The sequence below is a fragment of the Delphinapterus leucas genome, chromosome 8 (assembly GCF_059928025.1).
Source record: "Delphinapterus leucas isolate spDelLeu-1000000601 "Yukka" chromosome 8, BTC_Dleu_Yukka2, whole genome shotgun sequence".
NCBI classification, from domain to species: Eukaryota; Metazoa; Chordata; class Mammalia; order Artiodactyla; family Monodontidae; genus Delphinapterus; species Delphinapterus leucas.
Genome location: NC_143136.1, coordinates 114,234,834 through 114,306,922, shown reverse-complemented (window position 1 = coordinate 114,306,922; position 72,089 = coordinate 114,234,834). Strand labels below are relative to the sequence as shown.

Sequence of the window (72,089 nt, the reverse complement as noted above, 5' to 3'; positions counted from 1 at the left end):
CCAGCTCTGTCCTCTAGTGGGTTCCAGGGAGCAGACTGGCCCAGAGCTCAGGTGCAGATGCTGGACCTCACGGTCACCCCATGTTTCTCCTTGGACACTACACACACCCTCCATTCTTCTGGGTGTAGTTTACACCCCTAATATGAGGGTAACAATGACAGCTACATCACGGGATGTGTGTGCATATGTAAAATGACATATGGGTCCTACGTGTTTACTGTGGAACAATCAAACAATGAAAGTTATATTTCCCAGATGCTATCAACACCACAAAATCCAAGACTCTCACACCTGTTCTGAGACCCTGCCCTTTCGGAGGACGTTCAACGACATAGCCTCTTATAGACTATAAGGTCATGCAAATAGGGTCCTTCCTCTGTTGATATAAAGCAGCCCCAGCCCTGACCCTGCAGCTCTGGGAGAGGAGCTCCAGCCTGGGATTCCAACGTGCCCCCATTCAGGGCTCAGGACAGAGCACTCACCATGGACTTTGGGCTGAGCTGGGTTATCCTTGTGGCTATTTTACAAGGTAATTTATGGAGAGCAAGAGACACTGAGGATGTGAGTGGATATGGGTGAGGGAATCACTGGATGTGTGACAGTCTCCTGACCAGGATGTCTCTGTGTTTGCAGGTGTCCAGTGTGAGGTGCACCTGCTGGAGTCTGGCGGAGGCTTGGTACAGCCTGGGGGGTCTCTGCGACTCTCCTGTGCAGCGTCTGGATTCACCTTCAGTAGCTATGCCATGAGCTGGGTCCGCCAGGCTCCAGGGAAGGGGCTGGAGTGGACCTCAGTTATTAGTAGTAGTGGTGGTAACACATACTATGCAGACTCTGTGAAGGGCCGATTCACCATCTCCAGAGACAACTCCAAGAACACGCTGTATCTGCAAATGAACAGCCTGAGATCTGAGGACACGGCCGTGTATTACTGTGTGAAAGATACACAGTGAGGGGAAGTCAGTGTGAGCCCAGACACAAACCTCCTTGCAGGGAGACAGGAAGGGGGATGCAGGGGGCACTCAGGACATACAAGTGTGTGTTTCAGCCCCAGGAGCAGGTGCAGATGGTAGTTAAGGGCTGCTTTCCACTAAGGGTCTGGGGTTTCCTCTCCATGTAGCAGTTTTCCCTGGGGAACCTCTCTGGACTCATCCATGGTTCTTGACTTGCACTTTCAGTCTCTCAATTAGAAAGACTTTGAACTAGGGGAATAAATGTCATATAAGAAAGGCAGAGACTCAAAGATATATATTCAGCTTTTCCCTTGTCTAAATCTTGTCTAAATTGACCCTTTTAAATACTATTCCAGCGGATGTATAAAGAGTTAAACATATTCTTCCTTCCTCATTGTGATATCTCAGCCCTGCCCTACTGTAGACCAGCTGTCCCTGCCAGGATGCTGGCTGTTGACTTGCCTGCTAACCTCTTGCATGAGAAGCATAAATGCGCTGAGCAGCCCCGGATCCTCAGTGGGTCGCTGGGAAAGATGCCAGTTAGAGGGGACATGGGTGGGGGTGTTTCTACATGTGCTCCTTGCTTCCAGGCCCAATAGAATCCCTATATGCTTATATGAGACCTGCATCCTCTTCTACTGTGCAGTTTATTTTATGTCAAATATTCATCATCACAGCTATTACCAATAGACACATATGTAGTTGGCAGGGAAAGTTTAGAGTCAGGTGGATAATAACATGAATTTTCAGAAGCTGCTGAAAACAAATCTATTCTCCTTTCTTCACCACAGCATCTTACGTGAGCACTAAAATGCAGGAAAGTCCCACAGCTTCTCCTTCCAGGAAGAGTCCTGCAGCCTCACTATGCAGGCCCACCTCCGTCCAGGAACCCCTGCACGAGCAAAAATAACCAGGGTGGAGACGCCCAGGCCTGGACGGGAGGCCTCACTGTGTCCTGATGTGTGCTCTCCAGCACATCACTGCCAAGTCCAGGCTGCAGTTTAGCTTCACATCTGTAAGATGCAGGTAAACCGATACCTACATCACATGCTTGGTGTGCATATGTAGAAACAAAATAATAAAGGAGGCCTTGAGTGTTCGGATCCAGGGTAGGCCACCCCTAAATATGCCTCCAAGTGACTTAAGACAGCCCACTACAGGGACACTCTGAATTTCCTCCAAATCACCCTGAAATGAGAAATAAACCTCCCATGTGAAAGGTGCTCTCCCCCATTTAGGTGTGGAAGTGAAACGGTCCTTCACCTCATGCTCTCCACCTGCCTTTTTTCTGTAGAAACAATTTAGCCAAAGAATAAGTTTCATCTGAGAAGTGAACAAATGCAGAAAGAAGGGAAAACTGTCCAACAAGACTAAAAACTAATAGTTTAGTTATTAAGCAAATCAAGGACCTTTGGTTCCTCCTCAAGGGCTGCAGATAATATTCTTGTCCATGTCCCATGAGCCGTCTTATAGATACTGAAACTCCCACCAGGAGGAAGAAGTTAACTGCATGATGACCAGACTGTAGCCATGACATAAGCTGCCACAATTCCAAGAACTGGCCTCAAGAAATGAGAACAAACCGACCCTGGACCTGAAGATTAACTCTACTTAAATCAATCAAGATGAGGCTGATCACAACACCTCATGACCAACTGCAAGACGACTGTCACAGCTGACTCTGCCGTTTCTGCCCGTAGCCCCGCCTTCCGCCTATAAAAGCCCTTTCCCACAGATGCTCAGTGCTGGATGACCTTTGGAGAGAAGTCTGCCCCCCACCCCCGGGTGCAGGCAGCCAAAATAAAGCAAACTTTCCTTTCACCAACTTTGCCTCTTTATTGGCCTTTCAGCACCAAGCAGCCAGACCCTGCTTTCCTTTACAGAGGGACACTCTTATCACCAGGGATGGGGAATTCAGGCCTGGAAGTCTCTATGAACAAACCTTGCTCCTTCTTTAATGACTACGCAAGCCCAAACCCTGCTTAGGTTGTTCGCTATTTGAGCACCAAAAGCACACATTTCCTCCTTCTACCAATTCCTCACAAATATTGCATTTTGTCTAAAAATATAAAAGCTGCCTGCTTTGGTCACTTCTGGGTCCATTTCTATGGCACGTCCATGCACATGGTTAAATTTTTTTTCTTTTCTCCTGTTAATCTGTCTTTGTCAATTTTGTTATCAGCCCAGCCTCAGGAACTCAAGAGGGGCAGAGGAGGAGATTTCCCTCCTGACATGTCCCAGGTGTCTTCTCTTCAGCCTCACGTTGTACAACCTCTTAGGAACCTCAGTCCTCACAGCCACTGTCACTCTGTTGACATCACCTTGCCAGGTGTGTTCTTCTGGAATCTCTACTTTGCGTTTCCATCTCACCATTCGATATTTCTTCAAATCGGTATGAGATTTCAGTGTCCATTGACTGGATATACACAGTTTATTAATCATTCCCTATGAAAGGACATGTTGCTTTTTCCAAATTTCGGCAGATATCAATAAAGCTAACTGAGCATCGTGGGCAGGGTTTTCTCTGGACTAAAGTCTTACTGTCTTTCACAAACATACAAAGGAGCACTATTGCTGAAACATAGATAACAGTATGTTTAGTTTTGCAGGAAGCCCCCAAAATGTCTCCCAAGGTGCACCCCGTTCTGCATCCCCACCAGCTGTGAATGGACCCCCTGCAGCTTCACATCCTGCAGGTGTTTGAGGTTCTCAGAGTCCTGATCTGATCCACTCTTGTAAGTTTTCAGGGATATGTCCTTGTTCGGAACGGCACTTCCCTGTGACATATGTTCTCCCACAGCCTTATTTGCGAACTCTTTGTCTTTTTGGTCAGGTGTCTGTTAAGGATTTTAGCCCATTTTTTAAGACTTTTGTTTCTTTCTTATTGTTGAGTTTAAGGCTTCTTGCTACATATTAGATAACAATCACATATACTAGATATGTCTTTTGCAAATATTTTCTGCCAATCTGTAGCTTGCATTTGGGTAAATTTTAAATGTATTTTTTTTTGCTTCTCAATTATTTGTTGTTATGTTTCTATTACAATGAAAAGTGAAGTTAAACTTTCACTTCCTAAGCCATGGGAACTTCATGTGGGAACATGTCACAGTACACTCAAAGGCCTCTTTCAGATACTACAAGGATGGAATGGGTAAACAGAGGGGGGACTTCGTCAGAGATGCTCTTCTGGAAAAGTAGAAATGTACCAACGTACCCTCCTTCCTGTGTTGCTGGTGAGAACTGTGCTGCGTGTCCACAGAGACACAGATCCTTGATGAGAGAGTGAGATTTCATCAGTTAAAATGATCGTTTCCTAACAATAAATTTTACCCATGATGCATCTGAGTTTATGAATGATTATAACTTGAATGATTCAATGGATTTAGCAATGGTTGAAAACAAAATCAATACCTTGAATTATTATTATTAATTTTAATTTATGTTGCCACAGAGAAGAATTTGACAATCACAATTTCAGTAACACATTTCCATTACTTAGACTTATACTTCTTAAATTTTAGATACCTTGTTGTTTCATAACAAATATTTCATTACATCCCTCACGTTTGAAACTGGATTCCAAGCGGACCTAGAAGATGAAATGTGAGGATAGCGAATGTCTGTACATTCAGTAACATCTAAGACAACTAATTTAATATCACACGAGGGCATTGCTCATTTCCAAGTATACTTCCCGCTTCTTCTTTTCTCAATGATTCCAACAAACATACTAAATGACCTAAACCATCTGTCCTCAACGTTCCTGAAATCCACAACTCATTCTGAGCTTATACTCTCAAGATTTTATAAGGGAAAACACAGAAACCATCAGAAGGACCTGCCCACGTGGTCCCCATGAAGCCACCACCATCAGCCCTTCTCCCTCTTATCACAAAGGTCAGGCGCTCTTGCTGTGACCATCACTAGTAACCTGCAAAGAAAGATGACTGAAATCTCCCCACTTCTTTTTCCCATCACCCACTGGGCGTCTCTAATAGATATTCCCTCCAGCATTATCATATGACCTGGTTTCCAGACTGAATGGACCCCAATTATCTCCACAAAGGAAAAATAACTTTTTTCAGTTCTGGTGAACTAACACATTTTTCCTAGGGTTAAATGGACCCTAACAACACATCCCCACCCACCGAAACATAAAGACACCTGTTATATATCCTTCTATGTTAACATGAATTTGGATGGATCTCCTCTAATCTACCAGCTCATGAAGGACAGGTCAGATGCTGGGGCATCTGTTCAAATGCAGGCCCTTCTTCCACCTGGTGAATAATGGGCCCACCTGGTTCTAGGTTTTAGATGCCATCCCTTCCATTATCCTATCCCATGGCGTATCAGCTCAATTTTCAGTTCCTGACAACAGGGTGCAGACTTGTCCTTTGATTCTTGCCCATATTACTTTGTTCGGCTCTCCTATTATCGACATTCAAGCAGGCAGATCCTTTAGTATTGAATTTACTCTGCAAATATTATTGGACAAGCTAGAAGAAGTATCGTACTCTCTTCATGAAAGAGTATGGAGTAAATATCTTCTCACAGACGGCAGGCTCGACATCAGTCAGTGTACAGGTGAAATCACTGGGCTGAGGGAGAGCTGACCTGCCCCAGACCCACAGTAGTGACCTCTCAGGGCAGGAGTGGAGCCAGCGCTACATGTACAGGGTGTCAGTCAGTGATGGGGACTCACGTTGGTCTTTCTGGTTCCCAGGAGAAGTAACATCACTGATGACACTCATGTCAACATCCAGCACCCCTGGCAACCCCACTATAAATTTCAGACATACCATTACCATCGTGATCCCCAGTTTACATCCTTGCAGACTGAAATGCAGGTGGTGAGGCCACATCCTCAGTGCCCACAGTGAGATGGGATGGAGCTGTGCTCTGCTCTCCAGCACCATTTACTTATATGACCTCAGGCACAGTCCCAGGACTCAGTGACTCAGGGACTCAGGAAAGCTCTCACGTGGACTTTTCAAGGGAACCTGCTTCCTGAGGTGAGGACTTTCCTCTGACCATGACACCCACATACTCTGCAAGCCATTCACTTTGAAGGTTTACTTCCAAGAATCATGCATGTTCTCTCACCCAGTGCAGTGGGAACTGTGTTCCCTGAGCTCCAATGTCACTGGCTGTGACAGGGAGAGTAAAAATGAACACTTCTAGAAGTAGTGAGTCTGTGCACTGTGACCAGGTCACCCGCCCAGCATGTTGGAGTCCTGAGGAGCTTCCAGGAGCTGTCTGTTCTTAGACCTTGCTAGCCCTGGGGATTCCTCAACGTCCACCTGCAAGGAAGGAGCCCTGAAGCTCGCACTGTTCCTGCAGACACTCAGTTGTGCACAGGAAACAGGCAGGTCAGGCTTCAGGCCATGTCAGCAGTGCTAGGATCCATGACCATCTCAGCAAGAATGATTACCTTGTCCACAAAATACACGGTGTGTTTAGTTGTTATGAATAAATCCACCTCCAGAGTAACTCTTGATAACATTTAAACTGTTTCAGGTGAAGAAATGTTCACCCAAGTTAAGGGACACACGAAGTCCCTTGTGAATTATGATAAACATTAAATTTTACCTCACTCTGTCTGAATTCAATGTGATTATTACATGTATGGTTTGTCTCAAATACTTGCACATCCAGGAAATAAACATGAGGTAATGCAGAAAGGAAAAAACAAGAGCCTGTGTCTGACATCTTGGAGGACCCTGAATGTGTGATGGGTATTTATGTGAAATATATACATCCATGGAATTAAAGTCTACTGCCCAAATCTGCCGTTAATCCTTGAGCACAGCTGATTTCCTCACTAGCCCTTCAGCATCATTTCATTCCTGGACACTGAGTCCCCCAGGCATAGGGAGGGGATGCCAGGTGGCGGCTGAGTTCTCTGAGGAAACAGTCAGCAGCGTCCTCAGGTGGAGTCCCAGAGACTGGGACCTCCCTTCACTACTTTCTGCTTTTTATAAAAAGGTCCCTCCCTTATGCAAATATCCCCTTAGACCACAAGGTAAAAACAAAGTACCTGTTCACTTAAATTCGGGTTTCTCCTCATGCTTGAAGAGAATTTCTGGGCTTCAGGAATCTCATCTGCAAGAAGATGAATCCACTGTGGTTCTTCCTCTTCCTGGTGTCAGCTCCCAGAGGTGAGTTTCTCAGGGATTCAGACGTGAACACCTGGGGAAGCTGCATCTGAGCCCATGAGTCACCGTGGTTCTCTCTGTCCACAGGTGCCCTGTCCCAGATGCAGCTGCAGGAGTCGGGACCCAGTCTGGTGAAGCCCTCACAGACGCCCTCCCTCACCTGCACTTTCTCTGGATTCTCATTAACCAGCTATGCTACAGTAGCCTGGGTCCGACAGCCTCCAGGAAAGGGGCTGGAGTGGGTTGGGGGGATAGATAGTGATGGAAGCGCATATTATAACCCAACTCTTAAGTCCCGGCTCCGCATCACCACGGACACCTCCAAGAGCCAAGTCTACTTATCGCTGAGCAGCCTGACAACTGAGGACACAGCCGTGTATTACTGTGCAAGAGACACAGTGAGGGGAAGTCAGTGTGAGCCCAGACACAAACCTCCCTGCACGGAGGCCCGTTACCACCAGGGGTCGCACAGGACCCAACAAGTACAGGGCTGCGACCTGCAGCAGGTGCATATATGGGCTGGGAGGGAATTCTTGTTAGATCCTGTGCTTTCCTCTTCCTGCCCAGGACCTCTACCAGAGACTCTGTACTGTATCCTAATGTTTCATTGCTGTGGATTATGGAGTGTCTAAAAATTTTTGTGTGCATATACATATTTGCTTTTTATTTTTATTATAGCTGTGTATATATATATTCATATGCACAGACCCATATAATACTCAAGAATTAAGATTGTTTATCATTTCTTTATCTTTTTCTCAAAGGAGCTCAAAAAAACCCTGCAGCTCACCATAATTTTCAATTTCAGCCTGAAGTTTGTGAAACGTGTAAATATCCTGACAATGCACATGAGATTTTTAAACAGTATTAATTGTTGTTTTGTTTTTGTAGATGTGGAAGGAAGAGACACACCATCCTGCTTTCAGGCAACCTGTACAGGCATTCTGAATTCTGCAGCGGGCAGTGTTATAGACTCTAACGCCAGAGCGCTCCAATACTGCACATGCAATTATCCTCGTTATTCACAGATTCCAAATCTGCAAATTCACCTACTTCTAGCTTTTATGAGCACCCTAAAATAAATACTGTCATTTTGTGGTCATTCACAGACATTAAAAATGTGGCCGGTTGTTTGAATCAGGCAACACACATGCGTGCACTAACACACACACACACACATACATACACACACACACATTTTCCCAGCTGAGGTCAGTCAAGGTGATGCTCTCTTTAATTGTTTCAACTCCCGTCCTGTAATTGAGCACTTTCTGGGGTCAAATTAGTACCATGCTTTTCACATTTCCGTGATTCTTGGCAATTGTTTAAAGTAGTCCCAGGCATAGGGCTGAGGAACAGTCTAGTGTCCCTACGCACAAGTGGCTGTGAGTGGACTTAGGGAAAATATACATGAGACATCAGCTTCATTCAGGCATGAGTTATATGGCCATGGGTGCTGAAAATGATACTCATGTTTCCAATATAAAGTTCATCGGAAACCTGAAGACAAAACTCGTTGCTGCACATGGGATGCAGCCTTGGAAACTTCACTTAATTCCAAATACAGCCTGGCAAGTGTGGGCTTATGGCCAAGAAGAGGGTGGGGTGGAGTGGACTGGAAATTATTAACAGAAGAAATACAGGCTAAGGGGATTCTGGTTACATAGACTCAAAAGGATTCTTGCTAAATGGAGACCAGGGTGATCAGATACCGTGTGGGTGATAGGAGGTTTGATGGCTTTGATCAACTACTGCGGGTGATCAGAGTTCAAGGGTAGGGGATTCTCATTATTCTCACTTAGCAGGGCTCTTCACAAAAACTGGTCATGCACATATAAACACAGAAGCCCACAGGTCAAGACTAGTTGAGAAGAGAATTACAAGGATCCTGTTGGCAAAGGGGTGGTCAGGGGTCTTTGTCACACTTAACAAGAGGAATAATGAACAGACAAGTAAACCAGGGATGCACACAGAAACACAGAGAAAAGACCATCTGAGGAGTCAGTGAGAAGACGTCCATCTGCAAACAAAGGAGAAAGGTCTGAGAAGGACCCAAACCTGCTAACACCGTGACCTTAGACTTCTCGCCTCCAGGCCTGAGAGGAATCCATTGCTCTTGTTTAATCCACCAGTCTGTTATTCTGTAATGGCCACACTAGCCAACGAGTACACCTATAATATAGACGCAGATAGACATATATGGAAATGTAAGTATCGTATTGGAAAAGGAACATCACCCATTCTTCAGAGGTGACATGAAGCTGTGTCCACTCTGGATCTCAGCCAGCAACCTCCGCCAGAGCCCTAGAGAAGGACCAGCCATGACCATCCTTATATGGAAACATGCTTCCCACCTGCACATCACGCCCAGGCTCTAGGGGAAATCACAGCACCTGTGCTAGTCAGAATCAGGGTTCTCATCTTCACTGACATAACTCTCTGATAGTCAAAGCACTGATCAAAATGAACATGAAAATCTTCTGGTCATTCCTCCTCTTGCGGGCATCCCTCAGCTGTGAGCATCTCCTGGGTTTGAGGAAGGTGGAGTTACAGGGTGACATCAGTGAACTGGGTGTTTCCTTGTTTCCCCTTTGCCAGGTGTCGTGTCCCAGGTGCTGGTGCAGGAATCGGGCCCAGGACTATTGAAGACCCTCTCCCTTACCCGCTCAGTCTCTGGATTATCCATCACAAACAGTGCTGGCTGCTGGGACTGGATCCCTCAGCCCCCAGGGAAAGGGCTGAGGTGACTGGGGTGCTTTGGTTCTGGGAGTAGCACAGCATACAAGATGTCTCTCCAGAAATGTCTCTCCACCTCCAGAGACACCTCACAAATTCAGTTTTCCCTGCAGCTCAGCTCCGTGATGACCTAGGACACAGCCCTGTGTTACTGTCCCAGTTGGTTCAGTGAGAAGTCAGGGTGAGTCCAGACACGACCCTCCCTGCAGGGGCCTCCCCAACCACCAGGGGGCGCTCAGGGTCATCAGGAAACAAGAGGACCCATTTCAGGGCAGGTGCAGAGGTTGGTATGGAGGGATTCTCTCTCAGAAGCTGTGGTTTCTCCACTGGATCATTGCCACCCCGGAAGCCTCATCCACAATGATTCCAGGGAACTTTCTTGTTTCTAAACTTGAGACGTTTTTCATGGATTCAGGCTTCTCTGTCTTTCCCCATCTATCTTTGGAAGAGCCGCACAGATATATTTCTTCTTGAGACCTTTATTTGAAGATTAGGTTAATACTTTCTGTTATTAGTTGTCAAGTTTTTAATCGTTTAATGACATTAGTAATTTTTACTGTTGAACTTTAAATCTGCTTTCCACCATCAGATGGATTTATCCTACCATCCCCATTAGATATATTTATTCAATCTCTTTATATAAGTATGAATCAAGATATTTGTTTCATACATTGTGTTAAGGTTATATACTAAGGCATTTTCTTTGCTTCTGTAATTGTGACCACTTGTCAGCCACGGGGAGCTCTTTCAGATTATCTCCTGTATCCTCTTTATGGGCCCCCATCCATTTCTGTGAACTTCCTTACTTTCTGGTGCTACAAGAGTCTGCAGGATAATCATGTGTATTCTCTTCTCTGGCCCTAGAATTAGCCATGCCTCAGCTGAGTTGCGGATCCTTTTCTGGAGAATAGTAACAGGAATCAGAAGACTGGGTATTAGGATACTAATGTTGGTGTCCTGTCTACTGGGAGCATTGGCTCTAGACCCTATAAGCTAAAAGACCTTGGAAATATATCTGTGTGCACTACCCCACATATACACACACACGTCTGCAACTAGCTCTGTATCTCACCTTCTGACCTGTGTTAAGGTAAATGTGAGACAATTCTTACATCTCCAATCCTAGTGCAACAACACATGGTTAAATCCAGAGTTTCCTCCTTGCTTCTCTGTTACTTTCCATCCAACAGTAAGAAACCTCTCTCCACAGATTCCATCCAGCTACTAATTGTTCAATTCCACATGCACAGTAGTAACTGAATGCTTGGCCTGACTCCTGATGGAAATACCGTTATCCACCAGGCTCTAGTGCTTACGTGCAGTGGCTTAGAACTTAGTCTTCAGACTCCACTCATTTCCAAAGTCAAAACCTACTTTCCCTCCTTCTCCAGCCATGTTAATTCATAGATTCACTATATTAAGTATCATCTATACAGTGTGCATCGTCCATCCTTCAGTCTCTGAACTTCTAAATGAAATTTATATTTATACTAAAAAGGTTCTCCTATTACTGTATATATTTTGACATATTCGTAGTGCAATGGTTCCACCACTGCAATTTCATAGAGAAGAATTTCACTATCCTTAAATATTGTCCATGTTTATCTTATGAAAATCCTTCTCCCAAATTCCTGATAAATGCTCATCTGACTGGTTCATATATAGACTTGCCTTTTCCCAAAGGTGAAATAGATGAAACTGAACGTTTTCAGACCGATTTTTTAATTAGCAATATGCATTTAGGATTCCCTCATGTCGTTTCATGGTATAATAGTTTAATATTTAGATTGCTGAATACAATTTCACAGCATGGATACATCGCTCACTGTTTATCTGCTAATTTATGGAAGAACGTATTTGTGGCTTCCATTTTTTCTCTATTGTAAATGAAGAGACCACAATAATTCATGGGCAGTCAATGATGGAGCTCTAAGTATCAAGTCACTTATGTAAATATTACGAGCATGACCTCTGGGGTCTTACATTAAGCTCTGTCTAGGTGTGTAAGTGACTGCTCGGCCCACAGGGCCTGCACCCACTCACCCTGCTTACTCATGGGCAGCACTCCCGCCTCCCACCATCAGTCAGTGTTGGTCACAGAGAATGTGGTCATGACCAGGACCTGCAAACTCCACCCAAATGAATGAGGTTCCCCAGGGAGCTCTGTGTGGACGTGAAAACCACCCCCAAGTCGTATGTATTGTTTATGACTACAGAACTTTGACTCCAATTTGCATGCTGTTCTTCTGATCCTGGTGAGTTCAGCTGGACCCGAGCTGTTGGGTGGACTCCCTTTTGTTCTCTGTGACTTAGAAGCCTAGCCTGAAGGCAGCCAGGCTGTTTTCTTGGCCGTTTTTCTCCTGGCTCACTGCCTAACCTTTAATGCCTTACCACTCTTATGGTAAGAAAACAAAACGAAAATGAAAACAAAACACAAAAGTCAAATCCAACCAGGAAAAGATAGCTTATGAGAGAGATAACCTTGAGATCTCAGAAAGATCCAGTGTAGCCAGGCCAACCTGCTACTCATTGCTACTCACCACTACCCCCCCCCCGCCCCCCCCCCGCCTTCTGATTACCTCTTGACCTTTGATTGGAGGCTGTTTTCATTGATTTCTTATGGTGAGGATGCTGGAGAAGAGATGCTTCTCTCACTCAGAAGGAGATCCTGGGCCCATATTTTCACTTCAGCTGCTCAAATGACAGGTTTAAATAAGGATAAAGAATCCAAAAGAGGAATTCAGGTGGGTACATTATACAGAGACAAGATTATTTTTATATCCTCTTCACTCTTCATGCTTCAGAAGTCGACCCATTAGCACTTTGGCTCCGTGTTCTCCTGCTCCTTGTCCCAAACCTGCCCCCATCTTAGGAGGGAGTGGGTGCGAGGGTGGGAAAACCCAGCTTCTTCGATAGGTACTGTAACACAAAGCCAGTGAATTGCAGGCAAAAACCACTTCATCATAATTTGCAGGAAGCTCTGTCCTGGTGTTTTTTTTTTTTTTTGGTACGCGGGCCTCTCACTGCTGTGGCCTCTCCCGCTGCGGAGCACAGGCTCCAGACGCGCAGGCTCAGCGGCCATGGCTTACGGGCCCAGCCGCTCCGCGGCATGTGGGATCTTCCCGGACTGGGGCACGAACCCGCGTCCCCTGCATCGGCAGGCGGACTCTCAACCACTGCGCCACCAGGGAAGCCCTACCTTTGACTTTTAAATGAACACTGAAATCAGCCTCTCTGGGGTATCTCGCTATTTTCTTCTTTCAGGTGCTATGGGACACCTTCAATCCTTTTTAGAGAAGGAGGACTGGAGCAGTGCCCTGTGCCCTTCCGGCAGGAGAGAAGCTCATACACTTTATCGTTTCTCTCTCCCATCTTTTGTCTGAGGGAATCCCAGAAATAGCTATGATGGTAAAATATGTGAACGGCTTACTATTTATATCTGGTCTTCAGGTGCCATAATAATCATAATACATATAATTAAATATGTCCAACTAAGTTGGTGGTAAGTCTTATCTCATTTCAATGTTACTGTTCGTATTTGAAAATCCAGGATAGTTTCATCTGGAACCGGCTGTTCTGTCATTCATCAGAACTGGCTTTCTGGAGAACTGTGTTGTGCCTCCGTGATCATGCTGTGCACCCCATGCTGGAAGCTTCACTCCCCTCCCAGTGGGAGCGCAGCTTCTCATTTCCTCAGCCTTCTGTTCATGATTTATGGATCAGATGGAGGATGATGTTGGCTCCATCTGGAAAGTGGGTCAGGCAGTCTTTGAGGAGACACATTGGAGGTCTTGAAATAGTGCTCTGGATACAGACTCCATAAGTAGAGAGACTGATATGGAAGAGAAGAAAGGGCTGGACTCTCCGGAAGTGAAATCAGATTTCTCCTAGAGTGGACTTCGTCAAAGACAGAGGCTCAGCACAGTTGAAGGCAGGCATTAAAAACCCTTTCTGATCTCAGATACCTCCCTCAGAGCCCTGTCTGAGCACCGAAACTGGCCACAAGTAGACTGTTGGCCATTGGGCTAAGTCAGTCAGAAAAGCTGACTGTGTTACCGAGGAGGAGTAATATCTTGGCACCTACTGGAACAGTTACACCATTTCTTTGCCAGACTTGTCAGTCCAATGAATTGTAAAGGGTGAGGGGTACCCTATCCCATGCTCATACCTCCCCCCAACCCAAGGAGGTCAGCCATCTCCCTGAATCCTGTGTTCATAATTTCCTTGTTTTTATTTTCATCTGTGTGAGGATAACACAGTTCATTCATCTGTTCTCCTGTGGACAGGCATTCAGGATTTCCAGGTTTGTGCTGTTTAAACAGTGATGTTATTAACATTCTTGTATATATTATAGGGTACACATGGGACAGAGTTTCTTATGTGTATATATCAAGAGTGAAAGTGCTAGACCATAGAGTAGGTGAATGTTTGGCATTACTAGATAATCCAAAATTATTTTCTAAAACGATCATACTAATTTACATTTCTACCAGCAGGGCATAAGAGATTTTGTGAATCCACATCTCCTCCATCCTTCCCACAACCAGTGCCAACAACTTGGCATTATTGGACTTTTTAATTTTTGCCAATCATATAGATACAACTCATATGTCCCGTGTTTTGATTTGCATTTCCACGCTCACTAATGAGGTTGAACATTTGCTTTATGTGTTTACTGGCCATATGTGTTTCTTCTGTTTTGAAATTTCTGTTCATGTCTTGTGCTCATTTTTCAGTTGGGATATAAGTACTTTAAACTGATACATAGGAACAGTGATTTTTCTAAGGAATAGAATTAAGTTTTATTCTAAAATTAGGATTCTACTCCCAAATGAAGTTGGCACACATTATTTTATATATTAATATTATTCTTACTCTAGGAAAACCTTAATTGCATCTGAAATTCAGAGGGTATGAATGGGCAGCCACATTCACGACCTTTGGAATATTACAATCCTGAATTCAACAATTTTCAACCATCTCAACCATTATCATCCTGCTTTCCCCATCCACTTCTAGTCTAAACCACCCTTGTCTCTCACTTTGACTAATGCAACAGCTTCCTAACTGGTCTCTCTGCTTCTATTCTTGCCCTCCTCAGTCAGTCTCTATAGCAGCCCCCATGATTTTGTTACTCCTGTCAAAACCCTCCCATGACTTTCAATTGCCCTTGTAATAAAACCAAAACTCACTGCCCCAGTGCAAAAAGCTCTATGTGATTTGATTGTTGCCTTCTCTCTCCATCCACCTTTCCTTGACCTCTATCCACACAGAAATTTTTGCTGTTCCTGGGACAGACCAGGCTTGATACTCTCTCAGGGGTTTTATGATCATTATCTTCTGCTGGGAAAGTTGTTCTCCTGAGTCTTCCCATGTATCGGTCTTTCACACCGTTCACTCTCCTACTCAATGCCACTTAACCAGAGGTGCTTTCCCTGACCTCCAATCTTGATATATCTTCTTATCCCACTTTATTTTTCCTCACAGGACATATTACATCTGAATGTAAGTGCCACAATGGCAGAAACTTGACTTGTTTCCTGCAGCATCACTTTTATATAGAATGGTGTCTGGCACATAGTGGACCCCCCAATAGGTATTTGTTAAATAAAATAAAATAATAAATAATGTAGATGAGAATGCTACCCAAAACTTCTTCGGTTGTTCACCTAGATGTTCACAGATAGCATTAAATCAGCATAGGTAAACCATTATCATACAGAATCGTTTCTAAGAACTAAGACGATTCTAGCTAGAATCAGGCTGATTCTAGAAAATCAAGTCAATCTTGGAGAATACCTAGAGTTGGTAGTTCTTTTTTTTTTTTTAACAAACTTTATTAGGTACATTTTACATATCGCCAGTTTCTAGTGTAAAACTCAAATGATTTTAAATAACTTTACTGAAAATAACTTTACTGAGTGGTACAGCTACCATCATCAGTTTTAGAACATTTTCATCCCCCTCAGTAAGATTCCCTTGTGCCCATTTATAGGTGATTCTTTTTTTTTTTTTTTTTTTCCTACAGTTGATTCTCATTCCCATTTCCAGCCGCAAGCAACCACTAGTCCACCTTTTGTCTCCATACATTTACCTTTTCTGGACATCGCATCTCAATACAACGTGTGGTCTCTGGGTCCAGCTTCTCTCACTTAGCATAACGTTTCTGAGCTTTATCCGTGACACGGCATGTGCGGGCAATTTGTTCATTGCTATGGCTGACTAGGATTCTGCCATATGGCTGTACCACACTGTGTCTATCCATTCCCCAGTTGATGGGCCTTGTCCGTGGTTTCTGGGCTCCGGCTACTGTGAGTAAAGCTGCCGTGAACATTCATGTGTGTGTCTTTGTGTGGACATGCTGCTTTCATTTCTCTTGGGCAAATGCCCAGGAGTAGAGTCGTTGGGTCACACGATAGTTTATGTTCAGCTCTTTTGAGAAACTGCTAATCTGTTTTCCAAAGTGACTGTGCCACTTTACACTCCCACCAGAAGTATATGAAGGCTCCTGTTTTTCCACATCCTCACCAGCATTTGTTATCATCTGTCTTGTTTATTATAGCCCTTCTAGTGGGTACGTAATGGTATCTTGTGGTTTTGATTTTCATTTCCCTAAAGGCTAATGACGTTGAGTATCTTTTCATGCGCTTATTAGCCAATCGTATATCTTCTTTGGAGAAATGTCTATTCAAAGTGTTGGCAGTTCTTAAAGGTCTTAAAGGAGAGGAAGCGTATTTGTGGAAGTTTTCTCAATACACAGAATTAACTTCTACAAAGGCAGATATAGGATGGGAGTGTGCAAATTACTTATAAAGGAAGAGTGTAAACAGCATAGCTTTGTTAGAATGGAGTATCTCCAAAATGTAGTGGAGGACTAGTGGGATGGGCAAAAAAAGTTAGTAAATGGCCTTGAATGCCAGGTTGAGTAATGCAGTGTGAGAGGAGTGGTAGCACAAAGAGATTGGATTTTGACGCCTAAAAGAAGTACTTGGGTTAAATATGCCTGCACTAGTTTTCTTGTTTGTAGGGACATAACAGGATATATTCCTCAGTCTATTATAGGACTGTAGGAGAAGAATAGATTCCAATGACCATTTGGTTCATTTGTCTATCCAGGCAGAATTAAATATAGCTCATTTCTGATACATGGATATAGTTTCTACTGGAGATCACAAATTATTCTTCAAGGAAAGATATTCTCTTCTGCTCTTGGCTAATCCATTTCAATTAAAAACAACCCTGACATTCAGAAAAGCCTTCTTATTGCTTTCTTCTTTCTTTCTTTTACTTTTCTTTATAAATTTATTTATTTATTTGGCTGTGTTGGGTCTTCGTTGCTGCACGCAGGCTTTCTCTAGTTGCGGTGAGCGGGGGCTACTCTTTGTTGCGGTGTGCAGGCTTCTCATTGTGGTGGCTTCTCTTGTTGCGGAGCATGGGCTCTAGGTGCGCGAGCTTCGGTAGTTATGGCTCGTGGGCTCAGTAGTTGTGGCTCACAGGCTCTAGAGTGCAGGCTCAGTAGTTGTGGCGCACGGGCTTAGTTGCTCTGCGGCATGTGGGATCTTCCCGGACCAGGGGTCAAACCTGTGTCCCCTGCATTGGCAGGTGGATTCTTAACCGTGGTGCCACCAGGGAAGTCCCTCTTACTTCTTTCTTCACTTTTAGTTACATTTTAATTTTTTACTCTAAAATATCTGATTTGGGATATAAAAACGAACAATTGAGATAGCTACTTTTCGTCACATTCGGTCTTCATGATACTGCAGATTCTTGAAAACTGTTTCTCTTTTTAGCCTTTGTTCCCTAGTCTGCTTTTTCTATGCTCATGAAGAACCCATCCCTCCGCACACACTGTGATAAGTGATGGCCATATAGACTGGAAGCCAGCCCCATCACCCAAGAACATTCACTGACACAGTGAACAAAAGGAACTGAAAGCTTCCTGTGCCAAAACTTCTCTAAAATTCTCCTGTGTTTGAATAGGGAGTTGTTGGTAAAGACCAGGCAAAATTTTCCCTGAAACTATTGATTCCCAAGGGTAAATCAAAAGGACAAGTGGAAATGATTTATATATGCCACAGGACTCAGGCTTCTGCCTCAGACCTACTTAAATGCTAGTACCGAAAGCAATCAAAAGAAGACACTTCTAAGTAAACGTCAATAACTGTCTCACAGGTATGGACGTTCTCTCTTCCCTTTCCCTGGGGACAACCCAGACTTACAGCTAATCTGTCATTGAGCACTTACTGTCTGTAAGAGGAGGAGAAAGAGGAGGAAGAGGAGGAGAGACCAACTGACCACAGATTAGATAGGAAATCTTAAAGTAAATTTCTTTGCCTCCTTTTTTTTTTTTTTTCTTTAGGGATAGCAGCAGAGGTCTGGAGGAAACTTTTTTTTTTTTTAAGTAGGCATACATAATATTACTGTTAAAATAAAACGATAGATTTGCAGAACTGTTTTGTACCTGGATTCATATTTAGGTTTGTCATTTTCTTAGCCTGCGGCTATTCCTGAAACATGTGCAGTGATTGTCTTCTTTCACATTTTGTTGGCATATATTTCCATGTTATGTTTCTTTGTTTTCCTTTTCCATACAATCCTGATGTTAAGATGATGTCTGCAATTTCAACAATATCAACGTTACTGGATTAATTTCCTTCAAGTTTTTTAAAATAACAGCAAAAAGTTTATAAGCAGCTTACTACTCTAAACTTGTTCTTTATAAGTTTGTTTGGATTTACAAGTTTCTGCTCTTCATCAATGAGGAACTGTCATTAGTTAGTGTATCCTATGTGTGCATGATCCTGGGCACTTGAAGATCTCAACTTGCAGAAGCTCCTGTGTTCGGATGGAGAGACGAGTCCTAAACTGATCATGAAGTAAACCCCCATTATGCCCAAGGTACTATGCTGATGAAAGCTATATCATGAATTATAACAACATATGGGTACACATGGTGTGAGGGGCTTCCCTCCAGCAAGGGAAGCAGGCAAAATCGAGCAGAGACAAAATAATCCATTTCCCATCTTTTGCTATCCACAAAGTCCATATTTCGGTAAACTTTGTTTCAAATTTTTTGGTTGTTCTTATTTCTTAATAAGAAAAAGAGACGATCCTTGCATTGAATGGAGTTGAGCTTTGAATAATTAATTTGGTGTAATTTTTTTGTGAAGGTCGTATTGGTCCTTTCCTGCACTGCTGAATGTCAGGTCAGTGTCATGGGACATTGTTTGGAGACATACTTCGCCTCAGCACATTCAGGATTCTCCTAACATAAGTGCCATTTCCTGGCGTTTTCTTCCCTTGTGATCAGGAAGTTCTTCAAGTGTCTTTAGTTTACAGAACCATTTTGTGTGCATGGGGGTAAGGGGATTAGGGAAACTAGCAATTTGGGTCAAAGCCCTAGTGACTCTATAGATGATACTGCGTTTGCACTTCACTGGGAATGCAAGAACAGCCCAAGTCATGACTTCACAGTGAAAAACAGAGGAGACGACTCTGGAAAGAGCAGGAGTGTTGTTAGAAGCGATGCTGACAGGGAGTAAGAGTTTTAAGGGTAAACTGGAGGCAGATGAGAATAAACTGCTAAGTAAAAAACATAAACATCTTGAGTAAGCTTTCTCAGTTAGAAATAGTTTTTTTTTCTTGCTAGATTTCAGGCATATTTTCATCCCTTAATTTGACTTTCTCCTCTTTCCACATTAAATGGATGGAAAAGTGTTACCAAAAAGTCAGGGGTTATAATGATGAAAAGCACATCTCAGAGCAGTGGTTCTCAAAGTGTGTTCCCTGGACCAGCAGTTTTAACATCACAGGGGAATTTGTTAGGAATGCAAATTCTCAGGCCTTATTCTAGACCTACCAAGTCAGCAGTTTTGGGGCTAAGGCCACTAATTTGTGCTTTGACAAAAGTTCTCCAGGTATATCTAGTGTGTATCAACATTTGAGAACCACTGGTGTAGTGATTAAGGGTATGACATCTGGAGCCAGATAGCTGTAGTACTTAGGGCAATTCATTTGTTTGTTTGTTTCCCATCTGTAAAATGGTAGCTGTACCAAACTCACAGTGTGGTAATGGAGACTAAATGAGCTAAAGTGTGTAAAATCCTTAGAGCAATGCCTGGCCACTGTAAGTGCTATATAAATGATTAGGTGATGATGATAATCTCTTTATAGGTGTTATTTTCATTTTTTCCCCCCACAGGGTACATTTCACAATTTACAGCACAGCTTTTTGTTTACCAGGAGAGCTTCTCCCCTATTATCTTAGAGTTATTTTCCATGGCTCAAAGCAGCATTTCTCAGCATGTGCTCCATGGCTTATTTGCATCAAAACCACCTGTGGTGCTTATTAAAATGCAGATTCTTAACTTCCCCCCAGACCTACAGCAGTGATCAGAATTCTCTAGTGACTCTTCTTCACCCAGAAATTTCAAAACCACCACCCTTGGATAACAAAGACTATGATCTTCATTTTGCAAATGGGAACGTGAGGCACAGGGGGTAGCATAAGCTCAGGGAAATCCAGAATCTCAGTAAGACCACGAATAAGAACTGGATTTCTGATTTTGTGTTATATTGACAGATTATGCTGCTTCTTTGTGGCTTTATTTGCTTTATCAAGAATTTGATTCGGGTTGTGCCACTTTGTTTACTGAGACCTAGCATTATTTAACCTAAAAATAACATTTACATTATAAATCTAGAACTATCAAAAATGATGAGTTCCGAAAAATATACCTGGACCATTATCCATCACTCAGCTAAAACTGTTTCAGTTGTGGCTGTATCTAATACATCACTATTTTTTTTTTAAGTTAAGTATTCTTAAAAATTAATTAAATTTTTTTGGCTGCGCTGGGTCTTCGTTGCTGTGCCTGGGCTTTCTCTAGTTGCGGACAGTGGGGGCTACTCTTCGTTGCGGTGTGTGGGCTTCTCATTGCGGTGGCTTCTCTTGTTGCGGAGCATGGGCTGTAGGCGCACAGGCTTCAGTAGTTGTGCCTCGTGGGCTCTAGAGCGCAGGCTCAGTAGTTGTAGCGCAGGGGCTTAGTTGCTCCGCAGCAGGTGGGATCTTCCTGGACCAGGGCTCGAACCCATGGGCCCTACGCTGGCAGGTGGATTCTTTTCTTTTTTTTGCGGTATGCGGGCCTCTCACTGTTGTGGCCTCTTCCGTTGCGGAGCACAGGCTCCGGACGCGCAGGCTCAGTGGCCATGGCTCACGGGCCTAGCCGCTCGGCAGCATGTGGGATCTTCCCAGACCGGGGCACGAACCTGTGTCCCCTGCATCGGCAGGTGGACTCTCAACCACTGTGCCACCAGGGAAGCCCTGGCAGGTGGATTCTTAACCACTGCACCACCAGGGAAGTCCCTAATACATCACTCTTATGTTAAAGATGAACTAAAAGGGCTCAGAGAGGTTGAGGAAACTGTCAAAAGTCACATGACTAGACATCAGCAGTGTGGAAATCAGAGCTTGGTCTCCCAACTGCCAATCCAGTGTCCTTTCGCCATATCCCACTGTCCTAATCCTTGCTGATTTAAATGATTTAAAGGAGCACTTAAATTTTAGAAACAACTTTACCTATACTGCTCACATAAAATCTGGTCTCAGCAGTTTTTTTTAACCTCCTTTAATTTCTTTTACTTAAAGATATGCTAATATCACATCTTCCTTTTTACAGTAATGATAAATCAATAATATACTGACAACTAATAACTCAAAGCTCCACTGCATAATGCTTTTTCATCAGTGCAAATTTGACTGTTCTAAAGCAGTTAGATTGACTTTTCAGGCTGTGATGAAAACCCTTTGGGCCTTGTCACACAGGGCCTACAGGTCTTGTATACACTGACCTATTACAGTCAAGCTCCCACACAGTATTAATATGCATTTAGATAACTTAGCTCTTAACTTGAGGCTACACAGGGATATTTATCTCCTCTACAAATCACGCTCGTGTAATTGGTGGGACAGAGGTGCTATTCATGCCAGGATCACTTGATTATCCTATAAAATGATTTTCTTTTTGTCTCAATTGTTTGTATTTTTATATTATATATGAACTTCATCTTAATGCAGTCATCTTTTCCCACTTCTCTTTCCTGCTAAGTTTCTTTTCATCTTACCCTTAGCTAGTTCACTACTACTTACTACCTAGTTAACTACTCCTCATTTTTACATCTTAGCTCAACTGTTACCTCCTCATAGAAGTCTTCCTTTTCTTTCTCTCTCTCTATAAGAATCTCCCTGCCCCCATACCATGCACTCTTTGTAACTTTACAGCGTTTATTTCTTCATGGCACTGATCACAATATGTAATTTTAAAATTTATTTGTTTGCTTTTTTATTGTTTCTCTCTCTATACACTTGACTGTGAGGTCCATGTGTCCATCATGCAGGTGTCTGCCCGAGTACTAAGCATGATGCCTGATACACAGCAGAGGCTAAGCCAACATTTGTTGAATGAATATGTCTGTGAGTTGCTGTGGAATTTTGTAGTCTGCTTAGAGGGGTATGAGTATGTGTTATATCTTGGTCCCCTATGATAACTTCTTTTGGATGATCTCCTTCAGTGACAGACACTAACATAGACGTAGGGTTGTCTATCTACTCAGTTAGTTTCCTTGACTCCAGATCTATTAAATGGACAGGCCTCCTAGACCATTTGGACCATGGTACCTTATCGTGAGTAAACCTAGGTTTTCTAGATCATTCTAGACCACGATGTACTATCTTCCAGAGCTTGTATTCTATGGTAGCCTCTGGTCACAGGTGGTTATTGAGCACTTGAAATGTAGCTAGTATGAAGTTCCATATGCTGTGAGTGTAAAATACACATTGGATTCTGAGGATTTAGTATAAAAATGTAGAATATCTCAGTAATACCTGTCATACTGTTTACTTATTGAATAACATTTTGGGTCTATTGGGCTAAATAAAATATATTATTACATTTAATTTCACTTTTTTTCTTTTTACTCTTAAAAAGTGCTACTGGAACATTTGAGATTATATATGTGGATCACATTTGTGACTCACATTATATTTCTATTGGGCAGTGTTGTTCTAGACCTAACTAGTTCACCTCTGTTGTTTGGCAGTGTGGACTGAAGGTGATCCCCTGAAGGGAATGCCCAAATTGCAAGAGCCTCTCATAGCCTGCTCCATTCTTGTTAGCTGTGCACTAGGGGAAGAACTGGCACTCCAGGAGAGTGGCTCAGGTGTCATTTCAGTACTCCCTCAGTGTCAAATCACGAGGCCCACATACAGTTTGCATCCCGAGACACAGAAACTTCAAATATATTGTTAGTGTCCATATATCTTGCTTAAAATAATGATAGGACCAGAACCCAGATCTTTCAATTATGCTAAGTCATTGAATTACTTATAGAAGGACTGACTAATAAAATTATATCTTCCTTTTAAAATGCAATACTAGAAAATTTTAAAGGATTGTTAATTAGTTATACAGGTTTTCTTTAAAAAAATCAATTAATGATGAAATTACACCAGTCTTTAGACAACTAAATAGAAAATCATATTGTATACTCTGATAAATTAAACAAACAGAAACTCCTATTATTGCCACGTGTGCTATAGTAGAGGATTAAACTGGGATGACCTTTATTTGGCAAAAGCATATACACTGCAAAGCAAAATTTAAACAAGTCAGATATGAACATGAACTCTACTTGTAAATAAACACAAATCTAATAACCATTCTTTGCAAAGCTATAAAAACTCCCTTGGAGACCATACACTGCAGTTTGGAAAACTGGTTGCTATGTCTTATTCCAAAAGCCCTCACCACTGACACATCAGGCAGACTTCTCTTCTTAGGTAAGGAGATGGATTCCTAAATAATTAGCTTCATCATCATTATCTTCTGGTTCATTCATTAGTTTAGCAAATATTTAGTGGGAACCAACTATGTGCCAGGCATCTGTGTGTTCTAGGTGCTCAAGATGCTACAGTGACCAATGCAGACAAACTTTTGCTCTTTGGAGCTTAAATTTTTGTGCTTAGGTATTTTCTCAACAGGAAGAATAAAATGAAAGGATAAAGCAAATCTAAGCAGTGCTACCTTAGAATGCCACAGGTAACTTTTTTTTTTTTTTTTAAGTTGGGAATCGAAATGAATTTGAGACTTTCTATCCTGTGTCTTTCTTGGGGAATTTGAAAGTGGAGGTGCATATGAAAGGTGGAGGTGCATAAAACCATACCTATCCAAAGTACTAATTAGTATTTTCAGAATGAAAATGTCAGAAGACCCTTTAAAGCTTCAAATAAAACCATTAGACTGTGTTAAGGGATTTTCCAATCATTCTGGGGGGTCTTGGCATACTTATTCAGGTCTTCTTTCTTCTGCTGGGACATCCCAACCTATAGTTAACCAGATGTCTTAGTTCTTACATCCATTAATTCTAGGAACTCCCAGTCAGAATGGCTTCCCTTCCCGCCCAACAGACTCATTCTCATTCTCTCACAGTCCGAGTCCTGCCCCGGCACATATTCTCTCCCTTCCACATATTCACTTGCTTACACTTCCACAGGTTCCCCTTCATCCCTTTCAAGCAGAGAGGCTCCTTTAATATGGCATTTTCCCCTTAAAGTTCAGCCGGTAGATGTCTCCATTACTCCCTTATAGCGAAGACCTCGGCAAGTAGGGTTTAATCATTTCTTTAACCGACAACAAGGAAGAAGATTTGATAATTTGCCCAAAATGAGCAGATGCTCGGGAGGACACGTCTCCATCCTACGTCCCTTCCCTCCGATTTAAGCCACAAATGAAAACTACTTTCTCCCTCTTTACCAGGCAAAAGGAAAGGCTGATTTAACTAAGCATGCAAGATGCCAACACCCTCCTCCTCGGTACATCCAAGTTTCCTTCGCTCTGAGCCACCACAAGTCTGCTTCTCCCTTCACTCCGCCCACCCCACCTCTCACCCCCTCAGGTTCCCGAGTCATCAGGGAACGCGAGCGGGTGAAAGGACTCAGCGAAGCTGCATTCCGCGCCACCGCCTCCTCCTGCGCCTCGGGTTCAGCACTGGACAGCTCCCGCACCAGCCCAACAAACGGCAGTCGGCTGATTGACAGAGGAGCCGGCCAAACAGGGCACAAGACGACTTGAAGCCGCCCTACCAGGGTTTGGTTGCGGCCAAGCCGCCTCTTTAAACCGGCTTTCCTCCCGAGAGCAGGGAGAGGCAGGAGTGTGGTTTGTGGCCAAACTTAAAGACTCCAATTAACCAGCTGCCTAGCCCTCGTGGTTCCGGAAAGACAAACGCCTTAAAAGAAACCCTAGCTGCTACGCTCGCGGTGCGGGTCTGGGCGCGCGCGCTCCGCGCCTCGGGGCGAAGCGGACGAGGAGGAGCCTGAGCCGGGAGGCGGGAACGACCTGCCACGGGCGAGACGATGGAGCAGTGTCTTTGGCGGCCGCGGCGGCGGCGGCAGCAGCAGCAGCAGCAGCAGCAGCAGCAGCTCCTGAACACACCTCAATGAGAGCGGCGGTGGAAGCTGCTAAGCAGAAAGACGTAAGCAGGCCAACTATAGCTGCCGGCGGCGAGAGGGGATGTAAGGTGCCGGGCTCCAGGCTGCGAGGTGCGCAATCCCGAGCAGACCCATGGTGGAGCAGGAGCAGCCGGCGTTGCCACAGGTGATCTGATCTCCTGCGACGGTAGCTCAGTCAGCCGCGCGTATGTCAGAACATCCCTACTTTAAAGTCCTTTTGGACTGGGTGCCAGCTGAAAAGGGGGAAGACTCCTAGAAAAAGTCTTAGTGCTGATAGATTGACGACCAAAATTTAAAAAGTGACTCCCTCCGTTACCTCCTCTCCTTGCTGCGAGGCAGATGGGAGCCATGGCTAACCCCTTACTCTGCTGCCTCCTGCTCGTTCACCTGGGATTGGGAGCTGCCGGCGCCAGCCGCGACCCTCCAAGTCGGACGGATTCCTCTCGATAGAAGGCCCTGAGGGCGAAGCAGCACGCCCAGCAGCCGGCTCGAGCCTCTGCCTCGGACCCCTCGGCTCCCTGGAGCCGCTCCACCGACGGCACCATCTTGGCGCAGAAAATCGCCGAGGAGGTGCCCATGGACGTGGCCTCTTACCTCTACACCGGGGACTCCCACCAGCTGAAGCGAGCCAACTGCTCCAGCCGCTACGAGTTGGCGGGCCTGCCGGGGAAGTCGCCTGCCCTAGCCAGCTCCCATTCCTCCTTGCACGGGGCGCTGGACACGCTGACACACGCCACCAACTTCCTCAACATGATGCTGCAGAGCAATAAGTCGCGGGAGCAGAACTCGCAGGACGACCTGGAGTGGTAACGGGCACTGGTGCGGAGCCTCCTGGAGGGTGAGCCCAGCATCTCCCGGGCGGCCATCACCTTCAGCACCGAGTCGCTGTCCGCCCCAGCCCCGCAGGTCTTCCTCCAGGCCACGCGCGAGGAGAGTCGCATCCTGCTCCAGGACCTGTCCTCCTCAGCACACCACCTGGCCAACGCCACGCTGGAGACCGAGTGGTTCCGCGGCCTCCGGCGCAAGTGGAGGACTCACTTGCACCGCCGCGGCTCCAATCAGGGGCCCCGGGGCCTGGGCCACAGCTGGCGGCGCAGGGACGGTCTTAGCGGGGACAAGAGCCACGTCAAGTGGTCTCCGCCTTATCTGGAGTGCGAGAACGGCAGTTACAAGCCCGGGTGGTTGGTCACTCTCTCCGCTGCTTTCTACGGGTTGCAGCCTAACCTGGTCCCGGAATTCAGGTAGGGAGGGAAAAAAGATCAAAGCAAAGCCTTCCTTCCGGGTTCATGGGTAGGTGCGCGTGTGGGGAAGGAACACTGTGGCTGTGACATTTAGGCCTCCCACCTTCAAAGCAGAGACCCAGGCTGAGGGACACCCCACGCAGGCGCAAGTGCTTAGGGACAAGAAGTGCCCCGCATTTGTCAGCTTCAGACACTCAGCAAAAGCTTTTCTCTCAAATCAGTTCCCCTGCAAGGGGCAAGGGACGGGAGCTCTTGGTAGAGCTGAGAGATGCCCTATGTTTCTCTCTAGCCCTCGGGAGAGCAGGGAGGGGAGTTCCCGGTCAGGGGTGATGCACTGCACCCTGGCAAGCTCAGGGCATGCCAGCCAGGCACAGAGTGGCGTGCCAACTCACAAGAGTAGGAAAGGGAGTGGGAAGAAAAGAGTTCGTTATTCCCGCTACTTCGGGATAGCCTCTACCTACTTCCTCCTACGTGTGTAGTTTGAGGCGCCAGTCTGTTGTTAGTCAGTTACCAGAGCGCCTAATGAAAACGCTGCAATCCCCTGGGCAGTTCTGTCCCTTCAGCAGTGAGTCAGTCCCAGCAGCACAGCTGTCTCTAGGATCCATACTTTGCAGTTTGACAGGTGCGCTCCTTCTACTTGTCTCCCTCCTTCCCTCAACCCATCTCCCATTCCTTGGTCCCCTCTTTCTCCTGTTTTCTGTGTTAGGCACACCTAGGGGTTCTCTGGCCCTTCACATACACACACTTTATAAATGAACCTGGTTGAGTCATCCTAGGGAGGGAGGGATCAGTTCTCACTGAATGCACTCAGGGAGCTCAGAGAAAATTTAGTAACAGTTCTGTATTTCCTGCCTCACGGTGTAGCATTTGTGGGAAGATGAGAATTTGCAGATTAGCAGGTGGTAACTTGTGCCCTGGGACGTGCCTGATTTTTGGGGTGAGGGACTTTTAGAAGTAGCCCTGTTGAGTGAACATGAGGAACAGAAAGGAAAGAGTGGAAACTCCACAGAAGGCCTGGGAGAAGGCCACAGATTGACTGGTATCCTCCCCAATTCCCAATGGGAAGAAGGTCTTGGGGGTTGAGGTTGCTTCTGTACTTTTTGGGAAACTGGGCAAAAGTGAGAAACCTGTGTGTGTTTTAATGCCCTTTTGGTACAACAAGGACAGGATGATGACCTGGTGAAAGTTACCAGGGGGAGTACTGGGTGGGCAAATGGGAGGAGTCAGAAAGCTTATATGTCTTGGCACTGTTATTTACTGCTGAATGACCTCGAGAAAGTTGCTTAATCTCTCTGGGCCTCAACAACTTACCTATCAAGTAAGGGAGTTGAACTAGATGGTCTCTAGGGAGCCATCCAGTTATAAAACTCTGTGGCTTTTAATGCTGGCAACACTTGAGAAGGTATAAATGAAAAGTAACCTCCTTTCTCTAATTCTGTATGACCATATTAAATGTTTTTTGTGTGTGTCTATCTCTTTAAAGGATCTTGTCTTAAACCAGCGTAACTCTTTCCTACTTTAAGGATAATCTTACTTCCTCCTGACTTCTGTAGGATCCTATTAGTAAAAGCTGAGCCCAGCTTTGAGTCTTTGCTATATTATTTGCTCAGAAAAGATCTGCAGATGCCATTCACTGCTAGAAAATTGCTTTTGGCCTTCGCATAAGCCTTTTCAGGGAGTCCCAGGGCCCAGGACTGAAAGATCAGTTGATCAATCGATCGATTGATCTATCCATTCATCCAGCTTACTAACGTGTATTGATACTTTATGTTAGGCTCTGTGCTAACTGCTTTGCATGTATTATCTTGATTAAGCCTCACGACAAACCTGAGTTAGGTTTTATTAGTTTCCCCGTTTTACAGAAAAGGAACCTGAAGCACAGAGAGATTAAGCTTCTTTCCTAAGATCACGCAGCAGTTAAGCAGCAGAGTCGGGATTTGAGCTCGACTCACACTTTTAACCACTATGCTAAACTCTGTCTCATGAAGGTGTCCTAAGAATGCTGCATGTATTGCAGCTGCTGCATAAAAATATATGTATTTTCAAGGGTCAGATGTGAGACTGGGGATGAGAACCATTCATTTTCAGAAGTATTTCTCATAAGGCTCAGAAACCACAGGTCACCTACATGAACTCAGGCCTTCCGCAGGCCAAGATAAAAGGCTGAGACACCAGGGGTCATGTTGCGTAGGCTCACACGACCCGATCTAATTTTTGGACTATGTTCAGAAAATAGATTGTTTCCTCTGGCTGAGTCTCTTTAAGTGCCTTCCTAGTCATCGATGGTGTTCTTTAGCCAAGGCACGAAGCCAGGCCATTTAGTGTGTGGCTCTCTACAGAATCTGGCTCCTCCTAGCAGCACGCATGAAGAGCAGAATAAGTGCTCTCCTGTGAGTACTTTTGCCCCATGTCCCAAGCTCCTCAAGTACTGTATTGAGGATTCGCACAGATGTTAATTATAGGAACTGGAAGAAATCTTAGATCAGATGGTTCTTCCTGTTTCATAAAGAAACAGATAAGAAAGGTGAAGTGACTTGTCCAAGAATCACATATCGAGCTTTTAACAACAGCAGAAATAGGATCCAGGCCTTCTGCCTCTGGTTCACACTATGCCATATATATATATAAATTTCAACGGGCCTTTTCTGTCTCTTCATACTCATAAAAGGCAAATGTTTTTGATGTTGTTGATGTTTTATCACCTAAGATGTGTATTCTAAACTTTTATAACGTAAGTGAATAATATTGTACAGGTATGGTAACAGGTAAACCTCAAATGAATTTCTGAGAAACCATGACTAGGCTCTAATCATGATTTTAAATCTATTTTGAATCTATAGAGTGTTATTTGCAAAAAGCCTTATCTGTAATAAAAAAAATTTGCTAATGATTTCCTCATGGAAGAGAAGAGGAGGATAAACTTTGTAGTTAAGACTTTCATTTAACTTCAGTTACTATTTCAGCTAATATTTCGCCAGGTCTTACTTACAAGGTTCAAGATTTAAATTATATTTTATTTTTAGAGAATTCAAATCTGAAATATGAAATTCAAAAGTAATGTGGAAAACATGGTCAACTACCTTCTTATATTAATGCTTATCACTGTAAAACACCTCTCAGAATAAATTTTATTCCCCTCTGCTTCAGAATGACACAGGTTTCTTACATTTTAAGGCCTAGTGTAAGACTCACATGTGAAGAGAAGTTTATTGCTCTTTTTTTCCCCCCCAAAATGGCATTAGTGTTTTACCTAAATGGCTCCTGAGTCTTGTTATAGACCTATAGTATAAACACTTAAGTTCTCATCTTCTATCCCAGCAAAAAAAAAAAGAGAGACTAACAATTTAAGGTATACTCTAAATTATTTTTATTTATCATCTTAGGTTTGTGATGTCCTTGCAGAGTTTTCTTCAAAGTTAAGTCCTTTGCTTTTGTATACTAATTTTTCTGTGTGGAACTTAAAGTACTATGGAGTTTGAGCCCATTCTAATGAACTCATAGACATATTCCTGGTGGTGGTTGGAACTGTTTAGTGCCTAGGATGAATATAAGGTACCTAAGTGTTTGTTGAATTTAAATTAAGGTAAAGGAACCTTTGGGAATTCTTACTTGATGAGCCGTAAGGGATTTTGGAATTCATTTGGTTTCTTTCCTCTTCTCATTGTACAGTGGAGGAAAGTAAGACCCAGAGGGCTAAAGGAATTTGCTAAGAGTGGCACAGCTCTTTTGTGGTGGGTTAGAATTAATGGGAACCAATATATATTGAGCATCTACTATGTGTCAGATGTTTTATAAATATCCCACTGCATGTAGTTCTTAGTATTCTCAGGTAGTTACAACTTCAGGAAAGTTGAGCAACTTGCCCAGGGCAACACAGCTAGTAAATTAGGGAGCGTGAATTAAATTTAGATCTATCTAGCTATGAGGCTTGTATTGTCTTTCTACTACCCTATGACGCTATCTCTTAATTACCAATTTTGTTTTCACCTTGTTATTAAAAATGTAACACGGTATTGGCTTGAAATAATTAATATATTTGGCCAAATACGTGACAGACACTTGTTTTTTGGGCCAATCATATAATCAAGCATGTTGTATAGAGAGAAGAGTATTAGACTTGAGTCAGAACTTTGCCCTAAGTCCCAGTTTTGTCTCTGACTGGCTGTATTACCTGTCTGAAAATCAGTTTCTGCACAATTAAAACGTGGAAAGAGACTTGGCGATATCCATATACCTTTATAACTCTTTGTTCTATGAGTTCTTAAGCGACCTATCCAACGGGCAACAAGGAGGCTTTGGAAACAGGACTGATACACATAAATGCAGTACCTTGTGGAAATGATATTGATGGGGGAGGAACGTGCAGAAGAAGAGGACACCAAATGAATGTCAGGTGTGCATTTTTCCACAATAGTGTGGAAACGCCTTTTTAGAAACTTACATAAGTAACATTGGTGTCACTGAGTCACTGACTCCTGAGGGGTTACTCCTCTCTCCTTCACAAACATGTGCCCACACACCTCCATCAGAGATTCTGGTATAGATCTCTGCAGATGGCAATTTACATAGTATTAGAGAAATGACCATCTTGCTCTAGGCCAAACATACCCTGTCTCTCTTGTGGGTACTGGTAGTGGTGAAGAGGTTACCTACAGGAACACGACAGAGCTGTCTACCTGGGTAATGGATCAGAGTTTTTAGATGGACTTCTGCTATTGAGGCTTTTGAGTCTCAATTATTTCATCTTTAAGCTGTGAATAGTAAAGTGTATCTTTGGGATTTTGTAAAGACTAAATGAAGAACTGTTATCACACAGGAAGTTCAGTAAATATTTTGTGTCACAGCGTCTGTCTTCCTAAATACTGAACACTTTTAGTTGTATTAAAGTCACATGATTTATAGTAATTTATAATTTATATAATGACTTAGTTTCATTCCTATTATTGCGAAGGCTTGTAATTACAGTGGATCACGGGGGAAATACTGGCCTTGGAGACAGGAGACATTGACCCCAGCCTGGACCACATCCTTGGCTATGGTGCTCCCATGGGCAGCAGTTGCCTTTCTAATCCTGTTTCCTCATCTGTAAGTTAAAGGGGGCTGGACTAGGTGACCTGTTGGGCTCCTTATAATCTAAAAGCCTATGATTATGTACATAACTAAATGTGTCACTTTAACTTGTGAAGTTTCGATGGTTGTGCTGAAACCAGTTAATGTATCCTCACCTGAATGCAGATCATGTTCATATATGTTCAGTGTTTAACTTTATCATGGTCATTTACTCACAGGCTATTTAGAGAAAGCCCTCTCGGTGTACACTGGATTAAGTATACATACTAAGGGAAATGAGAACTCCATTTCAAAATAAGAATAAGCATGATCTGAGTTTCTAGATCTTGAAAGATCACCTGAAATTTACTTAAAGTCAACAAGAAGCTGTTTCACAGATTTCTAAACCAAGGGCCTCAGTACACTTGTGTAATTTCCCCCAAGGTAATCAATGTTTAGGCATCCTGAAGCTCCTACTTACTGTTTAAAAACAACCTGTCTCTGACTTAACTCTGTAGTTGGTGTTAATACTTCAAAGGAGGCTATTTAGTGTGGTGTAGCAGTGGTACAGCATTATCTTGCCACCTTCTAGAACACGCATTCGGAAGCTGAAATGGGATTTCAAGACTGCTAAATAAATGACAGGAGTTTGGGCCTCCCCTCTGGGGAGAGAACTCATGCCTCACAAGACTGATTTTATGGCCTCAATTGCTGGCTAAGTCAAATTTTACTTTCAACTTCATAAAAGCATCAGTTTTTGTTCACTGTTCAGGGTTTTAAGGCTACCTTTTTCCAAGATGCACCGTGTTTTATGATTATATTGTAATATACTGGGATGCCAAGAAGTATGCTGTTGGTGTTATTTGTACTTGGTTGGTACAGAAGCATTAGGGCCTTGTTTGTCTTCTCTATTCAGCTCTGGATTGATGTTCACAGGGTTATTTAAACAGAATTACTGAAACAGTACATTGGAATTTTGATAACTTTAGCAGCTTGATGGCCACTATGTGCAAACAGGCAGTTCAGCGGTCTTGGGACTATGTTTCGGACACTTTGCAGACAACAGCATCATTAGGCTCTTGCCCAGCACAGCTATGGCACATACGTACATTGGCTTGTTTTGCTGGTCTTTTAGTATTATTCGTTTTTCAAGTTTTAGCAAGAAACCTTTTCTGGTGTAATTTCTACTTTGGCTGGGCATTTACTCATCTAACAAGTCTTTCTTCCTAAAACTTGACCTATGAAAAGATTTAGGTGGATAGGCTGTTCTATAAAATACTTCTTCAGTTTAGGAAAAAATTAATGCTCTTGGCTAAAAGTCTTTCTCAGGTACCCACCCCCCCAGCCCCATTTTCTACAATACCAAACTTAGTGTAGGAACCATGACTGACTTTCTCTTTTACACCAAAGGATATTATAGTGTCTCAAAGCAATCACAGGAGTCACCTAGTTTTATTACCTTCATTATAGGTAGAATTTATAGAAAACAGAGATTAGCTTAAATGTGATCTGACCCCAAGATCATTTTCTCCAAAAAACAGTTTCCTTCCTTTTTATTAAAGAAGGCAGTCTCTTTCTCTTTTATAGTTAACTGATACTTATAATTAATTGAAATCCAGTTAATTTTTATTCATTATAATATCTCTTGTAACTTTCCCCCATTTAGAATAAGACAAAACAGGGTTAAAAAAAAATCCTGTCCAGTTAGCAAAGTACCCAGTGCACTTATAACCTAAAAGGGAACTTAGAATTACATAAGATGTTGGTTTACTTTCTTAACCTGGTTTTCTCACCACTTATGTGTTTTCCAACGTGTATGCCTTATTACATTATCGTGGAAGGATTTTTATGGAATAACAAGACACATGGCTTTTATCTCAGAAAGAGGAAAAGGTATTGTAGTACAAAATAATGTATTTTATCAATTCTAAGATGTACCTTTTCCACATTTTGATGTCTCTCAAACTGAGATGTGTCTTAATGATTGGGGTCATGTCATTTCCAATTGGCATACACTTTTCTTTTAGTGGTACAGAATGTAATAGCATATCTTACAATTAATGGCATCTTATATTTGATGAACTGTGATATTAGAAAATGGGAAATTAAATTCCATGGTCTCTCCAACTATAAAGTTCTACTATCATCTATAAGCTATCAATATGCAGCAAAATATGCCTACATGGAAACAAAAAACGTAGACCTTACTGCTGTATATCAGATTGCTATTTGTCTTCATAATAATTTTTAAAACAAGACAAGCTATACTAAAACATGTAACCACACTGTCTTTTTAATATATGTGAAATACACAAAACATCGGGCCAGAAGCTGCAGAAACTTATTTTCAGAATAGGTGAGGTAAGGATTATCAAAATCTTTCCTACACCATCTGGCAAAGAGTTTCACTCACACTGTGGGGAGATGGATAGGACAGTGAGAATACAAGACCACTTATAAACTAAAAATAGAGGGACTAGATCTGTCTTTCCTTTCTAAAGTGCTTAGAGGTTTCAGGGTGGAAATAAAAGCTTTGTGGTGTAGCCGTGTAACTAGTTTTGGTTAAAGAGATTTAAATGGAATTGTGGAGGTATGTGTTTTTTCTCTTTCTTTTCTAGTCAGTTGCCGGGAATGGAATGAAGAGTTTGGCTGTCCCCTTATTTGATGCCTTAGACCACTGTGTAGAGCAGGGTGTCTCAACCTCAGAACTATCGACATTTGGGGCCAGATAACCCTTTTCTGTGGGGGCTTTTTTGCTGTAAGATGTTTAGCAGCACCCCTGACTCTACCCACAGGATGCCAGTAGCAACCTCCCTGCCCAGTGTGACAATCAAAAATGTCTACAAACATTGCCAAGTATCACCTAAGGGGTAAAAATGTCTCTGGTTGAAAGCAGCTGGTGTAGAGGGAACACATATAAAAATGCTATTCTGTGGCTATCCTATTTCAAGAGTTCTATATGTATCTATGTGTGTGTGTGTGTGTGTGTGTGTGTGTGTGTGTGTGTGTGAGAGTGTGTGTGTGTGTGTGTGTGTGTGTGTGAGTTTGTCAGATCACATTTCTATTTGTTTGTCTGGAACATAAGATCACTGCATATATAGAATCTGACATGAATGAGAACTAGAAAATTTTGATGAATCGATGGAATATTAATTCACATTTAGATGTCATTAAGGCTCAAAAAGAACATCTGGCCAAATTATTTCCAGAACTTGTTGCTAAGCATGGATTTGCTACTTATATAGCTAAATGTCTCATTTTTAAGATTTCCCATTAAAGGATGCATTTGGAAAAGAAAATGTGTGTCTGTGTGTGTGTGTGCGTGTGTGTGTGCGTGTGTGTGTGCGAACCTCTGTGGGGACAAAGAGGAGAGAGGGAGAAAGTAGGGGGTAGAGAGGAGTGTGGACAGGGAACAAATGGAGATGAATGAAACGAAAAACAGTTAGCAATCTATGATAGTGTTTTACTTTTTCATGAAGCTCTGTTTACCACTGAGCACTTTCATAGTTCTGATGAAACTGAATTATTCTTTTCTAGCAAGTAGTGAGGAATCAAGTTCCTGACGATTTAATCATTATAAAGATAGGTTGGCTGTGCTTGCATTTCAGAACTTTATCTCAGGAAGTCAAAGCTATAAACAGGCTGATGCAGAGCTTATCCCATTAAAGGAATATTAATACCTTACAATATATATTCTTAAAATGCTCTGGTTTTTTTAATGATTTTTTGTTTTTTGGCTGCGCTGCATGGCTTGCAGGATCTTAGTTCCCCGACCAGGGATCCAACCCAGGCCCCCTACAGTGGAAGCTCGGACCCTAACAGCTGGACCACCAGGGAATTCCCTAAAATGCTCTGTTTGCCACTTTACCTTTATTGATTCAACTAGAAGCTGTTCATAATTTGAACATATTATAAATGAAATTTCCTAGAAGAAATAATTAAAATGACATATTATATAGACATTATTTAAGGCTTTAACATGTTTAAAGACAGTTTTTAACATTACTATGTTTAGAATCCTGTCAGAAGAAACCTTAAAAAATAACAATGGCTACATGATGGAAAAGAATGTTTAGGCTTTACAAATTACCATAGCACAAACTGATGCATGCCTACTTCCTCCTGTGCCATCCATAAACATGTAGTACATGTGAGCTTCAGGGGCAAGAAACGAGGAGCGTGCTGCTGTATACTGTGTTGATTACAGAGAAATGAGAGATGATGTTGTGAATGTTAAGAGATGAGACCAAAGCTCATGAAGAGAAAGATGAAGATTACTATTTATCTGGATAAGGCACACTTCAGAAAGCTGTTTCAGGTACTAACTTAATAATTAGATTTGTGGGAAGGCCCTCATATTACAGCCCTCTGAAAGTTATTTAGAAATCTATTTGTCTTTCCACTTTTTTGAGAAAGAAGCAAATAACAACTGGGGCATTCCTGAAAGAAACAATGTTCTAGTAAACATCCTGGGAAAGCTCCTTTTTGAAGAATTAGAATTTTAGAAGTAAAAAGGATTTTAGAGATCATGTAATCCAACTTATTTTTACTTTTACACATGAGGAAATTGAGACCCAGGGAAGTGGTGACCATCACTTGCACTGGCTATGGCTGCAGTGAACTTGTAGTTTAATAACAGGCACAGATAAAAAGACGCTGAGTCATCAAGTAAACGTTAATTTACGGTCATTATTCACTGATTACAAACTTAGCTGGGTATCAGGATCACCTGAAAAGCCTGATACTACATTCCTAGGCCCTTTCAGACCCTGTGAAGAAGACATGTGGGGACAGCTTCAGAAGTCTGTATCAAAAACAAAGTCTTGGGGCTTCCCTGGTGGCGCAGTGGTTAAGAATCCACCTGCCAATGCAGGGGACACAGGTTCGAGCCTTGGTCCGGGAAGATCCCACATGCCGCGGAGCAACTAAGCCTGTGTGCCACAACTACTGAGCTCGTGTGCCACAGCTACTGAGCTCGTGTGCCACAGCTACTGAAGCCAGCGCACCTAGAGCCCGTGCTCCACAACAAGAGAAGCCACTGCAATGAGAAGCCCGCGCACCGCAACTAAGAGTAGACCCGCTCGCCACAACTAGAGAAAGCCCACGTGCAGCAACGAAGACCCAACGCAGCCAAAAATAAATAAAAATAAAGTAAATTTCAAAAAAACAAAACAAAACAAAAACCAAAGTCTCCATAATTCACAAGGAGCTGGTCCTTAAACACAAACTTGGGAAAAATTAAACAGTATCTGATAAGCTTGAAACACATAAAATTCCTTTTAAACGATTTTAAGAGTAAGAATTAAGAGTTGTAAATACTTGGCAGCTTCAGCTGTAGTCGTCCAAAAACTTTGGCTGCCGGCCATGACCCTACTGGCAAGGGCAGAATGACTAGAAGGTTATGAAGGCAGGGGGATCACAGAGACTATCATGAGAGCAGCTGCCTCTGGTTGTTATAATTTGTCTCTTTATGTAAACATAATATTTCCCCAACCAGTTCTACAGGTCCTTCAAATGCAAGGACCACATTTCATGGCTTCCCATATTCACTGCCTCTTGAAAGTGCCTTGCATATTTCAGGAAGTATGGAATAGTGTCTAAGAAGAAGGGTTTTAGGATTAAAAACCTAGATTTGAATCTATGAGCTTCCACTTTCACTTACTGTGTGATACTGGGCAAGTTATTTCCTTCTGTGACTCAATTTCTTTATCTGCAAAGAGTACAGATTACACTGTAAAGAGTAAACAATCTTACCTATGTAAAGAGCTTAGCATAATGTATGGAATGTGTTATTTAAAAAAATAACGTGGGCTTCCCTGGTGGCACAGTGGTTGAGAGTCCGCCTGCCGACGCAGGAGACACGGGTTCGTGCCCCGGTCCGGGAGGATCCCACATGCCGCGGAGCGGCTAGGCCCGTGAGCCATGGCCGCTGAGCCTGCGTGTCCGGAGCCTGTGCTCCGCAACGGGAGAGGCCACGGCAGTGAGAGGCCCGCGTACCGCAAAAAAAAAAAAAAATAAATAAATAAAATAAAAATAAAATAATAACGTATATAACATGCGCCTGGCTAGGAGTATGGGTACTGAGGATATAACAGTGAAAATGACAGATAAAAATCCCTGTACCTGTGGATTTTTTTGGTGGGTGGGGGAATATAGATGACAAACAAGCAAGATAAATATAATTCTTGATACAAACAAATGCTATAAGAAAATAAATATGATGTGGTAAAGAATGGCTGAGAGGTAAGGCGTGTTGCAGTAAATAGGGTGATTAAGGAAAACCTCTCTGAAGATGTGACTCTGAGTTAAGAAATGAAGGATGAGGAGACAGCCATGAAACAAGCTTAAGCTTAGGAATCATGCTTGAGATAGGGCACAGCGAGAACAAAGGCCTTGAGATAGGAATGAGCTTCAAATGCTCTAAAAGCAGAAAGAAAGTCAATGTTGCTGGAATGTAGTGGGGGGGGGTTGACATAGAAAATGAGAGTAAGGGATGTAGAAGGGGCTCAGTAAGTGGTTAAAATATAGAAACATGTTAAGGGCTCTACAAATGTCTAGCCCTGCAGTACTATGTAGATTGTGGATGTATTTTCGTTTTCTTTGCTTTCCATTTTTCTTTCCTCCTTTCTGTCTTGGCCTTCCTGCCCAGTGCCTCCCTTAGCTCTGAGAGCGTGGGCTTTCCAGCTTCTCTGATGAGATCTCAGTCAAAGAAGCTATTTACAGCTGCTCCATTCTTGGCTGTGAATGAATACACGGAAAGAGTTGAGTGGTAAGGGAGGTAGAGATTGAAAATCTAGAATTTCTTGCAAAAATCAGCTGGGTACTTTTCTTGCTCCCTGGCTTAAACCTGTACGGTGAAACCCTTTCCAAACACAAACAGCAGGAGACTAAAGGCAGAGGCACAGCAGGCAAACTCAGGGGCAAAACACTTTTCTCCCTCACCAGCATGCCTGAGATGACATGCAGCGGGTCCCCTACCTCTCTCAAGCTTGCGGCGGGCAGGTCTTGTCGTTTGGCATTTCCCGCCTCACTCTGTTGTCTTTCATGGTGAGGACTAAGATGTCTGGTTAGGGGCTGCCTCACAAAGTGCCAGTGAGAGGCACAAGATACAGAAGTGAGACTGGAAAAGCCAGAAGGGACACCACAAACATTTGGACATGAATTTGGAGGAAGCAGACTTTGTACCATAGGAAAGGAAGTATAGGCAGAAGTACATCTCTAATGAAGAGCATTATCTATGGAAAATTGGGATTATGAATTTTGGGGATTAAAATCATCACCATGATACACTGATGATGATACGATGATCAGCTTCTCTGATACGACAAATGTGAAACTTAGCTTCTTTATATTTCACTTTTCCTTTCTCTACTCTCTCCATTGTTTTATTAATTATATTTAAAATTTCTCTATTGGTTACCTTGACTTTTATATCCATCAATTTAAAATAGTATCTTCTATTCTTTTCTTTCTTTATGCTCCTACTCTTATTCCAGTATTTTTAGGTAATTCAAGATGGTAACATTTTCAGTCTGTCACTGCAGTAAAAAAAAAAAACCCAAAACCCACTTCTGTTTTGTCCATTAGTTGCTTCTAAAAATTAAAATCTGAATATCTGAATCTATGCCATTTTTAGAATGTTCCAAATTTCAAGGACCAATGGATTTTCTCTCCCTTTTTTTTAGATCAGTTGCACAAAACCATGTTACCTTTAGTTTGTGCATGTCTGCATGGAGACTTTTCACCTATTTTCCCTCCATGCAGCTGCCAATTGCTTTTCTCTTCACGTTAAAGAAATAAAAAGAAACCCTATGTTTTCTTATTTCTAAGATCATCCAACTTCTTAATCAATCGTTTGTTAAAGAAAATTTACATTTTTGTTGAAGACATGCTTCTTGGAGTCCCATAATTTGTACAAATTGCTTTAGGTCTTCTGCAGAATAACTATCATGGAACTATTTTCAAATTATTGAAATTTTGGATCCAACTGTGTGTTGGGTGCTGGTCCTCTTATTTCAAGAATTCTTCTTTTTTCCCCACCCCCCAAAATGCAATTTCAAGTACTTTTTCAGAAAGAATCTGTGGAAGGTAAAATTTCTAAGTCTCCCCGTGTCTGAAAATGTCTTTGTCTTCATGCATGATTGATTGTCTGTATATAGAATTAGGACAAACTTAAAATTTGGCAAATGATGCATATTGTATGAAATCAATATTGTAAGGCCCGCTTTTGTAATCAAAGCTGAGAGATTGCAGAGCACTGTACCAGTAAATATTCTTCCCCTTTCTAATATCATGTATTAACTTGTTTTCATGGAGTGGCTCTTCAGAATTGGCAGGTTCCCACATTCTGTTCAATTTAACCAATACTGGCTTGCTTTTTCTAGTGAAGGATCAGTTTTAAAACATTGTGATACTGATACAGAGAACTTGATACAGTATTTGTATCTTTTAATCAGTGTAGCCTTTGCAGTTATGAGCTTCTACTGCTCAAGAGCTGTGTCAGTACAGTTTGCGTGCCATCTGTCCTCTTGACATTAAGGAGATACGGAATCGAATGTTCCATCGTTGGGGACAGTATCCCTCACTCCTCCCCACCCCTTTACATTTACATCAAGTGTTAGAACAGTGCCCAGGCAGCATAGCCACAAGCTGGGTTTATGTGGGCCTCCAAGTCTAACCGAACTCCAGACTTTGAGAGTCATTTTGGAGGAAGCCTGTGTGCGGTGTTTTAATCTAATAAATTTGATGAGAGCGGAGGGGAAAGAAACTATCATAAAGCAGGTAAACGTAGAAGCTTCTTTTGTATCCCAGGTGGGGCTTCTTCAATGGACCAAGCTGCTGCAACGCAGTATTGATTTGACAGAGCCTCTGCTTCAATGATGTCTGTCTCACAATGGCTCCAGATGATTTCTGTACTGCAAAATAAAGCCAAACTCTGGAAACCAGCTCCCTCTTGTTGGTCTTTTGTGTCCTGACAATTCAGAGCTAGTAAGTATTGTACTGGCCTTGACACAGCTGCTCATTTCCTTCACTAGAGCTGAAAACGGATGCTGGGGAAGAGTGCTGAAGACCCTAGTGGTTGGTGGAGTGCTGCCATCTGGCTTCACTGTGAGTAGGCCCCGAATTACTTCTTGGTACAATATAATTATTAGACTCTCTTAGATATCCTTAGTAGTGGTGTAGAACAAGGATTCGTTCCCATCAGGGAGTAAGTGACATCCGGTGGAATGGGTGCGTTAATATATTTATTTATTTAATAAGTTAATTAATTTTATTTTTGGCTGTGTTGGGTCTTCCTTGCTGTTCACGGGCTTTCTCTCGTTGTGGTGAGTGGGGGCTACTCTTCGTTGTGGTGTCTGGGCTTCTTGTTGCGGAGCATGGACCCTAGGCACGTGGTCTTCAGTAGTTGTGGCACGTGGGCTCAGTAGTTGTGGCACACGGGCTTAGTTGCTCTGTGGCATGTGGGATCTTCCCGGACCAGGGATCGAACCCGTGTCCCCTGCATTGGCAGGTGGATTCTTAACCACTGTGCCACGAGGGAAGTCCCAGTATTTTCATTTAATTCAGATTGTAGACAGACAGTTTTTAGTGGTAACTCCTTTCCCCTTGATTGTTACAAGCCTCACTGTATGTGCTGTCATTTACATCGAGGACATTGTATTCTCTTTTATAGTTGAGTCTGTCATTTATGTCGGAGGAATGAGGACATTGTAACTGTATTCTCTTTTAAAGTTGAGTCTGAAGGACATAGACTAAGGTAGGCAATCTGTTAAAGGATTTAGGGTAATAATAACTTCGATTATCCAAGTGATTACTTTAGCTTTCTCAATCTCATACTGTCCATTTTGGGCCAAAGAATTTTTTGTTGTAGGTGGGCTGTCCCGCACATTGTATGCACCTCCCTGGCGTGACAACCCCAGATCACCCCGGTTGAAAACAACTGCTTCCTTTTCATAAGATTATCTAAAATTCCAGCAGGCCTTTCCCCTCTTTTCCTGCAATATTTCGCATTGTGAGCCGTTAACGCAGGTGGAGGCACAAGCTGGGTTAGTAGTACGAAGGAAGTACCAGGATGCCTTCATATTCTGCATTCGGCATATTTATGGGAACAACCAACATTTCTGTGCCAGGCCAACGGGGCACAAAGGTGATGAGGGCAGAGTCTCTGCAGAAGCTCAGTCTGGAGGCGCCTGCTCCTCTGTGGCCTGGCTAAGCCTTCAGTTACAGAACGGGCGGCCTCGTGGGTGCTGGAAGGTCCTTCAGGGGAGGAGCACGGCTGGCAGGTGCGCTGTACTTTCCTTTTCCGTAGTAATTTCAGATTAATTCAGTGTACCGAATACAGTTATGGTCCTATTAGATTCTTATCCCTGGGGTAAAGATCAGCTGAGTGGGTCTCTAAGCAAGAGCTAGGGTAAGAATTAAAACTCAGTCATTCTTCCTCCTCCTAAGAACATACCGAGGGGAAAGGAACACTTTCGGTTCTGTAGGGGGAGTTTAAAAGCAGATAAATGGCTTTTGAGGGAAGTTCCTGTGCAGGCTGACATGACCCCCTGGAAGGGCCAACTGGAGAGTTGTGAGGTGTCCTCTTGCTGGAGCCTGCTGCTCGGCACCGCACGAGGGAGGGGAAAGCACCGGGCAGGCCTGCGGGGATGAGGCTTGACAGATGGCGGCCAAAGTGAGGTAAGTGGTAGGATTCTTTTGGAAGCTACTTATTCTGCTAAATGGCCTAAAAAATTTAAAGTGCTGTAAAACATTCTCTTACAAATTTAATATTTGCTATAAAATCATTGCAGAAGCAGTTGAATGATTTTTAGTTGTCTTTATTAAAATGAAACAAATTAGGTACAAAAACCTTTGTTCCAAATAGATACTATGTATCTTACCAATGTTTTTGCTTGGTTTTGAGTTTTAAAGATTGGTGTAGAAATTATTTCTAATATAAACAAATGATTATTTCTTCCTCAGAGGGTTGATTTTTGTAGTACGCTGTTTACAAAAACTGAGTAAGTGAAAATGACAGTTTATAAATTTGTACCATTTAGGAAAAAAATGTTTATGTAGTGTAGCATGAATAACAGCAGATAAAACCATTGAAGATGTTAGTTTTTACACAGGTGGTAAAACCTTTAAAACAGACTCCAACATGCATTACATGTGCATTTCTGACCTTAACGTGCAAAAACAAAGCTACTGGTTAAAATAGACTTATTTTTGCTACAACTGAGCACACTTGTAAAATCCTTATTTTTATCATTAATTTCAATGAATAGCTTTGAAGCTATTCTGCTTAAAATGAGAATAATTTAAAACAATAATATTGAACACTGTAACCCAAAACTAATGGAAAACTACAGTGCTGCTGTGAACAAAGCCAGACAACAAAGTCAGACATTCTGGCAATGTGTAAAACACGAAGAAAAATGTTCCCCCAAGTTGTAGAACACTGAGGTACACAGAACAGTCTTCTCATATAAATCAAAGGTTTTCAAAGAAAAGGGAAAATACTCATTTGTTGTTGGCATCACCGATGTCTAGGTAAGCTGTAGTTAAATCACCCGGACAAATACAAAATTGATAATTCCGTCTTTAAAATAAAATAACCAAGAACTATTCCATAAATAGGATGCTACCTACTGGGGAAAATGTCTATGCATGTAGGCTACATTGTCTTCCGTCCTGGCAGCAGATGGACTGCAGGTGAAAACACTCATAGAATGGAGGTTAGTTATTTCATTAGTGATACTTGAGAAAGTCCCATTTATGCCAAACCAGCAGCGCCCCTAAATAAACAAAACTTTCACAAGAAAATTCCTAAGTCACTTCCTCCATGTGGCCTTCCTCCGATCAACCCCAAAGATCTGTGAGACCTCCTTTATTCTGTATCCCATCATCATCTAAATCCCAAAATTTAATTAAGGATTTTCCAGACTTCTTCTTTAGAATCTTTTCTGAAACAAATGGATTTGTGAGGATCTGGAAGTCATATATAAGCTTTCCTACAGTTATAGACTTTAAATGAAGTTTGGCTTCTATATTATATTGACACCTGTGAATCTGTTGCTTAATATCAATAAAAGCTCCCCAGACTCTCTGAGTGTGATGCTTTTCTTTCCAAAGGCACAGACCTAGGCTTCCTGGTGTCATCCTTCTGTATATAGCTGTGCTCAGGTCAGCGGTGATGGTCAGCAGCCTGCCCGGGGTGAGAGTCTCCCTAAAAGGGACCCCAGAAATTGATCTACCTTTCAAGAGGCTCCATCAGCATCCAGAAACACTGTACCCTATCTCGAAAGGCATCGGTCCTGCTGCTCTGCAAATCAATGTTCTCCAGGCCTCATTTTGGCAGCGTGGGCCCTGGAAGTCTTTCTGTGCTGTACTTCTGTAGCCTTCCTTCTTGTGCACCCGCACTGCAACCTCTGCAACTTCCCCTTACTTGGCGCTGGGATTTCAGGACCTAGGAATTTTCCACGATGTCCTTCTACATGCTTTTCATCGGCAGGCCTGGGCTGGCATGTCACACAAGGCTAGCTCCTTCGGCCAACCCCCTCTGCTTAGTCAGTGGCAGCTCCGCAAATGCTGGAGGGATGACTCAATGCACGGGAGTGTGTCCTAAATACTGCATTTGAAAGTGATAGTTTTCCTGAGCTTCTCATGACAATGACTAACCTCTCTGAATGTTTCTTTATGCCTGTGAATAGCTTATCGAAACGGATTAAGCATCCTTTTATGCATGTTCTTAGTAATACTGGCAATATAGTTCTTTTTGTTTGTTATGGAAATAACCCAAATTGGGAAAGGTAGCTTTAAAACTCCCCCGCTAACCAAAGCATGATCAATTGGGGAAAAAATTTTGAATTCTTTTCTTTTTCTTGTGAGAGGCATGGGAAATAATAGGAAAGGGAAAGTGGGGAGCACCACTCATCAAAAAAATATTTTAAGAAATGTGCTGGCTTCTATTTCAGGAAGGTTTACATCAACACTGTTAACAGACAAATGAAGGAAAAGGAAATGTGGATCATTGGTATTGGTACTTTTCAGAAAGGCTGATTGATAATATTTTCTTGTATTTGAGATAATCAAGGACAGAAAGCAATGTCACAGGATGTGAATTACTCCTCGTGACGGTGAGGAAGGTGCCTATTTTCTGTCTGTTGTACAGTATGTCTGGGAAGTCCCTCCCACACTGAGTCCTTGGTCTTTCTTCCTCTGACCCTTTCACATGACTTTGACTCCTTATTGGCAGGGCCTTTTCCTAAGATTCTTTTGCTGATAATCCAGTCATGCTGTTCTCACACAAAGGCGAGTACTAGAAATAGGCATGTCAGGCTATGACACAGCCTTCCTCCTCCTTTGAAGGGGTAATGACCTTATTCAAGATGCTTTTATTAGGTCTCCTCTGCAAGTTACCGGAGAAAAGTCATTGCATTTCATTCACACAACCATGCTGCCACTGCCAGTCTGGGTGGTTCTTCCAAGTCTCGGTCAACCCCCGTTTTACATGGCTGAGGCGAGGTAAGAAGTTGGACAATGAATTGTAATAACCTGGCTGATTTCTTACTTTGATTTAAAAAAAAAACAAAACTAATCATTATTATTTTTTTCTGCCTGTAAAAGTAGTCATTCCGACTGTAGAAAATACAGGGAAAACATAAAGAATAAAATTAAAATCCCACAAAATATCATCGTTATTAAATTTTGGTATTTTTCCTTCTATATCTGAGTTAAGTTATCTTGTCCCACTGGATGGGTGGGACCAACAAAAGAATTTTCTTTTTCTGTTATGGCCAAATCTACTGTTTCAACCTGGGAGGATCTGTCAGTTTTCTCATAGTGTGCATCACAGAGTTTAAAACTACTTGGAAATACAGCCCAAGCTGGCTGTGCTTCTTCACCTGGTACCTGGCAGTCAGGACTAGAAGCTGGTGACACTTCTTTAATTAAAGAACTGAAGGAGGGGAAAAACAAAAACAAAAACAAACAAAAAACAAACAAACAAAAAAAAACAACTGAAGGAGAAGTCTGAACCAACTTGAACTTCCTCTGCAACCTCAAGGGCACAGGTTTCTTTCGAAAGTATGAAAGCCACTGTCTGTAAGTTATCACCTTTTCTCTCACTTTCTCGTGGTTTCATTGACGTGTGATCAGCAGAGTTCACATCAGGCACCTCTTCAGGCTCAATTATTTCTTCCGCTGTCTCCTGAAGCTCTAAGCAGGGTAACGGGGCCTCCTGCTGCTGCTCCATCTCACCAGCGGATGCTTCTTCCCAGGGACTCGTGGGCGGTGATATGGTGAGAGTGAGGTCAAGGTCAGAATCCTCCTCTGATAACTCGAGGCTGACTTCCTCTCTATTCACAGATAGGCTGGTTTGTTTGGTAAATGCAGAATTAAATGTTTCAAAACTCATATGTTCACTGTTTAGACCACTCTTGTCATTCTTTAGTTCTGAAGAGCCATCCGAAGCATTCCTCACTGATGGGATGCAGTCAAGTGAATCTTTTTCTTCCAAGGGATCAGAAGCTGACGATGAGACTACTTCTTCAAGCTGGGACGACTCTACAGTGTCTTCCGAAGAGATGCTGGAGAGACTCTGGCTCGACAGAAAACATTCTTGAGAGAGCTTCATTTCTTCTCTGGGTAACAAATAACTAGAACTTTTAACTAGTGATAATGCCTCTGTTACAAGGCAATTATCAGACGGCGATGGTGAGCCTGCAGCAGCCTGCCCTTTCTGTAATGAACACATTTCTTTAGCAAGTATCTCTCTACTCACTGAGAAGGCACAAAGGTACTTAGCGCCTTGTTGTCCTGACATTGCCAGAGAGGGAACGTCCCTAAGACCCTGTGTCTTTTCAAATGCGGACACAGGATGTCTAAGGCTTGTAGCAGGTGATACTTGTTTAATCAACTCCACATTAAAGGGTGTAGGTTTATCAGCTCTGTTTACAACTTCTGTCTGTATCGGTGCATAGGCATTTTTTTCAAAACTGAATGTAACTCGTTCCAGATTAATCACTACATACTCCGTATCATCCTCCCCTTCCAAGGATGACTGACATTCTTTGATTATAAGGCTGCTATGCTGGATAAAGCCCTGCAAAGCACCTGTTTTTGTTTGCATTTTTGCATGAAAAACATCAACTTTGCTTTCAAGGGTGCTGTACACAGACTTTTGAAAAATCATTGACGGATTGCTGATCCCATCGTAAGTCCTGGCGAATGTGGACTGTGTGACAGTATCATTATAAGATGTCACCTGTGTGCCATCAAGTGGCTCAAAGGTTTTATCTTCAGCAGGAATAGAAGATCCATTAGTTTGGGTACTTCCAATGCTAGAAAGCACCAGATTAGAGGTCTCTAGTTTATCTGATGACTCTTGTTCGGCTTTCCCCCCAGTTATCTGAAATGATAAAAGCAAAAGAAATAAATTAATTTAAAAAATCAGGGGCCAAATAGATCTTTTTTTCAAGCATTTACATATGTGAAGAACAGAACAGACAAAGATCAATTTTAGTTTGCTCTGTTCTTTTGAATCTTCATAGGGTAGAGATCAAGCAAATCCCTCTCTTCTTAGGCTTAAAATACCCCCCAAATAGGAATTTGTTTTATCTAAATACACACACACGAGAACTCCAAAACTTTCTTAGTTGCACAGCCTTGTGTTTTTTTTTTTTTTTAATGGACTTTTGGGAAGAAAAGTGGCTAGACCACTGGCAATTTAAAGACTTGAAAATGCAGACTGTTTGCTAAATAGCATCACTTAATTCAGAAATGCAGCAGTAGAGGAAAAAGTGCTCAATTAATTTAAATTATTTTTAGTAAGATTAAAAGATAATCTTTAAAGCAAAGAATAACTTATTTTAAACACCAGCTTTCAATTAGACTATAAATGCACTGTCATCTGGAATGTTCCCATGAGGAAACACTAATTATTATCTCTTGTACTCAGAATACACTGATAAGCAGCTTTCCCAAGGTATCAATCTCTATCCTGTTAAATAAAAGTCCCTTACCCCTTAGCTGTCTTCTTAGCTTATAACTGGACATAATCTCTCTCTCATTTTAATACCTCCCTATTCAACAAAGCAGCAGAAAACACAGTGCAGCTTGCATTAATAAACTCAACTAAAAGGACTGATTTAAACAGTACCAGAAAGGATTTAGCATAAACAGTAACAGAAATACCTCTGGACAATTTTGATAACCTCATAAAAAGGCTGTTTCTTTTCTTCTTTTCTTTAAAGGCTGAAGAATGGTCTTGTTCAGAATATGGTAAAGTGGATTGACCATACAGTTGACCTACACCTGTAGCTCTGGAACACTACGGCCACAGATTTCCTGCCAGATTTTGAAGCAGTCGTGTTGTAAGTCAGGACCTGTGTTTCAAATCTCTTGTTAAAAACATTTCTGCCTTAGTCAAAGAAAGACACTGACCTGAGCAATTGGCAGGGAGGAGCTGAGACTTGGTTTTAAGGGGACACGACTGGCCAGATACAAAGCGTAGAAAACTCTTGATGGCACACTCATTCTGAGAACAGTTCTATGACCCTCCCAATCGTACTGTGGCTGATAATGTTGGGCCATAGTCGTGAATCTCACCATGCCTGTGCTCTTAGTGAAATGAAAACTTTGATAATCCTAGTTTGCCCTAGAATAGGGAGTGGTACAGGATTTAAAGGTGTGTGCACCTTTAAAGTATGGGTACAGTATTCAAGAAGATGACGGAAACATATTTCTAAGTATATGCTATAGAAAGTGTTAGGAATCGTTAATTTTAACATTCTACTTTCTACTTAATACTCTTTCATGTTTGCAAGAAAATCATTCCTAATTGGACATTACTAAAGTAAGTTAATATATATTACCACGACCGAAAATACTTTATAAGAAACTAGTGTGTGTATAAATATATATGTAATAATTAAAATCTGCCTGACTAAACATAAATACTTTCTTATTCTAAGGTAGTGATTTTATGTATCTCTTTGAGAATAAGATGAAATTTATGAACCCCATCCTCAGAAAAAGAACGCATACACACGTAACATATATTTTATGTGTACACATATAAACACACACATATGTGCATATATATACATAAATACATCCACAGAATTAGACACTGAGAAACAGCTAGAGTGTCCAGATCTGAGTCTTGGCCGGACAATTTACTATGTGCCTCCAGGCCATTCTGTACTTCTCCATCCTCAGTCTTCTCACCTATAAGATGGGTGGCACGGTCCTTACCTCACCCGGCCGTGTGAGAATTAACTGAGCTAATGCGAGTGAAGGGCTCAGACCAGTCTCTGGCCCACAGCGTTCCGCCAGTCTTCATTCTGATGAAGATGAGCATCTGCAGACACTCACAGACCCTCTGAGGCTCACCCCTGGACCTGCAAATCCCCACGGAAGCCCAGGTACAGAAACTCAATGTTAACACAGGCACTGAAGGTGCCCAAACCCATGTAAAATTATTCTGTAATAAATCTGCTCTGAAAGCTTAAAAAGGCAGGTATTTTGTCAATCCATTTACTTAGAACCTTGATACAACTTTTTAATTTGCTCCAATTAAAATTCGATTATCAGGCTTCTCTGGTGGCGCAGTGGTTAAGAGCCTGCCTGCCGATGCAGGGAATACAGGTTCGTGCCCCAGTACGGGAAGATCCCACATGCCACGGAGCGGCTGGGCCCGTGAGCCGTGGCCGCTGAACCCGCGCATCTGGAGCCTGTGCTCCGCAAAGGAAGAGGCCACAACAGTGAGAGGCCCGCGTACCGCAAAAAAAAAAAAAAAAATTCGATTATCCGTCCTATCAGTTGAGAACAGTGAAATGAAACAAAGTGTATTTTTCATATTTACAAACAGTTATCTGCAGACTATGAGAGGTCTGGCATTTTATTTACTGTCTCAGGATTTGTTTTCTGTTTTGGTGGTACGCGGGCCTGTCGCTGTTGTGGCCTCTCCCGTTGCGGAGCACAGGCTCCGGACGCGCAGCCTCAGCGGCCACGGCTCACGGGCCCAGCCGCTCCGCGGCATGTGGGATCTTCCCAGACCGGGGCACGAACCCGTGTCCCCTGCATCGGCAGGCGGACTCTCAACCAATGCGCCACCAGGGAAGCCCTCAGGATTTGTTTTTAAAAATATTCTTTAATATATTCAATTTTAGTTTCCTTTAAGGTTTATCAAAGATTTTTTATATTTATTATTACTGCATTTGATCCATAAACACTATTATAGGTAAACAGAATAAGTATTATTCACCTCTTTTAAAAGATAATAAGCTCAGAGAACAAGTAATTTGCCCCAAATCATACAACTGAAAAGCTACATAATTATGGTTGGCTCCCAGATCATCTGAGGCCTACGATTTTTTTCCTCCTTTTGTTTCTTCAATCAGGATGGTAGATAAGCTCCACCTGCAGACAATCCAGACTTTGTAAACTAAGTTTCTGGCATTCTAATCCTTTACATAGCTAGAGAATCCACTTTCCTAAAAGAAACCAATGCCTTGTTATGAATGTGATTTTACGTACAAAAAATATTTCTTCAAAAATAACACCAGCATTTACAGTATTCAGCTTGACCTACCTCATTATTACAGGAATAGATGAAATTCTGGCTTTCTGGGGTCTCTGGATGACCTGCTGTTGCAAACATTTCTTTCCGTTCATTCTGCACCCAAAGCTCCAAGCCTCTCACAGGCGGTGGTTTCATGAAAGGAAGCAGGGGGTCAGTGATTGGGAAGGACACTTTGGCAGTAGGACCTCTGGGAGCCTCATTAGTCTCCAACAGAGGGTCTACGGAGCACCTTTCCACACCGGAGGACTCTTCAATTTCACTGAATTCAAACGATTCTAACGTGCTATTTATGCACACGTATTTTGCTGGGTTGCTGTGTTCTACTACTTTTCGGGATGATTGTATGACTTTGTTTTGATTGCTATAAAACAGAGCTACCCACATATGAAGTAAAAGCTTCACTTCTTCCATGGTATCTGGTAAATCAGTATTCCAAGGCCTGAGATTTTAAAGAAAGAAGAAACCAAAATCATTGAAAATGACTATTTTAGTTGATTATCTTATAAGTAAGTGCCTTAATTATTAACCTTAGTTTTTGTGTTCATTTTTATTTTAAAAATTACATGAACATGAAACAATGAGTAAGATAAAAATGAAGTTGATATAACAAATGATTACAGTGAATCTGCTTGGTATTATTCCCAAGTTACTGGATTTTACACACTTCCTTCTCCCTCCCCAGAGTTTAGCACAAGTATCCCTTCTCGCTACATTTATCTCAACAGAAAAGTTCATCCGTTTTCATCCAGGGTCACTCCCACTCACCCGTGTAGTGCTCTGACTACAGTCTTCTCCAGGGGGTTGTTGGTATACTTACTTGCCGTCTAAGCTGAACACGTAATCTGCTTCCCATACGAAAGTGACCTTAAAGGAGCCGTCACAGCTGAATACGGCACGAGAGCGGCAGAAGTCCTGCAGGCTGGAGGGCAGCACCCCGCTCCTGCGCCTGAGCGCTGGGGCCTCGGAAAGCTGCTGCAGTGGGGAGGTGACCTGCTGATGCCGAAATGGCATCACTTTCCCCACTGGGGTTCCCGCTTCAGGGCCTTTAGTGCCATTCTTGGCAAACGCAGGGCCTGGGGCCCCTCTCTGCTGTAGATGCTTCTTTGAATGTTCTGCAAGGAGCAGGGCATAGGAATGCTCCACAGCAACGACAGAGCTTTGGCTTGCGTCGGAACTTTCTAGGGTTTCCTCGGGCAGTGCTGACTGGGCTTCTGCAGGGGCCTGAATGCCAGCAACCAAGCTTTCTTCCTCCTGGCTGACCGTGGGGTCTGATGTCAGATTACCCTTATCAGAGGAGGGCTTGGATAACGGTCCACCTTTTTGACTTTTAACTCCTCTATGATATTCATGGTCTGATGTACCACGCAAAGAATGTTCTTTAGAAAGCAAAACATCGTTCTGTGGCAATTCAGAGGAGCAGGGCAAGTTTCTGGGCTCAGAGGATGGTGTGGTAGAGGTAGCAGCGCTTAATGCAAGATCAGCCAACATATTTAGGGCCTGGGAGTCACAGTTGACAATGGAGTTTTCAGGTGGGTCTTCTGGAGCCACTGTGATATTTTCTGGTTGAGCTGTACTTATGCTAATAACATCTTCTCGACCATCTGAAATTTCTGATTGAAGCTGTGAAGAAGTTTCTCCTTTGGCTTCAGCATAAAAGAAAAAAAGACACATAACACTTGATTTCCATAGAATTAATTCTTTGTCATATTCCTATGGTTCAGTGAAAATCAACAGTTAAGTCAACATATTCAAGAAAAACCTCTTGATATGTTGCATAAATTGTATGTTAAATTTTTATTACCAGAGTGAGGTCTTGTCCAACTTCCTGATGTATTATAATGTATTTACCAAGGAACAAGTCTTAAGGAATGTGCATATTAATTTAAAAAGAAATCACCCTTCAAAACTGCATGTACTCAGGCTTCCCTGGTGGCGCAGTGGTTAAGAGTCTGCCTGCCGATGCAGGGCATACGGGTTCGTGCCCCGGTCCAGGAAGATCCCACATGCCACGCAGCGGCTGGGCCCGTGAGCCGTGGCCACTGAGCCTGCGCGTCCGGAGCCTGTGCTCCGCAACGGAAGAGGCCACAACAGTGAGAGGCCCGCGTACCGCAAAAAAACAAAAACAAACAAACAAAAAAAACCTGCATGTACTGACCTACACACAAGGCATACTACTCAGCTAAAGAAATATACAAAGAGAAAAAAACAAAAACAAGAAAACAAGACTCCTGCCCTCAGAGAGCTTACAATCTCGTGAGAATCTAAGAATTTCTAAGTTTAAAGTGTATATTATAGAAGGTTAATGTACTTTCTTAGAAATCATTTCCCTTGGCAAGTTATTAGAGGAACCACCTAAGTTCAAAATAGAGATGATTTTTAACCGTACTGATGTTTAATTATAATACGTTACGATACAAATAAAAAATGAGAAAAGTAAGAATATTCAGAATCGCCAATTAATTTCAAGTTTTAAAACTTCAGTTTCTGCATTAAAAACATTTCCTCTCTATTCTATCTGCAAAAAAGCAAATCTCCTCATCTACTGATAATTCTCCTTACAGCAGGTACTCAAATCTACCCACTGGCATTCGGTCAGAAAACTAACATTCTCAGGTGGTTTACTTGCCTTCTCAGGACTTTGATTCAGCCTTTTAAAATGTGATTATCGTGAAGGACAAAGTTCTCAACAATACTGGGCAGTGAGTCCCTGTAGCAGGTGGCTGGATGGACAGAAAAGCCAACTGTGCTCCTCTTTATAATTAGCAGTAGCAGGTCTGAAATAAATTACTAACCTGTCTGCAAAGCCCAATGACAGTACATTTACAGAGAAAACTCTGGCCTATGAGGTCATCAAACAGAATGACAAGAGCGTGTGTATGGTGAGGAGGGTAAAATTAATCAACCACTGCCCAGTTTTTATTTAAAATATCAAAGCCCAACGGGGTGAGGTACGAGAAAGTGGCCCAAAGAGGGCTGTCTCGTGAACCCTCCGGGTGTACTGGAAACACATTCATTTTAGGATCTGATGTGTTTACTGACACTAAGTTCATTCTATCCTTAAATACTATGGTTCTTACACTGAGTATCACTATGAGGAAGGTCGAATCTAGAGAACACTGTATTGAGTCAAGAAAAAGGGTTCATTTTCATATGTGTCATTTCAGGTAAATCATTTAATAACTGACTTGCTAGAGGTTTTCAATTAATTAAAAATACAATACTGATCATCTATCTCTTTTAAGAAATATAGATAAAATGATGCCAAATAAATTATAAAAAATTAAAGAGTTCAGTAAATAAAAACTATATTGAAAACTTTAAAAAGGACAGAAAACCATTAGTTTCAGTAACAAAATGATTGAGCCTTCTTAAACTCTGATATTTCAAGTAAAAGAAATGAAGTGGATTAGCATGGGTGATTAAGAAATAAAAGAAAAAATTAACACATTATTTAAAAGGTGGTAATCTTAAAATTTTAACTTGGAATGTGGCTGCACAATATATACAGACACTTGCAATACAAATCGCCCTATTTCTGAATACCCATTCTGGAAACTTCATTTTCTGGGCTCACTTTTCTGCCAATGCCCAGTTGCACACCTCCTCCCACTAATCGATTAGCCTACAAGTATATAGAAGCCAATTCAGCACAAGGAATTCTAATGACAAGGCTGGGAATACAATGCATTATGTATGTATCTATACTCATCCTGTTTACAAACTAATTGGAAAGACAGGACCAAGACACACCAGATGATTGGAAAATAGTATGAATTAACTCTTTAACGTTCTCAAAAACCCAAAAAAGAAATGGAAAAAAAAGGAGAAATGAGTGCAGATCAGAGCATCAGGAAATGACTCCGGGTGGACTTAGCTGAGCAGAGGGGACTGCACAGGAGTGACAACAGGCGTGGTTCGTGTGGGTGGCACCATGTGCCTGGCAGGGAAGGCACGCATTGGGAAACGGCAGGAGAGAAATGTGCACCCGTGGGTAAGACCACCTCGTAACTGCCTGGGGAGACAAGCAGAGAGGCTGTGTTGGGTATGACTCTCTACAGGCTGTACGGTGATATGACTGAGGAGCTTTCAGAAAAATCTTCAGCCATAAACAACATTAACGAAACTGAGGAAAGGGACTTCCCTGTGGTCCAGTGGTTAAGACTCTGCGCTTCCAATGCAGGCAGTGGGGGTTCGATCCCTGGTCAGGGAACCGAGATCCCACATGCTGCAAGGTGTGGCCGAAAAAATTTTTTTAAACAATGAGGAAAGAAAAAACCAAGCTCATCCATAATACCATCACCCCAACAAGAGTTTCTTTCCCTGAATTCCACTAAATTTGAGGCTTTTAAAAAACCTAAAGGTAGATGAGAGAAAGTAGAATCATGAGATTAGACAGAAAACTGATGGAAATACAGAGATATGAGGAAATGAAGGTTTTTCTAAACAAAACACACCACCACACATACAACACAGTAGGACTCAATACCGAAGATACTGTAAAATGTATAGATTTTGCAGCTTGGTGGAGCTGCACTCTACTCAGAGAGACGGGTGTGAAGAGGGACATGGAGCTGGGAGAAAAGTGAGGTCCGCGGTGATGAGGGAACGTGCCAGCAACGAGGAGGTTCCAGCAGGTGGAACACGGAACCAGCAGTCAGCTGCTGGCTCACAGAAGGAGACTTGGTTATTCACTTCCGCACAAGTAGAAGTAGAAAAGTAAAACTGCTTTTAAAATTAATTTAATGCCTTTTGAAACCAAATACAGGGGCTTCCCTGGTGGCGCAGTGGTTGAGAGTCCGCCTGCCGATGCAGGGGACACGGGTTCGTGCCCCGGTCCGGGAAGATCCCACATGCCGCGGAGCGGCTGGGCCCGTGAGCCACGGCTGCTGAGCCTGCGCGTCTGGAGCCTGTGCTCCGCAACGGGAGAGGCCACAGCAGTGAGAGGCCCACGTACCGAAAAAAAACAAGAAAAAATACAAGTGAAATACAGGATTCGAGATTACTGACTGCTTTGAACCATGTCTTTACAGTTCCCTCTGGACAAACCTATAATATCTTCTATAACTGATTATGGTCCAGAAAAATACTGCCAGATGCTACTTGCTTGTGAATTTAGTCCTTAAAAAAGGCCATTTATACTTTAACTCTGCTAAACAGTTCATGTTCAGGCTTTCTGCAGAATGAAAAGTAGGGTCTATTTAGTGAAGGTATGAATCTTGGCACTTTCTTACTTATTCACAATGGGAAACCAAGTTACTTGTCCTGTCAGTGTCTGAACTAAAGAAGACCACAAGAACGTGACAGATTTCAACTGATCTTATACTGTTTCAATATACTACTTTATAATCTCGATTAGTCTGTATTACGGTGCTGAAATTTACAGGAAGAGGACTTCTTACCAGGTTGTGGCTGCTTTCTGATTCTGGGATTCTGATTGCCTTTTACTATATTTTCCCTCTGTTTTTGTGGAGAATTCTTCACAGGTGGCTCAGCCCTTGGAACAGTTTTGACTGGAGATGTCTCTCGTTTCCTTGCCCTTTTAGCATTCGTTGACCCTGGAACATCTTTAGAAATAGGAGCTTCTTGGTTTTTCCAATCCAATTTGGTTGTCTGTACAAACTGTGCAGTCAGCACTTCAGCACCTTATGCAGAAAAGACACCGTTTTCTAAGGGGTAGGGGGCGCACATATTTATCAGCATAGCTTTCCTTTGATTTGTTTTGGGGGGGAAACTTTAATAATGGGGAATAAAATATAAAATTGGGGGTATTTCATTAAAAGATTTTTGAACTTGCTAAGTGTTGGTCTATATCCCTAATTAGGATTAGGAGAAAAATATCAGAGTAATAACTTTATAGAAACAAGGCATGACTTAATTTTTAAAAAAGATTCCATAATCTTTGCTGACTGATGTGGCAGGTAAGGCTGAACATGCTAGTTCACAGCACAGGGTGACGGATAATTCAATTTACACAAAAGCGACACAGCTCCCATAAAGCCATATGGTTAAAACCATGATCACACTGTAGAGAAGAGACTGTAGGTTCACAAAGAGCCATCTTACATATTTTCCTTCACTACACCTAAATATCAAAGCTTTAACGCTGCCTGAAAAATCATCTCTTAAGAGAAGACAGAGGAAGGTACATTGAAGAAAGTCCTCTTCTGATTTAACTTCCTATAAATCTATTATAATTGCTCATTTCTCTTACAAAATGCTCAGCTTTACTTCTCGCAGGGAAGGAAGGAAAGAACTAAAGGTGGGGGCACATGAGGAGAAAAAACTATTAACAACCTGCTTGTATCACACGCAGAAAGTGTTTCAATCCTTTAAGAGTTAAAAAAAAATGTTAATAAATGTTCCCTGTGAAAACGTTTTCCCCATTGACTATATAAAATAATCACACGTGTGAATGTTTGCAAATATTTTAAAATCACGTTATATGGGAAATACTATTTCTAATTGATTGAGAACAGAAAATATATTAAACAGTTTCAGAATGTGATGGTTATTAGTGAAATGTAGAAAAGAGACCAGTTTCATTTTATTCTTTTGAAGGTTAGAAAAATAAACGGTTTTTTAAAAAAGCTTTTAGACTCTCTTAATGTTGTACATTTCCCTGGGTCTAATTATTTTCTTCCCTACTAAACTATCAAAGGCAATAAAGCAGCAGTTTTGTTTTTAGAGTAAGACTTCTGATTTTATACTGGTTACAATTTCTAAAATTTTTAGCATAAAAAAAGGCAAAATATAAGTCAAGCAGGAAAACTGTTAAGACTAAATTAAGAAGAGAAAGAAAATAAGATGAGATGATCAAGACTAGGGGAAGCGTAACATCTGCACGGGCGGGAGGGGAACATCTCTCACAACCTAGGTCCTGCGAGGAAAAGGAGAAACACGAAACAGGTGACCCTGCACGGACTGCCCTGCTTATTTGCATCACTCAGTGACATGTTTCTCAAGCTGCATGCAATAACCCATGGGTGTATTATAAAATAAACTTAATGGGCTGCAACCAGAATTCTTTGTTAAATGAAACAGAAGATATCAGATTGTATTACACATAGTTAGGGTAAATGCTTCCTGAAATTTCTGTTTCAGTAATGTATGAATTTGTGTGTACTGGACTACAATATACAATGTATTTCTTTTCTATTTTTTTTTGAGCTTTTGTGGTATTATATTTAGTCATCTTGGCTGGTTTAATCACATCGTTGTTGTTGTTCATTTTTTGGCCACACTCTGTGGCATGTTGTGTCTTAGTTCCCTGACCAGGGATCAAACCCGTGCCCTGTGCACTGGAAGTGTGGAGTTGTAACCACTGTACTGCCAGGGACATCCCTAAAACATATTTCTTATAGTGGATGAAATTAGCACACTTGAGAAACAGTGACAACATATATGTTGAATTATAGGTAATTTATTTAATACCTTTAAAATGGTTCATATAGAGAGAAACCCAATATGGTTGGCCTGGAATTTGTGAGGAAATGTAGAGTGTGAGTTGCTGCTTCATACTGCCGTTCTTTCTACCACCCTCCTAAACACACACACACACACACACACACACAATTTCTCAAACTATAATTGGCCAGAAATAACTACTTGTTAAACCACAGGGTAAAATCTTAATTATCTAGGATCCTGGGGATCCACACACCTCCAGTGTTTCTTCTTTAGGCATCAGAATTTTAAAATTCAAAATACTATAGATAGGGTTGGCAAATTTTTTCTGTGAAGGGCCGGACCTCAGTCACAGCCGCCCACCTGTGCCAGCACAGTGAAGTACAGAGACAACAGGTAATGCCTGAGGGACCCTTTGGCCCAAGTCTGCTCACCTCTTCGCTAAGGGGTCATAGAGCATAAGTTCCCTAGTTTTAAACAAAATACACCACACATAATCTGAGATGACTCTAAGCCAAAATTGTGTTATTTGTCGTGCTCTGTTCACTGAAGTGCATTTGACTAACATTAAATGGCTCTGGACGCTGATTCTCCCTCAGTTTTCAGGGGGCAACAAAACCACTTGAGGAACTGTTTCAATATATATGTCTCGAGGCCACTGGACCTTGTTTCAGTAGGTCTGTAGTAGGATCCAGACGACCACTTTTAAAACACACAAAGGATTAGAAATTCTGCCCCAGGATGCTCTAGTTCTGGGAGAGTCCAGGCACTTCCCCCCCTCTTTAAACACGTTCAGGCTATCACTTATCAGTTTTTGCCATCTGTTCTTAGTGTGCCTGATTTTAGCAGATCCTCTTCTTCCACTCGAATTTGTCCGAGGACAGTTCAGAAACTGAATGACCTTATTTCTTAGACAGGTAAGTAAATAACTGAGTGATGATTTGAGCAGTTTTACAAGTGAAATACAAGCTTTTGGTGGGTGGGCTTTTGTCCTATTTCTTGATTTTCATGTTATCTAGATTAGCGCTTCTCCAACTTTAGCATGCACACAGATCACCTGGAGAGAGCTAACGGACACTGTCAAGCTACAGTCCAGGATGGTCACACAGGAACAGGGTTAACACACAACAGTTATTACTAATTGCTCATCTGAAAATCCATACAGACCATGCTTACCGTTTTCTCTTTTCTGACGGAACTTGAGAGTTGTGCGAGAGTCTGGACGCTTCTTTGCTCCACCACGAATTCTTCTGGGAAAGGGACGGCACAACTTCACCCTTTTACTCTGTACCACGGGCAGCGTGCCTGCTTTTCTCTTACGCTGAACTCTCAGATTTGATGCGGGACTTAATGGGACCAGAGTTCCCTGCCTTGTTTTAAACATCTCTTCAGAATTCTTTTGTGTTTCTGTTTCTTGTCTTACTTGTGCCGCTGAGTTGTGAAATTCAGCACCTGGAGTCATAACTAAAGAAAATCCAGCATCACAAATTCCATCTGAAATACCTTATTTCTTGGACAGGTAAGTAAATAACTGAGTGATGATCTGAGCAGTTTTACAAGTGAAATACAAGCTTTTGGTGGGTGGGCTTTTGTCCTATTTCTTGATTTTCATGTTATCTAGATTAGCGCTTCTCCAACTTTAGCATGCACACAGATCACCTGGAGAGAGCTAACGGACACTGTCAAGCTACAGTCCAGGATGGTCACACAGGAACAGGGTTAACACACAACAGTTATTACTAATTGCTCATCTGAAAATCCATACAGACCATGCTTACCGTTTTCTCTTTTCTGACGGAACTTGAGAGTTGTGCGAGAGTCTGGACGCTTCTTTGCTCCACCACGAATTCTTCTGGGAAAGGGACGGCACAACTTCACCCTTTTACTCTGTACCACGGGCAGCGTGCCTGCTTTTCTCTTACGCTGAACTCTCAGATTTGATGCGGGACTTAATGGGACCAGAGCTCCCTGCCTTGCTTTAAACATCTCTTCAGAATTCTTTTGTGTTTCTGTTTCTTTTCTTACTTCTGCCGCTGAGTTGTGAAATTCAGCACCTGGAGTCATAACTAAAGAAAATCCAGCATCACAAATTCCATCTGAAATACCTTATTTCTTGGACAGGTAAGTAAATAACTGAGTGATGATCTGAGCAGTTTTACAAGTGAAATACAAGCTTTTGGTGGGTGGGCTTTTGTCCTATTTCTTGATTTTCATGTTATCTAGATTAGCGCTTCTCCAACTTTAGCATGCACACAGATCACCTGGAGAGAGCTAACGGACACTGTCAAGCTACAGTCCAGGATGGTCACACAGGAACAGGGTTGACACACAACAGTTATTACTACTTGCTCATCTGAAAATCCATACAGACCATGCTTACCGTTTTCTCTTTTCTGACGGAACTTGAGAGTTGTGCGAGAGTCTGGACTCTTCTTTGCTCCACCACGAGTTCTTCTGGGAAAGGGACGGCACAACTTCACCCTTTTACTCTGTACCACGGGCAGCGTGCCTGCTTTTCTCTTACGCTGAACTCTCAGATTTGATGCCGGACTTAATGGGACCAGAGCTCCCTGCCTTGCTTTAAACATCTCTTCAGAATTCTTTTGTGTTTCTGTTTCTTTTCTTACTTCTGCCGCTGAGTCGTGAAATTCAGCACCTGGAGTCATAACTAAAGAAAATCCAGCATCAATAAATTCCATCTGAAATACCGTACTTCTTAGACAGGTAAGTAAATAACTGAGTGATGATTTGAGCAGCTTTACAAGTGAAATACAAGCTTTTGGTGGGTGGGCTTTTGTCCTATTTCTTGATTTTCATGTTATCTAGATTAGCGCTTCTCCAACTTTAGCATGCACACAGATCACCTGGAGAGAGCTAACGGACACTGTCAAGCTACAGTCCAGGATGGTCACACAGGAACAGGGTTAACACACAACAGTTATTACTAATTGCTCATCTGAAAATCCATACAGACCATGCTTACCCTTTTCTCTTTTCTGACGGAACTTGAGAGTTGTGCGAGAGTCTGGACGCTTCTTTGCTCCACCACGAGTTCTTCTGGGAAAGGGATGGCACAACTTCACCCTTTTACTCTGTACCACGGGCAGCGTGCCTGCTTTTCTCTTACGCTGAACTCTCAGATTTGATGCGGGACTTAATGGGACCAGAGCTCCCTGCCTTGCTTTAAACATCTCTTCAGAACTCTTTTGTGTTTCTGTTTCTTTTCTTACTTCTGCCGCTGAGTCGTGAAATTCAGCATTTGGAGTCATAACTAAAGAAAATCCAGCGTCACAAATTCCATCTGAAATACACGGAGACTGAGGACAGCCTGCCAATAAGTCTAGTGCAGTAGATACTTCCAAAATGTACCCATTAGGATTTGAAGAATAAGATCTCAACTGAGTTAAAGACTGTAAAGGGCACTTTTCAGCTGGAGGAGTCAAGTCAAAACCACTGGACACTTTGCCAAAGAATGCAGTCTCTTTAATTCCATCCTGAGAAGCAGCAGTCAATGAAGGACTTTTGTCCACCTTGTACAGTTCTTGGAGATTATGCTTTACTAATGTGTTTGGACAGATTCCTTTTTCAGAAAATGATTTCTTTGCTTCCAGCAGGGCACAATTAAGGGCAGGTAAAATAGGTACCACCTTCAATGAGATGTCATCTTCAACTTTCAAGTCTTTCAGCCCTAAAATATATACACATGTATTAAAAACCCAAAGTTCTTGTTTTTTCAAAAACATGCAGGAAAAAACGCTTTAGATTACAAAATTACAGGATGGTTAAATATGATACAGTGTTTCAAATGGTAATCTAAATAGCAATTAATAGAAGACTTATGGATGCACTTAATGAACATATATTATCTCCATATATATGAAAACACGCACACACAGAACCAAAAAAGAGTCACTCAGATGGGATCACCAGGTGAGAATGAAGAAGGCAGGCCCGCCTGCAGCTCCATCTCATCTGACCAGGAGCCCAGCGTGGGCTCAATGCACCGGCATTTAGAGTTGGCAGAATTACTTTTCTATTCTCATCTTCTGCTTTTAAAATGTATCTAATCTGTACCTTATATGACCTACTTCAAATTCTCTTAAGAAGGTAGTCACAGGTGCAAACTTTCAGTTATAGGATAAATAAGTACTAAAGATGTAATGTACAACATAATAAAAAATAATTAACACTGCTGACGTTACATATGAAAGTTAAGAAAGTAAATACTGGGACTTCCCTGGTGGCGCAGTGGTTGAGAATCCACCTGCCTTTGCAGGGTACACGGGTTCGAGCTCTGGTCTGGGAAGATCCCACATGCCATGGAGCAACAAAGCCCGTGCACCACAACTACTGAGCCTGCGCTCTAGAGACTGCGAGCCACAACTACTGAGCTTGCATGCCACAACTACCGAAGCCCGCGTGCCTAGAGCCAGTGCTCTGCAACAATAGAAGCTACCACAATGAGAAGCACGTGCACTGCAATGAAGAGTAGCCCCCGCTAGCCGCAACTAGAGAAAGCCTGCAGCAACGAGGACCCAACGCAGCCAAAGAAGGAAAAAGAAGGGAAATACTAATAGTTCTCATCACAAGGGAAAAAATGTTTTTTCTATTTTCTTTAATTTTGTATCTATATGATATGATGGATGTTCACTAGAATTACTGTGGTAGTTGTTTCATAATGTATGTAAGTCAAATCTTTATGCTGGTAAACCCTAAACTTATATAGTGCTGTATGTCAATTATATAATATCTCAATAAAACTGGAAGAAACTAGAGTTACAACACAAACCAGTTGAACTAAAAGAAAGTAAACCCTAAGTAACCCCCAACTCTCATGGTAACTACTGGTATATATTTCATCACCTTCTCTAGCAAATGCAATTTTTTAATATTATGTAACTAGACTGACTAGTCTGTATTTTACTTCCTCTCCCTGGTTCACTCTCTGACTGAAATGCTAATTTTTCAGCAACTCAATAACCTAAAGGAAAAGAGTACAGGAAAAAAGAGAAAAGGTCAGGTCACTGAGAAATAGGTAATAAAATCCTAGAAAATGTAATTTATCAGTAATAAAAAACCCACAGATAATAAAGACCTTTGGTGCCTACTAAACTGAAGTATACCATTCTTTTTAACGAAAAAGTAACTGCAAAATTAAGAAACACCTAGCTGAATACGTTTATACTTGAGCAGGTATCAGGAAAAGAATGGCAAATAAAAATAAATGGGAAAATGTGGCTAGCCATTAAAATAAAAATTCCTTTCTCTGCAGTTCATTTAGATAGTAAAAGGAAAAATAAAACATGACAAAGTTCTTATGTACTGCTAACAGTTCACGATAAAGCAGCAGTTTTCTAGACAACTTCATTATTTCAAGAATTTGGAAAGGCAGAAGTCAGAACGATTTGTAACAGGCTATTATGAAATCTAAGAAAAAGAACTTTTTAAGTCTGCTAAGCGAAGAGTCGCTCAATTTAAAACAAATAACCACAGCACTGAACATTTCTGAGTGACCAGAAATAGAAAAGTGTCTTAACGAACTAGAGGAGGCTGTGAGCATTGAACACAACAATCCAATGTTTACTCAAAAAGAAATCCTGTGCTGTTCAACCCCAAATGGTACAGGAACTAATGTTTCTTATTCAGGTGGTAGTGTACACCTAAAAATAAGAATAAAGGCAGAGCTCCTGCATACGGAGGGAGGCAGTGGGGGAACAGAGCTGGAAGCCAGCTCAGGCTCAGCTGTTTGACCTTGGGCAAGTTTAAGTTTCAGTTTCCTCATCTTTGAAATGGTCACAATAAAAATACCTATTAAGGGCTGTGAAATCAATTGTGCCTAGCAGAATATCAATGTAGTAAATGCTTGAAAAATGCAAGCAGCTATCGCCATTATGTTATTATAACTGGTAATATTTTGCTTATTCCAAACAGGTAATGCCAGCAGTTCTCTGCTTTGAGTAGCTGAATACAATTTAAAAACATCAATTAAAAAATTTTTTTGGATTGGTTGTAGCTTTATAAATACTATATACAAATCATGTTTAAACATACACAGTGTGATTATAAAACAATGAGGAAAATTTCCTCATATGACAAAAAGAAATGACTCATTTACTTTAATTTATTTATTTGCTCAGCAAGCATTTATTACTTTTTAGGTGCCTGACATTGCTAAGCAGTAGGGATGCAGTAGAATACAAGAAAGGCAGGCATTAAATAATTATAAAAATAAATATTTAAATTATATTGGTGAAAAGCCTAGGGGTCCTCATTGAAGGAAGAGTGGTGATGGGAATAAATAAAGTGATATTTAAACTGACACCTGACAGCTATGGGTAAGTGGCTAGACCAGCACTTCTCCTCCAATTTTATTCATTATCTACCCCCACCAAAGACAGCCTTTCTAGACTTTGTTTCCTAACTGCCCTCTGAAATTCTAATACCACAGATATACTGTATATCTATTTACAGACTGCAGGAGCAATATTTTTTGCCCCTAGCAGGCAATTCCTGGTTCTGGCTTGGGGGGCGATCAACATCATCTGATCAGGGGGAAGGAGACAAGTAGTCCAGACAGAGGGAAGTGCTTCTGTGAGGACCTTAAGTCCTACTGACGGGGAGACTATGATAAAACCAACTCCCAGCTCTTGTTGTTCCATAACAAATGAATCCAGTTTTGGACATGCTGAATGTGAGGACCATCTGAGACATTTAAGTAGAAAGAAATGTCCATAGGCAGGTGGATATCTGAGCATGGAGCAGACAGGAAAGGATAAGCCTACAAAGAAAGGAGATGAAGGATTGACCAGGGAGAGTAAAGGAAGAAAGTTATTTAAGAGAAGAAAAGAGTTACCAGGGTCATATGCTGCTGAGAGTTTAAGATGAGGACTGAAAAATGGCCCACAGGTGCAGTGAACTGCCAGTCCTGGTCCTTACCTGCTGACGGGGATGAATGGAATAAATGCAACCCGTGAAGACCCATCTGCTCCTCTCCAAAACCTACACAGAATGAGAATCAGAAGAAACGTGAGGTTGCTGATCTTATACAATAAAAGTAAACATACTGAAAAACATTTATTCAAAAAGTTGTTCTTACTTGTTTCTGACATTAAGGCTGACGACGTAAGTAAAATGAAAAATTCTCGATCTTCTAAGCATTTGACGATTGCCTTAAACATAAAAGAGCAAGAAAGAAGATTCAATTCCTCTCTCCTTCTCCCTCTACCACATTCTTCAGTGATTTTTAAGCTCATGAAAAGTTAAAGAAAAAAATTCTTGAAATGTCAGTATTTATGGGAATCAGGACAATTTTGTCCCCAGTATCAGAAACTGCAAGCTCCTTAGCATTCAAGTAATCTTGGCCTTGTTATGGCTACATATAATAAATAACTAGAACATCATGGGTTAGTTTTAGGATAGTGTTCAATTACATAACAAATCAATCAGAAACAACGTCTTTCATTTTTTTTCATTGACATGTTGGACATTTCATACTGCTAAGTAGCCGCTCTGTTCCCATTTAGCCACTACAAATTCAAGGTCAATCAGACCTATGATTAACATGTTAAGCTCATTTTAATACAAAACATATCACAGAATCCTGGGACTAGAAAAACTGGAAGATACCATCCATTAAAAGAATCCTTTCTACAGCTTCCTAAGAGATGAGTAATAAAAGGAAATAACATCATTAGGTCCCCTGGTTATAAGAAATGCAGATGAAAATAAATACTTCTATTTTCCCTCTACCACAGTCTTCAGTGGCATCTTCTGTCATTCTAAATCACAGAGATAACAGCTCTTCTTCCCCATTAGTCACCATTTCAAAAGCCTATATACCCTTAACAAAGATAAAATTCAATGTCATACAATAATTTCTCAGTTAAAAAAACAGAATAAAAGATACCACTTTATAAAGTGATAAAACATACTTCAAAACTTGACAGGTCATAAGCCTACAAATATGATAAATCAATAAATTATTCAACAACTCAAGTATGAAAAAAAGACTTCTTTTCTAATTATTTATTGGAACTAATTATGAGACTGAAACTTCACCCACAGGAACAATCACTATTGTGAGTCTCCAAACATTTCTATCACAGCCCCTATGCATTGGTTGGTTTACATTTTTGTCTCCTATAGTCTTGTAAGTTCCTTGATGGCAGGGACAATTTGTCTTTTTGCTTCTGGCACACAGTAAGCACTCAAGAAAGAATTACTGAATAAATGTATCAACAGTTATATATACCCATATCTTTGGTATTTATCAGCAAACAGATGTAATTCTTGTTTTATCTTTTTATCGGTGTAAAGAGTAAAAGTGACAATAATTAGCTACATTATTCTGAATTTTAGTTTTGTAATATAGATGAAAGTAAAATCCTATATCTGCTTAAAACTGTACATTCCTTTATTCCAAAATATGTGCACGTAAAACAAATATGTAGTGTATCTTATTAGTCTCTCAAATTATGCGCTGAAAGGGCTATATAAAATTCCTATTTTAACCTTTGTGGGGAAAAAAATCATAGAATCTTTGAAATATCTACTTCTAGCCTTTTCCATTCACACACAGAAAAATCCAGCCATACATGTCTTTACCACCTTTTAAAGAAGAGACCTTCCTCAGTACTGTTCTTGAAGTCCAGTGTTGTAGGTACAAGGGACATTTACTGCTCGTCCACTATACACCAGGCACCAAGGTGTCAAAGATGCTTAAGACATGATACCTACCCTCAAGGAGCTCGATGTCTAGGTAGGGAGACCGATATGGAAAGATTATTCATTATAAAATGAGGCAGGAAAAGCAGCCTGGAGCACTGAGAGCGAAGGACCTTATGTGATAAGTAATTTCTGTTAAGTAATTAACACACAAACTGTGAAGTAAAGCTGGGCACCGAGTCTCCTGAGTTCAATACCAGAAGCACTCACAAGTAGACCCTTCACTAATGCATTTTCTCAAAGTATCTTTGAACTTCCTTCCTTTGAATTTCCAAATATAAAATGAACTACACTACTTCGAAAACACATAGCCTGTAGTCCCCGTCGATACTCGGTGGTCACCTGCTCAGCATCCTGTGTCAGCCACTGCACCTCCTTACTGCAGAATGGGGGCCCTGACCTCGCACCCAGTTCTGGAAGGTGGGCTCTGAGTGGCCTGAACTAATCAGTGTGGGCCATTCCCTTTCTAGTTGCTGCTGAGAGACATGCAGATGATGGAACTGGTCTAAGGACAGAAGCCATGGTTTGGAGGACGGGTTCTCTCTGCATGCAAAAAGGAAGCACGCAGCCCTGACTGGCAGCCTAGGACAGAACTATTGCACAGAGGAGGGAGAAGCTGAAAGAAAAAGAGTCCTGAGCAAACAGCACTTGAACTTGCTTTACCATCTAAAACTCAAAAGTAAGCCTATCAAAACTCTTTATTGTTTAAGCCAGTCTGAATTTCTGTTACATGCAACTCAAGCATCTTACCTGACACTTCCCCCAAGGCAGCTCACCTATCTATTCTGTTAATTTACCGGTTTCATACTGTCTACTATGGGGATAAGTCCGTTGTGCCACTAAAGGGCTGAGCAGACTTGTTTGCTCACTTCCACCATGCACACTGTTTCCTTTGGGATGTTTGGGAATCACTCACTGTAAGGTCAGCATCTACTCCTATCCTCAGACCGAGGAGCCCTGGTTAACACAGTGGAGAGGTCTTTGGATGTTACATATTTCTCAGTAGAATCGTGCTTTTCTACGCTATGAAAGCAATAGAAGCAGCAACTTTTTCTTCTTTATACACCTATGTGTTGACAAGGGTCACTTTTAAAGAAATATCCCACAAATCAATCTCCTTTGATTAATGCAGAAATACTAGGGATCTACTCAATTCTTCCATCATAAAACAAAAACAACAACAAAAAAGGATTTGAGAAAAACTGTCCTCCTATACTTAAAACCAGGAGTATGAACTGACTAGTGAGACACAGAAAAAGTAAACTAAGATACAAAGGGGATGAACATGTTAGCCAATACATATCATGTCAATAAATATTAAATGATAAATATCCTCTTAAGGGAATTTCCTGGCGGTCCAGTGGTTAGGACTTGGCACTTTCATTGTTGTGGGCCCGGGTTTGACCCCTGGTCAGGGAACTAAGATCCTACAAGCTGTGTGGCGTGACCAAAAAAAAAAAAAAAAAAAAAATCCTTTTGAGCAAGCTAAAACAATTCAATCTAGGCAGAGCCAACTAATAAACAGATATCAATTTCTCAATTTAAGGAAAACATAATAATAATATTTTAAACTGATGATTCTTACCAATTGCTCCCTTTTAATGTACTCTGTTAGTTTATCTACTTTTTCCCCTTGTTTGTTGGACAGTTTCACCTCATACATATTGAAGCACATATCTTGGCAACAGACTGTGGAGAAAATCAGAAACACAGAACATTTCCTATTTTAAAATGCTATTGTGAAAAATCCCGTTTCTCCCTAGACCCACCGTGTGGCTGACATGGTTGGTCTTGGTGCTCCGGCCTGGTGTCAGGCCTGAGCCTCTGAGGTGGGAGAGCCGAGTTCAGGACACTGGACCACCAGAGACCACCCGGCTCCATGTAACATCAACCGGCAAGAGCTCTCCCAGAGATCTCTGTCTCAACGCTAAGATCCAGCTCCACCCAATGGCCAGCAAACTCCAGGGCTGGACGCCCCACGCCAAACAACCAGCAAGACAGGAACACAACCCCACCCATTAGCAGAGAGGCTACCTAAAATCATACTAAATTCAGAGACACCCCAAAACACACCACTGGACGCAGCCCTGCCCACCAGAAAGACAAGATCCAGCCCCACCCACCAGAACACAGGCATCAGTCCTCTCCGCCAGGAAGGCTACACAAGCCACTGAACCAACCTTACCCACTGGGGGCAGACACCAAAAACAAAGGGAACTACGAACCTGCAGCCTGCGAAAAGGAGATCCCAAACACAGTAAGTTAAGCACAATGGGAAAACAGAGAAATATGTAGCAGATGAAGGAGCAAGGTAACAAACCATCAGACCAAACGAAGAGGAAATAGGCAGTCTACCTGAAAAAGAATTCAGAGTAATGATAGGAAAGATGATCCAAAATCTTGGAAATAGGATGGAGAAAATACAAGAAACGTTTAACAAGGACCTAGAAGAACTAAAGAGCAAACAAACAATGATGAACAACACAATAAATGAAAATAAAAATTCTCAGGAAGGAAGCAATAGCAGAATAACTGAGGCAGAAGAATGGATAAGTGACCGGGAAGATAAAACAGTGGAAGTAACTACCGCAGAGCAAAATAGAGAAAAATGAATGAAAAGAACTGAGGACAGTCTCAGAGGCCTCTGGGACAACATTAAAAGCACCAATGTTTGAATTATAAGGATCCCAGAAGAAGAAGAGAAAAAGAAAGGGTCTGAGAAAATATTTGAAGAGATTATAGTTGAAAACTTCCCTAACATGGGAAAAGAAACAGCCAGTCAGGTCCAGGAAGTGCAGAGAGTCCCATACAGGATAAATCCAAGGAGAAACATGCCAAGACACATATTATTCAAACTATCAAAAATTAAATACAAAGAAAAAAATCCTAAAAGCAGCAAGGGAAAAGCAACAAATAACACACAAGGGAATCCCCGTAAGGTTAACAGCTGATCATTCAGCAGAAACTCTGCAGGCCAGAAGGGAGTGGCAGGACATATCTAAAGTGATGAAAGGGAAAAACCTACAACCAAGATTACTCTATCAGCAAGGATCTCATTCAGGTTCGATGGAGAAATTAAAACCTTTACAGACAAGCAAAAGCTAAGAGAATTCAGCACCACCAAACCAGCTTTACAACAAATGCTAAAGGAACTTCTCTAGGCAGGGAACACAAGAGAAGGAAAACACCTACAAAAACAAACCCAAAACAATTAAGAAAATGGTACTAGGAACATACATAGCGATAATTACCTTAACTGTAAATGGATTAAATGCTCCAACAAAAAGACATAGCCTGGCTGAAGGGATACAAAAACAAGACCTGTGTACATGCTGTCTACAAGAGACCCACTTCAGACCCAGGGACACATACAGACTGAAAGTGAGGGGATGGAAAAAGATACTCCATGCAAATGGAAATTGAAAGAAAGCTGGAGCAGCAATTCTCATATCAGACAAAATAAACTTTAAAATAAAGACTATTACAAGAGACAAAGAAGGACACCACATAATGATCAAGGGATCAATCCAAGAAGATATAACAACTGTAAATATTATGCATCTGACATAGGAGCACCTCAATACACAAGACAAATGCTAACAGCCATAAAAGGGGAAATCCATAGTAACACAATAATAGTAGGGGACTTTAACACTCCACTTTCACCAACAGACAAATCATCTAAAATGAAAATAAATAAGGAAACACAAGCTTTAAATAACACCTTAAACAAGATGGACTTCACTGATATTTATAGGACATTCCATCCAACAACAACAGAATACACTTTCTTCTCAAGTGCTCACGGAACATTCCCCAGGATACATCATATCTTGGGTCACAAATCAAGCCTTGGGAAATTTAAGAAAATTGAAATCGTATCCAGTATCTTTTCTGACCACAACTTTATGAGACTAGATATCAATTACAGGGAAAAAAACTGTAAAAAATACAAACACATGGAGGCTAAACAACACGCTACTAAATAACCAAGAAATCACTGAAGAAATCAAAGAGGAAATAAAACAATACCTAGAGACAAATGACAATGAAAACACGACCCAAAACCTATGGGATGCAGCAAAAGTTCTAAGAGGGAAGTTTACAGCACTACAATCCTACCTCAAGAGACAAGACAAATCTCAAATAAACAACCTAACCTTACACCTAAAGCAATTAGAGAAAGAAGAACAAAAAAAACCCCAAAGTTAGCAGATGGAAAGAAATCATAAAGATCAGATCAGAAATAAATGAAAAAGAAATGAAGGAAACAATAGCAAAGATCAATCAAACTAAAAGCTGGTTCTTTGAGAAGATAAACAAAATTGATAAACCATTAGCCAGACTCATCAAGAAAAAAAGGGAGAAGACTCAAATCAACAGAATTAGAAATGAAAAAAGGAGAAGTAACAACTGACACTGCAGAAATACAAAGGATCATAAGAGACTACTGCAAGCAACTATATGCCAATAAAATGGACAACCTGGAAGAAATGGACAAGTTCTCAGAAAAGCACAACCTTCCGAGACTGAACCAGGAAGAAACAGAAAATATAAGCAGACCAATCACAAGCAGTGAAATTGAAACTGTGATTAAAATTCTTCCAACAAACAAAAGGCCAGGACCGGATGGCTTCACAGGCAAATTCTATCAAACATTTAGAGAAGAGCTAACACCTATCCTTCTCAAACTCTTCCAAATTATAGCAGAGGGAGGAACACTGCCAACCTCATTCTACGAGGCCACCACCATCCTGATACCAAAACCAGACAAAGATGTCACAAAGAAAGAAAACCACAGGCCAATATCACTAATGAACATAGATGCAAAAATCCTCAACAAAATACTAGCAAACAGAATCCAAGAACACATTAAAAGGATCATACACCATGATCAAGTGGGGTTTATCCCAGGAATGCAAGGATTCTTCAATATACGCAAATCAATCAATGTGATACACCATATTAACAAATTGGAGGATAAAAACCATATGATGATCTCAATGGATGCAGAAAAGGCTTTTGAGAAAATTCAGCACCCATTTACGATATAAACTCTCCAGAAAGTAGGTAGAGGGGGAACCTCCCAAGAACTGAATCACAGAGCTACTCTACACCTTTCACAAAAGACCCTTTTAAGAAGTACTTAAGGGAAAACAGAAGTAAGAGGGCGAGAGAGAGAGTGCACATGCACGCGTGCATGTGTGTATGAAAGAGAGGGTGGAAAAGAACTGGAACAGAGCTCAGGACATGCAGTGTACCATGACATCTGAACAGACCTTTGTGCTCCACGTAATTCTGTTTTCTAAAAGCAGCTTCTGGTAGTCTGTTTTTCAAAGACGACACTTTCATTACATACTTAAACTCTAGTTCGTGTGGTCTAAAAAACAAAATAACAATATCATGTAATGTAATAAACACTGAAACTACAGCTTCATAAGTTTTGGCTTTCTAATATAAAGCAAACAAAAATATTATAACCACAAAAAATTCTTAAATCTATAAACGCCAGATCAAATAATGTACATATTCATAAATATTATAGATTTTTGAGTATGTGACCTCATAAACCATGGTCTGCAAATGTGTTCCCATTTTCTGAATGCATGCATTTCTGTTATAACCAAAATATCCAGACATGTGGAAGAATTATGCATATTGGAACGAGAATCTTCTAGAAATTACACTACGTAAGAACTTTTGATAATATGGGACTGCCGACCATGCAGTGCCACAGGATGAACCGCAGCC

The 72,089-nt window shown here is 41.7% G+C and overlaps 2 protein-coding genes and 1 gene segment (V, D, J or C); 1 reads left to right on the top strand and 2 right to left on the bottom strand.

The window, feature by feature from the left end:
- The first annotated feature begins 388 nt into the window (after positions 1-388).
- LOC149748619 (immunoglobulin heavy variable 3-23-like) lies at positions 389-968 on the top strand. The segment is given in 2 exon segments: positions 389-529; positions 634-968. Coding segments are annotated over 2 exon segments (363 nt in total).
- A 41,475-nt stretch (positions 969-42,443) lies between these two features.
- Positions 42,444-61,372, bottom strand: LOC149748617 (protein TASOR 2-like). The gene is given in 6 exon segments (XM_089916989.1): positions 42,444-47,033; positions 50,220-50,649; positions 50,976-51,031; positions 51,033-51,853; positions 55,610-55,852; positions 60,598-61,372. Coding segments are annotated over 6 exon segments (3,774 nt in total). The 5' UTR covers positions 61,358-61,372; the 3' UTR covers positions 42,444-45,569.
- LOC149748618 (uncharacterized) lies at positions 58,717-60,302 on the bottom strand. Its single transcript, XM_089916988.1, has 3 exons — positions 59,995-60,302; positions 59,393-59,680; positions 58,717-59,078 (listed from the first exon to the last, which is right to left on the bottom strand). The coding sequence occupies exons 1-3, from the start codon at positions 60,278-60,280 to the stop codon at positions 58,732-58,734; spliced, it is 921 nt and encodes a 306-aa protein (XP_089773114.1). The 5' UTR covers positions 60,281-60,302; the 3' UTR covers positions 58,717-58,731.
- Positions 61,373-72,089: the final 10,717 nt, after the last annotated feature.

Bases quoted from the DNA above. Each gene is read 5' to 3' on its own strand.
- LOC149748618 (XM_089916988.1), bottom strand. From the start codon at position 60,280: ATGACTCCAGGTGCTGAATTTCACGACTCAGCGGCAGAAGTAAGAAAA. The intron at 59,681-59,994 runs GTAAGCATGGTC...GATTTTCTTTAG, and splicing joins CCGTCAGAAAAGAGAAAACG to TTATGACTCCAGGTGCTGAA. The intron at 59,079-59,392 runs GTAAGCATGGTC...GATTTTCTTTAG, and splicing joins CCGTCAGAAAAGAGAAAACG to TTATGACTCCAGGTGCTGAA.